This window comes from Porites lutea, chromosome 13 (genome assembly GCF_958299795.1).
Source record: "Porites lutea chromosome 13, jaPorLute2.1, whole genome shotgun sequence".
Lineage (NCBI taxonomy): Eukaryota > Metazoa > Cnidaria > Anthozoa > Scleractinia > Poritidae > Porites > Porites lutea.
Genome location: NC_133213.1, coordinates 6,439,383 through 6,511,471, shown reverse-complemented (window position 1 = coordinate 6,511,471; position 72,089 = coordinate 6,439,383). Strand labels below are relative to the sequence as shown.

General features: G+C 39.4%; 2 protein-coding genes across 2 annotated transcripts in view; both read left to right on the top strand.

The window, feature by feature from the left end:
- Window positions 1-12,062: 12,062 nt before the first annotated feature.
- On the top strand, window positions 12,063-23,349 carry LOC140923663 (uncharacterized). The gene is made up of 5 exons (XM_073373736.1): window positions 12,063-12,156; window positions 17,449-18,311; window positions 18,696-18,779; window positions 19,153-19,236; window positions 20,293-23,349. The coding sequence occupies exons 2-5, from the start codon at window positions 17,471-17,473 to the stop codon at window positions 20,589-20,591; spliced, it is 1,308 nt and encodes a 435-aa protein (XP_073229837.1). The 5' UTR covers window positions 12,063-12,156; window positions 17,449-17,470; the 3' UTR covers window positions 20,592-23,349.
- A 27,374-nt stretch (window positions 23,350-50,723) lies between these two features.
- LOC140923658 (protocadherin Fat 4-like) overlaps window positions 50,724-72,089 on the top strand; it is a 31,510-nt gene continuing 10,144 nt past the window's right edge. Inside the window, exons 1-23 of the mRNA XM_073373731.1 lie at window positions 50,724-50,860; window positions 51,332-51,636; window positions 52,757-53,018; window positions 53,640-53,768; window positions 54,235-54,356; window positions 56,037-56,197; window positions 57,081-58,009; window positions 58,533-58,856; window positions 59,445-59,559; window positions 60,651-60,825; window positions 61,623-61,719; window positions 62,056-62,367; window positions 62,449-63,071; window positions 63,640-63,947; window positions 64,236-64,473; window positions 64,762-65,353; window positions 65,788-66,699; window positions 67,031-68,113; window positions 68,816-69,442; window positions 70,146-70,262; window positions 70,478-70,689; window positions 71,225-71,313; window positions 71,878-72,007. Coding sequence (XP_073229832.1) covers window positions 51,538-51,636; window positions 52,757-53,018; window positions 53,640-53,768; window positions 54,235-54,356; window positions 56,037-56,197; window positions 57,081-58,009; window positions 58,533-58,856; window positions 59,445-59,559; window positions 60,651-60,825; window positions 61,623-61,719; window positions 62,056-62,367; window positions 62,449-63,071; window positions 63,640-63,947; window positions 64,236-64,473; window positions 64,762-65,353; window positions 65,788-66,699; window positions 67,031-68,113; window positions 68,816-69,442; window positions 70,146-70,262; window positions 70,478-70,689; window positions 71,225-71,313; window positions 71,878-72,007 — 7,656 coding nt within the window. The 5' untranslated portion in view covers window positions 50,724-50,860; window positions 51,332-51,537. The remainder of the gene's footprint in view (window positions 50,861-51,331; window positions 51,637-52,756; window positions 53,019-53,639; window positions 53,769-54,234; window positions 54,357-56,036; window positions 56,198-57,080; window positions 58,010-58,532; window positions 58,857-59,444; window positions 59,560-60,650; window positions 60,826-61,622; window positions 61,720-62,055; window positions 62,368-62,448; window positions 63,072-63,639; window positions 63,948-64,235; window positions 64,474-64,761; window positions 65,354-65,787; window positions 66,700-67,030; window positions 68,114-68,815; window positions 69,443-70,145; window positions 70,263-70,477; window positions 70,690-71,224; window positions 71,314-71,877; window positions 72,008-72,089) is intronic.

Genomic DNA, 72,089 nt, shown 5'->3' with positions numbered 1-72,089 from the left:
TTTCTTTCTTTAGTGTAGATTACGCAGTGCATGGAGTATCCTAAACTTTTTCTGTGCAAATCTTATTTTTGCGCTTTGAGTCTAACATTTAGAGGTCATTAAGTTGGTCTGTTTCATACTTATTGTTTCTGACAGGATTTGATCTCGGATGCAGTTTACTAATGGTTTTCTTTTATCTATGGTAAAGCCTTAAGCTTTTATTGCGGCTAAATAACCAAAGCCTTTTTTGGTGTTCTCCGAAATGCGTGGACCTGAATAGCTACATGTGTGTAGATTTTATTGTCCGTGAATATCATGATTTCCTGATTTGTTTTGACACTGGCAGCCATAGGCAGTGCATCTGCAGCTGTGGAAAGACAGTGGAAAACAAGTCGGCAAATTTACAAACACGTTCTGGCCTTGAAGGAATTCCCTCAAAGTATTTTTCTATTCAGAAAGAAGGCTATCAAGTTCGAACTGCTCTTTCAATGTTAACTGTAAAAGTTATTTGCCAAATTCCCTTCGTGAATTTCGACATGTCTAACCTGCGTGCAATCGTCACACACACGTAAGAATGGGACCAATGAGGTCAACAGGTTTTTCATGGAAAACCGCAAAGCTGAGAATGTCACTTGACCACGGTCTTGGGGTCGCGTTTGCAGTTTGCAGCTCACGTTTGAACGGCAGCAACGGCGTCGAGCGGTAAGTGACTTACGGCACGGTTTTTTTGTCACTAAAAATTGTACAGCCTCACGTTTAAAGGCACAAAGTAGCTTTCTTTATACGTCTACGACGTGTTTGTTGGATTTTTGAACTCAAATAAGTGAATTTTCCCTGTTTTTTGGGCGAAAAAGTGATGCACTTTGAGTTGCCGAAAAACGACATGGTGGCACGAAACAGTGATCACCTTGCTAAAATTTGAAATCCCGGCAATGTGAAACTGCAAACGTTTAACTGCAAACTGCAGTTTACGGTTTGCAGTTTCCCATGAAAAACCTAATGCTTAAGGTCTTAAATGAGGTGCGTAAGAAACCCGCCTATCAAAAATGCTCACCTATGTCCTTGCGACTCTGCTGGATATCAGAACGAGCTTTTGTGCACTAATCGCAGACGGACTGTACTAATAGCTTAGACGATGCGTGGGCTGGCTGCAATGCAGGCTAACATCTTTTAAAATAGGAGGGTTTCATACGTTCTCATGTTTGTTTGACTGTGCCCGCGCGAAGCTAAGTGATTGACGTAGGTGTTGACGTAAACTGTCAAAATTGACCAATCATAGGGTTTACCAGAAGCTGGTACACCGGAATAAGGTATTGAAAACAATGCTTCAGGTTCCACTTTCCGTCCTTGCCCAGCCCTTACGCGTTTTTGCGCATTTTTTTTTCTGTTCGTTTCCCCTACTATCTTGGATCCTGACGCAGGCTAGAATTGGGCTACAGATTGCGCAATTATCGTGGTTTGTCTTCTTGGTCAGTTTTCTAAGCTGTTCGTTGATTTTGTGGAATTTTGATGGAGTTATGTGCTCAAACTGTTAAGAGAAACCACTGCGCAAGTACTCCGTCTACTATAGTATACTCGTCCCCAGAACCTTTCATTTCTTTTTTAATTGCAACTACCGGGGGACACTGGGGACAAAAATGGCTACCGGGCGTGTATCAACAGTCATATTAGCGCTTGTGCATAACTTCTTAGACATTTCTAGCGTTCTATCTGCGAATCGATGGCACGGACACCAATAGAGAATATAGCCTCTGTAACCATCTGCGACATGATCGGACGTTTTCCACCTCGGACAAACACCTCAGACATGTTCCCAACAGTTTAGCAATCGAAAGCATATCATGAATGTTTGCCACCATTTTGTTGCGAATATGGCGCCAGGCCTAAGGCCTTGATTATCCTCCAGATGGTTTTGAGGTCCTCTATGAGTGCTTCGCTGGGTGTCCTGTGCTTGCGTACAGTCGCCACAATCTTCGAGCTCATTGGTTTTATTTTTTTCTTTTTTTTCTTTTTTTTTTTTCTTGTTTATTTTATTTTATTTCTTTAGCCCCTTACCTTGAACACTGCCTTTAATTATCGTGAAAGCATTGATTCAGATTAGGCCTCGTTATTTCCTCGATAACATTCGATCTCCTCTTTAAGATTCAAACGGGATCAACCTGTTATTATATTTCATGAATTCGTTGTCGTGACGAGCAACTAACGAGTTCTAAAAAGTTATTTGTTCCCTCTTAGCAAAGGTTGCGTAATGAATTCAGTAACAATGCCATGCATCACTTGATTTTATTTAAGTATTATTTTTTTGTGATTTTTTTTATTGTAAAGCAGTACATTTAATACTTATAAGAACGACATAATACTTGAATGACAAATTCTTAAGATCAGAATAAAGGTTGCATAGAATTTCATAATTCATGAAAATTTTATTAATGCAAACTATGTGCACAGAACGACAGTAAACCGTTCTTGTGGTAAAATTAATTTTTCTGGTTACTTTGAAATCTGGAGCTTTCCAGTTGCGAAGTTATGGCAGGACTAGCAATGAGCTACAAAATAGAAAATTCAAACTATGAAAGCTCGGCAAAAAGAATTTTTCGGTAATAAAGAAAAGAATTTCCTTCAGGAAACTTGCTATAGAACACCACATTAGGAACGCGTCCCTACGAGTTTCAGGCTCTGCTCTTGATTGGTCAAAATGCCAAAGCATGATTTCCAAATACAGTGAATTGAGATGTAGATCCGTTCAAACAGAATCTGAAGAATTTATAATAGGTTAAGTAAACCTATGCCTCAGTCCCCATCTTTACAGTTTGCTACACGCTCGTTTGAGTGAAGAACCCAAGACCCCTTTCTTGTTCTTTGTGCATCTTCACACTGCAGGTGAGCTCGGAACGTTGCATGCTTTTAGCGACAGCAATAAGGCGTTGCTGTAAGGTTTAAAAAGTGCTGTCCCTTTTTTGGCCTATTCCAAAGCTGAACATGGCGCAAGAGTCTTTGTCTTTCTTAGCAAACTCCTCCCCTCCATGCATACAACTGAATCGCTGCATTAATCCAGTCTTTCCATGGCCTGGAGGTGTTTAATTCGACCTAAAGGAAGGTTTTGTTGCAATGCTTTTGCTTGGTTGTCTTTGTGAAACATTTTTAGCCAACTAACCAACTTGTACGGTGATTCGTGTTTTCCGTGGTCCGTAACACCCACTTGCTTAACCTTTTTATCTCCTGGAGCAAATCTAGCCCTGCGAACAGGTTTCGAAACGATTTACTCGAAATAAGTTAAAACACAAACACAAACGTGTCCTATAAGGATTTTACTTATATCTTAAAGATCAGAGCAGGAAGTTTTCTTTTAAGCGCCAATTTGATGTGCCACTTATTAACTCAGTTTACTTATCATACTGAACACGTTTTATCCACAAATGACCGTCTTAGATAGTAAGATATAGCATGCTATTACTTAAGCCAGTGCTAGCAGAAAGATACTCTTTAAAGAAATTTGTTTCTGAAAGGCTTCCATCTCCGAAAATGGAGCGCTGTATCTGCAGTGCTTTTTAGGGTTTGGTCCCGAGTTGGAACAGATTGTAAGAGCCCATTTCATAATAATTTCTTATGAAATTCTTATTTCAAATTTCTTATTTCTTATTTCTTATTTCTTTTTTTATCCGATTTCGGATAAAATTAAATCACGGCAACCTCATTCCTTTAACTAAGGGTTCAGTTATTTTTTAGAACTGTTTGGTTCTAGATATACCTTTTTCTTTCCACTGATTGTTGAAAAAGGTCAACTAATTGTTTAATGATAGTAGGACAAAACATGTTATTATTGCAGTGTTGTTACAACAGTTCTAAGCAAAACAATAGAAGTTAGGCATTTGAAAGCACAATACTTTTCCATATGACAGAACTAAATTTCTTTACCTTATTTGTTTTGGTGCCTTTTTTCAATTTGCTTTGGACATTGTTTGTACAAAAAGAGTAGAAATGAATGGAGTGTCCGAGCACTCCAGTCTTTGCTGTTAGCTTGTTTGTTACACCTTACATGCCTATTACTTGCTGCCGCATCGCGTGGAACTATTTTTAATTGTAATTAAAATACCTGAGCCAAAATTAGGCTCTCGCTAGGGAAGGTTTAAGTTCGCTTTCAAAATCATCCCATGTGCTACTAGCATGCATTACGTGACTGTAATGAAGCTTTATGAGGGCTATTTATAATTCGATTCCGGGTGCGGTCCCGTTTTGGTGACATTGCGTAGCACATTTATAAGAGAGCCAGGCTCTAAAATTGCACTGTCAAGTGATTGAAACTGGAGTTGGTAAAACCTTCAATCAATTCAATTAAATACAAGTGAATTCTTTATTTTACACTATATAGAACATTTGCACAAGTTATATTACAAATAGAAGAAGAAGAAAGGATAATGAGTAATTACTAGGCTAAGAAGAGGTAATGCACATATGTCTGCAGTGTCCAAACTAGTAAGAGCTTTCTAGTTGGTCACCACCACGTTCAGATAAATGGCAGCGGAGAAGAAAATTAAAACCTCAAATTACATCAGTGATGGAGTATGCAGAGTAGAAGTAACATCACTTTTGCTTGATCAAAAGATATTATTTCCATTCTTTCTTAAAGTTAAAGAGAAAAGTCTTAAAATCTTCAACTTAAGTCATTTTTCAAATTGAAAAGAGCTAACCACCACACAAGAAACATAATGGCCGCTCTTGGACTAAATAAAATGCATATATTTTATCCACCAGTGGACAACATATTTATTTGTAAAATTCCAAGTTGGGCAGTCAAATTGTAGTTATAGCAAACTGAATTCGAGTTCTAGTGAGGTGTATTTACTAACTGGGTTAGTTTTAACCTCTCAATATTCTGCATAAGCCGTTAATTTAATTTGAGTAGTTTGTTAATGATACATAGTTGGCCTTGGAGAGTTCAAGATATATAATAAAATTGGGATGTTTACTAGTCCAAGCACACAATTGACTTAGTTACTTAAGCCCGTTTGTCAACGTCTGCTATGAAGCTAAATCTGTAATTAATATTAAAAGAATAAAACGAAACAAATGACTCATAACTTAGTTTACAAATTGTTCTGCAAGGAAGTGTAACACCGTTAGGACTTAGTGTCAATTTTAATTATGTTGCTGCCGCTGAAATGAGGTCACGTATTGAATTGATAATTGAGAGCTCTAGATTTTCGAGGTTTACTAACTTTAACATAATATTCAACTTAGCTGCTTCGCACAAAGGTCGAGGAGAGTAGCTCTTTTCTAACTTTGAAATTGAAGTGCAATGGTTTGGTTATTCAAATAAAGGCCATTAGCGAAGATATTCTTTCCATAGATTAACCAGTCTCTTTTTAAAAGTGACATCACCTACTATGAATAAGTTTGGCAAATTGAATTATCATTTAGCCTCAAAGAGCTCCTACTGGTTATACAGTTCGTTTATGTGGTGGAAGGAATTGGAATTGCGGTGAAACAGTTGTAGAATGTTCAAAATTTCGTATGCTACAATTCACCTCAAAACAACACAACAAAATTACATACCGACTTGAGTGGCTTTTCAGTTTGTATTCATGCGAAAAGCTTCGACACTGCTGAAACAATTGTATGTATCTCGCTATGACTTGTTTCCTTGACAACGGTAATTCTTTGTTTTTAACATAGTAACTGCTCAAATTGCCGGAAGAAACTGTCCAAGGATTTCAAGGCGGGACTTCGATCTTAGACTTCTGTAAAAGCTAAAAAGGTCAGGACCTGATAATGTTTTGGGCACATGCGACGGTACAGCAAACATTCATGCAGTTGTTTCTTTCTAAAGTTACAAACATTAACCCACAGTTGATTTTTTTAGACATCTTTTTTTCCCTTTGCAATGATAGACCATTCCACATGCGATTAGCCTAACAAGAACATTGTTCAATCTATGGCTTTCTTACACTGTATCCTGAGCCTTTAGTTATCTCCTCTGTCCTGTTTAAAAACGACATTCATTCCAAAATACCTCGATTATTGTCTTCTCTAGAAAAAATTCCCTCAGGAATAAAAAAAATCTTAGGCGGAATAAGGAGTCTAGTTAACTAAATATAAAAGGTTGCGAAAATGCAGCTTCAAGAGCTGAACATTATTGCTTTCCTTACAAAAAATGTTGCGAGTGTTACAGCAGGGAAATATCTGTTCGGAAGACGATTTGAGATCTAGAATTTTCGGAACATTTGTAAATTTCTTGCTTGCCTGCCTCTCCTAGGATTTTCGAACATCTAAAAAATGGCATAATTGCCCATTTTAATGGATTTTTACCCTAAAAAGGTCACCTAAAATTTTCGGGCGCCTTTTTTCTGGCTGAAATTTTCGAAAAGGTAAGTTTTGATCCCTATAATTTTCGGATCACTAGACTTTCAGCTAGGAAATCCGAACAGATGAAAAATTTTTAGGGGATAAAAATATGCCTATGTCTACCGTTTAAATACCCAAATACATTTAACACCGCTATGTTTAAGTGGTTTTGAACTATTTTCTCGTTGGGTGCCCCTCTTACAGGACCAAGGAACTAGCTAGCCTTACGATCATTTCTTCAGCGATTCGTTAAAATCAGAAAGATCCTTTAGGGAGCTGTGTCGACAATTTTTTGGTATTGCATTAAAACTCTAAGAGATCGAGACTGAAATAAGAACAAATTTGCAGAAGTCATGGTTCAGTCTTGCTGTCGATAACAAGGGTGTTAAAAAGGGCCAAATTTTAAATTTTAACTCTTGTGCTGTGGGAAAATTGCCTCCAAACCGATTCTGCTTTGTTTTCTCATTGAAAAAATCGCAAGGTTAGCTCATCCTTGACCAAACTGAACTTTTGTAGTACACCATGGCAGAGTTTTAGAGTTGGCTCCTTTTCGTTTTCATTCGTTATGGACACAATAAAATTTGAATTTACATCAGCAAACAGCTAAAGTTTAAGTCCCATTTAATTCTTTGTGTACTCAGCCAAGAAAAACAATAAGCAGTTATTAGATGAGGCTAAGTATGATCTGAAAACTGATGCTTGTAGAGGAATTTGTTTTCCCTAGGTGGATATTACCCTGTAAGATCTCTATAACTCTTCTGATCATACGAAAGCCGAATCCAATAATTGTATTGGCATTCATTCAAAGTAACTGACCACTCCAGAAATACCATAACATACCATAATGCTCTTTATTCGTCACCCCAAAATTTTGCATAAGCATTGTCGTCAGTTTCTCTTGGGAGTTAAAATGGCCCCAAGAGAAACTGAAAACAATGCTTATGCAAAATTTTGGGGTGACAAACAAAAAGCATTATGGTATGTTATGGTATTTTCTGGACTGGTCAATTAAGATTTAAAAAAAAAGCTAAAACATGCTTTCCTCGATTAATGTTAAGTCCCGTCTTCATTTGTCTCGGTTCCACGGCCAACTGGGGATATGAAGGGATGTTAAGTCTAGCAGATATGTTTCACGGATTAAGATGAACTCATCAAATTGGCCAAGTCCCATGTATTTTCATAGTTCAGTCGGTAAAGCACTGCAGCGCCAACGAAGAGTCCATGGGTTCGAATCCCGTCGCGGTCCCGATATTGTTTGTTTGTTTGTTTTTGTTGTTTTGTTTTGTTTGTTTGTTTGTTTGTTTGTTTTTCGGGTTAATTTGCAATTGCTTAAGTTGCACTTACCACTGCGACGATCATATCTTCCTTTAAATTTGTTTTCCGCTGTTCACATGGTCTTCATTCTTGATATTCTTTAAGCTGAATTGTATTCTTGCTGTCCTTGCAATGTTTTTAGGCAGTAATTTGGCTATTCCTTCTTCGCAAAACGTTTGGTATTTTCGGCCATACCGCGTCCCCAGGGCTTCTCGGTCGCCGTCCTTTTTTCTGGCGTTTATCCTATAGGATTGACGTCAGTTTATCGGATATCGCAGACTTCTTCCAAATTTGGTCAACGCTTGCTGGTTATGAAAGACTGGGATTGAGCCAATCAGAGACGGAGAAAAATTTTCAATGAATGTTAATGACACTTGACCGGAACCGCTGTTGCTTTGTTCCATTATGAAATAATACTTAGAAAACAAAATCGTTCAATGGCACTCAATTTAAGGCATTTTTAAGTACTCTTTCGCACTGGCACATACTAGCGATTGAATCAGGCCGTACAAGGAGAAATACTACTCAACGAGATATTAACCACCTTATAAGGTCAAATTGATTAAATTAATTTTCAAGGGTTCTTATGTTAATAATGCCTTAATCTCAGAAATTGGACATGGAATTTAGAAACGGATAAACCAGTGTGATCAGAAATTTATTTTCATTTACAATGGCTTAGAAAGACAACCATCTCTGATTTTACTTTCGGAAAGGCGTGGCTGTGTATACATTCGGGATACATGTATCATGTAATATTTTTAATCTAATCTTATAGATCACTTCTATAAATATACGTTAATGAACACAATTCGTGACTAGCCATGACCTTATCTATGACCTTCTCCGAATCCTGCGTCACATATTAATTCACCAAGCTTAGCGTGACCGCCTGATAAATCGGCTGGGCGAATTTTCGCAATACTCTCCATGTCGCTATAGCTAGTTAGGATTTCAAACATTCGCGTTTAAATGAACTTATTTCGTGGTGCAATTTATCTCTGGAGCCTGGCGGTTTGAATTACCCTTTTGAATTGCGGTTGAACCAAGAAAACAATTTTGGAACCAAACCTTGCTTAAATTGGAAAGAGCTCACTAATTAGCTTCAACACTTGGGTTTCTCACTTCCGCAAGTGTCTGCTCTTGCGGTGACAGAAAGTACTTCATTCAGCAAGGTGAGTCGCAAATTGTCTTTTCCACCGATGGAGTCTGTACTTAAAACAATTACACATTTCTTCCCTCGCGTTTGAAGCACCTCATTTCTACAGAACTGCGTGATTTTTAATTTCTACGCTTTGAGATCTTAAACCTCTAATCACCAAACATTTTGAAAATGAATTCGATTTATATTTAGGTCGAAAAGAAACCAACAGACACAACGGGAAACTTCTGCTTAAAAGGTTTTAGCGGGGTAGTTAAATTTAGCTTTGCATCCTCTAGCTTTAGGTTTTAAATAACACATACCTATTTTTCATTCATTTCTAAATTAATACGTATTAAATTGATTTAGATTGATAAGTATTTAATTGAAAAACGTTTTATCTTTTTATTTCTAGACTTCGAAAAGAAAAAAGTTTCACTGAAAACTTTCGCTACTAGCTAGAATATGAATGGTAACAATGTAAAGTTCACATGCGAAACTTTGAATTTTATTCCAAGATAACTTCAGAGGGTTTAAAGAACCACTTCGTGTAAGCACGGTATTCAAAACATCTTGAGCCATGGACAGTTTCACAAACATCTTTCATTATCAATAGCTCTCACTGAAAAGCCGGCTTGATTTTCGCATGCTGTTATCAGCAATCTTTATTGTGTGTCGGAATTGCCTTGAAGCTGTTCATGTTGAATGTCGGTGTGCATTATATCTTACTTATTGACTGCTACCTGCGTCAGAGGTCGTGATATGTCTTCACGTGTCCCGGCTAACTGTTTTCATAACTTGTTATTTCTCCACTTGACCACCTGTGACTTTGCCCTCAATTATTTCCACGAAAAACAAAACAATATCCAGAGGTTATTCATTTTAAATAACGGAGACTTCGAAAGGAGCGATTTAATTAAGGAGAAATATTTTCGCGATGGGAAGTATTAAGAGAAACAGGCTGACTTCTCGACGATAAGTATTACTAACAACAACAATAATAATGATATAAAAGTAATAACATTTATCGATTTTTGGGTGGTAATCAAAATGGTTTAGTTTCGGCTGATACACCTGATATAGTTCTTGAGTCCGCGACACTTACGTCTTTAGTTACTGCTTGGAAGTTATTGGATAACACTGAGTATCATCTGGAGAATTATACAGATCGAGGAGGGTGTTAGGCCGAGGCGGATAACACGTTCCGAGAACTGCACAATGCCTCATCCAACTATGATACATTGTTATCATTCATTAAAAATAATTCACACTCCAGAACACCCTTATCTTTATCGATGTTGACGTACGGTAAAACGACGACAACAGAAAACGTGCAACTTGTTTGACAACAGTGCTGCAAAACAAGTTGAATAGCGTGGTTGCCCGTTTTACCATGCCCCCTCGAAAACAAACCTTGAAAACTTTTTCGTTAGAAGACAGGTTCGATCGTGGGTGGTAAAACGCACAACATCGCCATTCAACTCGTTTTGCAACAATGTTGCAAAACAAGTTGTGCGGCTTTTATTTTATTTTATTTTTTCTTTTTGCCCGTTTTACTGTAACTTTAGGTTCCCGTCTTCACGTTTTGTTCCTCGGTAAATTCAGGTGATATAAAGGGATGTTAAGCTCCCAGCAGATATGCAAATTGCCGTTGTCATCGTTTCAGTTGTGTCTTTACTGTTCCCATTATGTTTTAAAGCAGAAGTTCGGTTTTTTCTTCTTCTTAAAAGTGTGAAATTTTTCGCCGTTTTCTTTAGCTCTGAGGTCACACAACTTTGTCCCCAGGGCTTCGCGGTTGCCGTGCCTTTTTGGCGATAGAGTGCACTTTTGACGTCATTTTATGGCATATCGCAAAGATCTTCCAAATTTGGTCAACGCTACCTGGTTATGAAACGGAGCATGTTCTAAATGAATATTAATCGATAGATTTACAGCAACTAACATGACCGGAGGTGTGACAATTAATCCACTTCCCAACCATTAGGCAATTATTTTTTCAAAGCTGGACATTCTGGTACATGCCTCTAGCTGCCCTTATTATCTTGCTCTCGCTCAGAGAAGTTTAAGCCTTGACAATCATACCTTATGTTCTTAAATCTTTAGGTCATTCTTAAATAAATTTAGAAACCATTTATTAGCCTTCATCATGAAAGAATGGCTCTTGTTTTATCAAGAATACTTTGAAAAGAGGTCTGACTCTAAGTATGGGAATCACAGAAAGTCGCCATCACTACAAAAACCCTATATTACTGATTGTATTTGGAAGAAAAAAAGCTTCGGTCGTATAAAGAATGGCGCGATTTGTACGTGCCTAGTTGCAATAAATTAAACTTGCTGCGGTGATAGTTTATGCCGTAAACGCCTAATAATGCATACCTCAAACTTCACGTTAATTAAAGCCAGGTCTCCCATTGTATTGAAGGGGGCGTTGTGCCTATTAAATTTAGGTTTATTTACGTGGCAAAAGTTTGCAAAAAAGGGGAGAATTATGTAAAGAGGTTTTTAATTTGTGAATTTACAAAAACTTATTTCTACACAGAATTGGAAGTGGGTATCTTCAAATATTTTAACATTTTAAAAGCTTATGAAAACTGATTTCCTTTGATCATAAAATTTTGTAAGTGCAACGAAAGAGATTTGTGACGATAAGCTGCTATCTGACATTAATCCTTATATTTAACAAAGACCTTTGGCGAATATATGACGCAGTATTGTGTCGATATCACGCTTATCATGAAATAATAAAATGTAAAAGTAGATGTTATTTGTGTAGCTTATCAGTTAAGTAAATCGATTCAAACGCTGTGATGTCAAGAAATCTCTTTTGCTTTCCCTCACTTGAACTTGAAAGCAATTTACAGGGCCGGTTCTATGCGAACTACCCAAATACGATTGATGAAAATCGTCGTATACTTGGTAACATGCCAAAAAAAATGTATCCTTTGTAGTGTCCCACTTTCAGGGTCACAAATCCATTTGTCTAAACTTGTTCTTTCACGCCGTGTTTGAATTGTGTTCGCCTGTTTTAAGTTCTGTCTTGTCTTACGAGTCGATACGAGCAAAAATGGTCGGGCGTGATTAAGGCGGGAATCAACATCGTAGTTGCTGGCAGTTTTAAGTTTCAGCGTGCTAAAAGTTTGTTCTAATGACCAAGGGAAAGGCTAAAATGAAACGAAAACCTAGCTAATTATTCGAAACGCACCAAGCCCAGTATCCGTTTTGTCTTTTATCAGGCAGCGTAAAGTGGGGCATACTTTATCTGATTTATGATTGCTCATGCTCAGTCAGCAATGGTTTGGACGTTTTCATCGAGCCGGTCCACTAGCGTCTAGGTTCGAACGTAAACAAGGTGTATCATACTTTCAACAAGAGAATCGAAGGTAACGAATTCCGTTTTTCTTTAGCTTTGCTTTTCTTTATTTCGCTGACCAAATCGCTAGAAGTTCAATTTTGTTTCTGAAATCCTGCTCAAAGTTGTTCAAGCGGTACCGCTTTGAGGGGCCAATCCATGGTCAACGCGCCTTACATGAAAAGTCAGGGGCTATTTTTAAAGGGAACCACTCAAACCAGGACCGTTGTTAACGTCAAAACTTGAAAGTAAAAACGCAAATGATTTAAACGAATTTCGGCCGAAGACCGCCATTAGCAAGAAACGCTGTGAACTATGGAATGTTTTTAGGCCAGGTTACCTGGCTCCTGCTCGAATAAACAGCGAAAGTTTTGGTATGTGCCGTGTTTCTAAAATCTCGTTTTTTAACAGTCGTTCTTCCTGTACTACTTCGGCATAGAAATGATTAAAATAGTTCTGAATAGAATCTTGAGCAAACAGGGAAGTAGAATTATTGAACCGCCATTTTTTTCGTAATTTGTTTTGTGGTTTGAAGAATCTTGTCAAGGCAAGTTTAACCTTGTCAAGTGACCCAGAATCCTTATTGACAAAGATTCTTAAACTTTCAAAACTTAATTATTTTCGATTTCGCGGCAAAGGCAACTACTCCAAAAAAGTAGAGACTAACAACATTGTTTTACTGTTCGCGACATCTACTTCATCCACTGACTCAAAATACACCGTGCCGTGAAAATCGAGTAAACGAAGCAAAAACTGCAATTTTACCGCACATTGCTTAACACCGCAAGAATTTCTACCCGACAGCAATGTTTGTGTTTGACAAAGCATCTTGCAGAGCATAACATATAATGCATACCAGCTAACATTCAAGCTTAAACGACCAAAAACTATGAACGGGTTAAAAGATTTTTTTCAATCTGATAGGATTTTCCTAAAACACCAACTTATAGCGGCGTCACAGACATGTATTTTCGTCTGTCTAAACTACGTTGTCATACTCGCGGAACAAAACTGTGGAATCTACTCAATAGTTCAGTATTGATTTGAAGAAATGTTTTGGTTTCAATTTTACTGAATTAATGTAGACATTATGTGTCGTGTTCACAAGTTGAAAGGTTTTGCACAATCTAACGAAAAAGCTTCTATGTGCAGTGGCTTTGAAATGGGGCGGCTTTTGTAGTTCTTTATAACAAGAGTTTTAGGATTACTGGTTCTTGGTGAGTATATAAATTGACTGATAGCTTTCAGTGTCTAAATTTAAAGCCTCAAAAATTTACATACTCAGCCTTGAGTGGAATCTCATTTAATAGAGTTTTTTTGACCGGAATTAGTTTCAGTTTGCAGGACATACACTGGTTGCTAATTGTTGTGGCTATCGGTTGTGTCCTTTCAGCGTTGTCTCAGTGACCTCAGCGACATTTTAGTTTCGAAACCTCATTTGTTTAAATACCCCGTTCAATTCTCAGAAAACTAAAATAAAAGCACGAAAAGCTGAGCTTTAATTTGGGAGCAATACAATCCAACAATTTAAGTGATGTCTAGTGATTTCAAGTAGACGGTTAAACTATGTGGATTCATGTAGACGAAGAGTGGAATCCTTGTCTTAAACTTGTTAAATGCGGCCGATATGAATCATGTTCTTAAATCGCTCTTGTGGATGTTCATTTAAATGATCTGTCTCTTTAAAGGTTCATTCATCCGTAGATAAAGTTACGATCCTTGGACGAAAGTTTAAAGATTGGCCTTGTTCTCAAGTTTACTTTCGCGCTGTTAGCATCGCAATAGCAGATAACAAGATATGTATCACGATATCACAATATTATTGATTTGATACAGCATCATATATTGACCAAACTACTTCAGTATTAGAACCCTTTAAGCCCCAAGAGTGACTAAAATCAATTTTCTCCTGGTGATATCCATATTAGGTTATGAGAATAAATAAAATGATATACTCAGGGGAAATATTTTGATCTTCAAACAAATTCTCTCAACGAATTCTCTTAGGTAATGTATGGAGATCAGTCTTGAGTATTTGTATGTGGGTATTGCGGCTTATAGGGGAAATCGAATTTAAATTTTGCGGACATGGCAATTAGCATCTCTTATTTAAAGCTAAAGGACGGATCTCAGCCCTGGAGGGTTTTCCCCTAAATGTAAACAGGAAGTATCTTCAGAAGTTCAATGGCTGAGTTGTGACAATGACTTTATAAATAGGCTGATAACTAATTCGTGCGCATGCATTCCTATGTTAGATTATATCAACTCCTTAACGTGAACTCGGGCTTATCTTCTAGTTTCCAAGGTACGGAGTGGTTGTAGTTTCGAACTAGATGTTCTAATTGGATCCTTTACGTTGTGAATGTGTTACATAAACGTGGAAACATTCTCGTTTAAAAGAGCGTTACCTTCAAAATTCTTGAACTAAAGAAAGACGACTTGATCTGCTAGTAAGTAATTGGTAAATGTGTTTGTTATTGATTAGTTTTTTTTTTCTTTAATTTGTTTATACCAGCTTCAATTTTCTCGCAGAACTTTCTGAGGAAAAGTCAATAATAACTATACGTCCCTAAGGGGGTTACTTTTTTCTTTCTAAACTAAAACGCGAATTTCACTCTGAAAGGTTTACTCATACCTCGTTGGATTAAGGGCATTCCTGAAACGCAGTTGTATAATTCACTGCTCAATCCTTGATTCTCGACGTTTCCTCAGTTCATCCTTTTGTTGACACAAAAAATGCTAAATGCGGTAAAAACATTACAATTATTAAAAGAAAATAATAGTTTGTTATAAACATTACTCAGCAGAAACGAAACTTTTCCGTATTTTATGTATATTCGTGACACATTAATTTTATTCCACCGTCGGAACACTCTGTTTGTTTCATCGCTTTGCTGATTTTGTTTTCAAAGCAGAAAGTTTTTAGTAAGAACGTTTCGATACTTCAATCAATTTGTGACGCTAAAGTTACTAATTAATTCAGTTTCCAGCCTCTTTATATGTAGTTTTTAAACAACTTCTTATTAATAATTGCAGTGCTACAGACCGGAGGGTATGTGTTGATGAATTTTTAATCACCGGCCAGCACTCAAACGTACATCACTGAGACAGCTATCTAGTGCTCCAAAAATCGATCATTACCTGCGTCTAATACGAAAGATTCTGTAGTGATGAAAACTTTAATTGTGATGAATAATTCACCCGGTTGAGTTTTGGATGTTTAGTGAACAGGAGAACGTTCCACGATTATCAGGAGGCTAACAATTACTATCTGAAACTATCGAATTGGAAGTCAAAACGTGGTTACTGAAACACCGGTTTCTTTCAGCTGCCGTACGTAACCTTAATGCAAAAGTATCCTACAGCAGCCACTAAACGTTGACAAAAAGTGTAGCGCTTTTGTCTTTAGAGTAACCGATGGCAAAAGCTGCCTAGAACCTTACCCCAATACTTCAACTACGTATACAGTTCAAAGGGTGTTCTTGTGGAAAGCTATTACGACGAGAAACAGACCATAGGTAACTTTATATGGCTTTGATTAGCGAGACGAGTATTGCGTAGTAGGAGTTGAAAAAAGCTTTCTTCTTCGTATTGTTATTTGCTTGAGGAGCTATGTTAAGTTTCTTACCATAGAACGCTGGTAAAATAACAGTTGTTTTGCCGAATAAACGAGATGATTCACAAGGATCGGTTAGTCGGAAATTTCGGCCAGTTGGTACTAACTTAAATTAAAACAACTTATCGATAAATTCTTGTTTTAAAGTGATAACTGAATTTCGTCGAGATAAAATTCAGAAGGAAACCGAAATTATCCAAGCAGCATTCTGCGTTTGGTACCAGAGTACTGGAGCTTTAGTCAGTTTTGTGACGGGAGGAGAGAAGATAAAGTGTTTTGTAAAGCCCATAAGCCTTACACTGAACAATGCAAGGAGAATCATAGATGGCGCTGTTGTTACACGTAGAGCAAACGCCTTCCAGCATTGTGGTCTGAATTGAATTCCATTTTGCTTGAATTTGATGTAAGTTCTCTTCTCTACTGTTTTCTCCAAGGTACTCTGGTTTTGCCCCCCCTCCTCGAAAACTGAAATTCCATTTCGATATGGGTTGTGGTATATAAAGAGCTTTTTTGTGGATATATGCTATCAGTAAAACAACTCTTTATTTATTTATGTATTTATTCGTTTCATTCATTCATTCGTTCGTTCAGTCTTTCGTTCGTTCGTTCATTTATTCATTCATTACGTTAACATTTTCTGGGATGAGCTTATCACCATTCTTAAGTTTCTACCAACTTTGATTTTAAAGATATTTTATTTGGCCATTTTTGCCCGGATAACGATGACAATATTCTTGTTAATTATATTATTCTTGAGAGTAAATATCTGATTTTTCGTTCAAAGTTAAGTAAATCATCTTTCTCGACTAGCCTTTTATTAGTAAAATGCAAAAAAAAACAACGAACGTTTCATTGCGAATAAAAATAACAAACTCCACTTCCACAATAAAAAGTGGGAACATGTCCTGCCGTTGCACTGATGGAAATTTATCTACAGGTGGAGGTATTCCCCCCCCCCCCCCGACCCACCATGAGTCCCAAATTCTTACACATGCTGAGAGTTCGCATACAGTTAAACGTAGTACCACCAACACTGGCACTACCAGTACCACTACCACCACAACCACCACCACTGCCACTGCCGCTGCCTTTACCATTGCCCTGCCTCCACCACACCTATCACCACTACCACTAGCCCTTACTACTCTTACTATCACCACCACCACTACCACTACCACTAAACTGTCACTGTCACTGCCACCACCACTACCAATTACCACTGCTACTCTAACTAATACCACCACCACTACTATCAATGCCATTATCATAACCATTGTCAATGCCACGACCACTGCCACTGCCACTGCCACTGCCACTACCACTACCACTACCACTACCACTGTCCCTGTCACGACTGCTGCCACTATCACTATCACCACCACTACCTCTGTCCCTGCCGCCAAGACCACAGCCAATCTCGTATTGTAAACTATCAGTCTCAGACGGATAACGGTAATTCAATTAGATTCAAGTTCGGCGTTGAATTGCAGGTTTGTCATCTGTTATCGCGTCTTTAGTTGCCTGTAAGAAGGATGGGATACCCTGAAATGTCTTGCCGGGTCTAGGCGTGCAGCACATTCTATCTCCTCTTCAAATTTAGTCCTTCATGGTTTATCCGTCTGTTGGATAATTAAGCTAGACAGTAGGCCATATCCACTGTGAATCAGCAAATATTGTCACTTAACTCACTTTTTTCTTTTATTGTAGAAAAGTTCATTTGGTGGTTACAATGACAACTTTGTCCTCATTTCCTCATAATTATGAATTGCCAGTTTGGCCTGCTCCTTCAAGCGACAACTGTGAGGACTTATATCCACTTGAACCTTTCGACTTTGGCTTAAACGACTTTGATATCCGCCGTATATTGGATCCCTCGGGCTTAATTTCTGTAGATAGCTTTCCATTGTTCAGACCAGAAACTCCTGAGCCTAGTCTACTGCAAAAGATTTCCACGCCCGAGGATGTTTCTTTGAACAGTATGCAAACCCTTGGGCAATTAGAGAAAACATTTACCGCGGAGACCATGATCCTCAACAGATTGCCAACTCCCGAGCCAGATCCAGTGAGCGTAAACTTCTCATACCAGCCGGGCGCACTGCAAACAACAATCACCACCGAGTCCACTCCTTTGTACGATGCACCCAATTCAAACTCCAGTTATTTGTACAACCAGCCAACTTTAATGCCTAGTCCACTGCACGGGGTATCCACCCCCGAGACCAGCCCACTGGACAGCATACCCACTCCAGAGCCAAGTCCGTTGCCAAACAAGCCCATACCTGAGGTCTTGTGCAACACGCCTGCTCCTTTGTGTAACGCAGTGTATAGTTCCCCAACCCCAGAGTCCAGCCCAGTCGAAAGGATTCCCCCACCTCCTCCTCCAGGAACCAGTCCTTTGCAGATGTTTGAAATAAAACCAGAGGCGTGTAAAGATACAGCCAATTCTCCCTCCAAATTCCGACAAGTAGTTTTGAATCCGGAGAAAAAGGAAGTGTCGATGGATTGTGAGGGCAATGAAACTTCTTTTCTTAGATCTGTTAAAAAGGAAGAAAAACAACAGGATTTCCCAGGTAAGTGACAACCACTTCGAATTTTCTTTCGCTCGTATTTTTGTTCACAAAAACTGTTTTCGTCTACCATGGTATGTTCTTAAACTGTATTCGAATGGTCTAGTTTCCTGAAGAAGCCACAGACTAACAGACGTAACTTAAGAATTGCTTTGCTCCTTTTCCACGCGGAAGTGATTTATACTGGACAGCCTTCATCTTGAGTCACTATCGGTCTTACCCTTTTCAAAGACGAACGAGTTTATGTGTTCGTGAGCCTTCTCTCAAGACAGAAGAAGAAAAATGGTGTCGCTTAAGTAGTTGTGGACTAGGTCACCTAAACCCTTTAATTTCCAAGCACGATCGATAAAAAAGAATCTGATTTCTTATCTTCATCATTGTTTTCAGATCGCGAGACTTTGGCAAACAATGAAATAAAGGCTGAGAAAACGGAACAGTTTTCAAACGATGCGGAAGAATCATCTAACAGTGGTAATTACTATCGAACCTCTTATGACGGATTCCTTTACTGATTTAATTCTGCCATGGTATCAAGATAGAATATTCGCGGTCCTCATCCAAATCAGAGGTACAAGGGGAATCTTACCTCTGTAGCAAGGTTTATAAGGCAAAAATCCACATGAAAACGCCAAAAATTGAGAAAATTTTGGAAGTTGAACTGTAAAATAGGCAATATAGCAACTTAACATCCTACTCTCACCTTACTGATCCTGTTATAAGGGTTAAGTATGTATGTATTTAAAATGTTTACGTCTAGCTTGTCTGGCATCTAGACAATTATGTTAACGCCGTCCGGAAAAAGAGGAGGTGGAAGCTAATATTCTTTCTTTTGTTTTTAACTCAGATCGCCCAGTCCGTCAATGTCAATCTCGCTACTCTTTTCGCGCTAAAAGAGGAGGGTCGATGCTTTCGCAGAGTCGACCAACAGGTATTTCAAACAGTTTAAAATAGCGTTTTACCTAAACGCCTTATACGTGTATCGCGTGTTGATGTTAACCATACTTAATTTTTTACAGCAATAACAATGTCACAGTTGTAAAAGAAATAAGACTGCATACAGCCGCATTGCAGAACATTACTACCCAGTACATTGTTAGATAGCTTACATCTTTACATTACATCAAAGTTTTTTATCCGCGGATTAAAGCTACTCGACCATGCATATAAAGCAAAGTGTACCTGCACAAGAAGTGCTGGAAAGACTTCTCTAACAGATTTTAAAATCAGGGTAGATGGTTTTTTCAGTTACACTGTAGAAAATAAACAGACGGTAGTTGAATTGAACAACGTATTTAAAGGAGGGGTAATTTTCCGTAGCTTTCATTTGAATTTCACACTCCATAAATATAGTTGATGCCCACAGGCTCAAAAGTTAGGACAATCTTGCACAGCGTACTAAACACTAGCAGCGGGAAGGTCCTGCTTATAAGCTTTGATACGAATAGTTATTCACAAACTCTGGTGTAAGAAACGCTTTGCAGAGCATGCTTAACAGTAAACCACAGGAAAGAACTGCTTATTAGCTTTTATTTCACCGGTCATACTTTATAGAATTTTTTCCACAGATATAAGAATCACTTTGTGCAGCAATAAAGAGCACAATAGAATAGTACTGCACAAAAACTAGAATCAACTTTTCAATGTGTGACTTAAACGCTTAACAGTCTTTTGCTCTGCTGTTATAAAGAACTGGCCGCGTGAACACACAAGAAATGAGATAAACCTTTAATCTCGTACTCAGATCTCTTATTGATGTAGCCGACAAGAGATCTGGGTACGAGATGAGTAAACCTTTCCTCCGGACCTTTTTAATGCTTGCATGAGTATATGTATGCAAATGATAACGTCGAAGAAACAACTTTTCAGTCATAAAAGTGTATTTTGTTTTTCTTGTTTGCTTGGTGACTATTATTGGAAAAGCACTGTAATGTGGAACTCATTTTTCGTCGTAAACTAAAGCTAAACATTTCATTTTGATTCTCAGTGAGAAAAACAGTTGTACTGTGGAAATTTATTAAGGAGCTACTCGAGAAAAACGATCCATGTGTCAGTTGGATCTCACGAGAGGAAGGATCCTTCAAATTCGTCGACTCTAAGCAAGCCGCGAGACTTTGGGGCCAGCGGAAGAACAAACGAAATATGACGTATGAGAAGATGAGCCGCGCGCTACGTTACTACTACGATCGGCAAATCATGTTCCATGACGAAGGACAGAAACTTATGTACAGGTTTGGAGATGGGGCTAGAGAAGATAGAGGGCAAAGTGAACCTGATGAGTCGTAGAAGCTATATTTGAAAAGACCAAGGGAAAAAAATCATTTTCTAGTTGGTTAACAAGGGCCTGAAAACCAGGAGGAACCAGATTTCTGAAGAGGCTTTCCTAAGGTGCTCACATAAGAAGATTGTGCCTGAATTGACCAGTGGGTCTAAAAGGACTAAACTGGTGTTTAACGGATCTCTTTTAGATTAGAATAATACTTATTTTTTAATGCTTCATCATCTTCTTGATTCCTATCTTTTTTTTTAAATTTTATTATTTGTTTTTATAGAATATAAACAACTCCGAGCTGCAAAGCTTGTAAGTTTAACTTCAGAGGACTTGTTTTTCAAAAGAACATATTTTTTAAATAGAATCAAAAAGGATACAGACATCCGCATTTTGCGTTGTCTTCAACAAAAAAAAATGCATTATGACTTATAGCAATGGCGTCTTTTTATACTTGTAAAGTCCTTTTTCTCGTTATAGGACCGACTTTTTTTTACCAACGCTAGTGTTAATATTGCGAAAGATTATAAGCTTATTGACCTTTATAGAAGGAGGGAACATATATTTTTATCGTATGAAATATAGGATAAAGACATCGATTTTCTTTACACTTGGATTTTAACGCAGAAACTTTGAAACTAATGAATCCTAAAATTTAGATTTTTCATTTTCCTTTGATTTTCGCTGCCAGCAAGTATAGTTCTGTAATTCTAGTAGACATACCTGATTAGAACAAATGGACATGTAATGTTAGTCACTGTTTGGCTTCCGATGGAAGAGATGACATCAATTGCAATTGGCCACACTTTTGTGCTATCGGTCCAAAGCTTTTGTGGGAGAGAACATCAAGAAAACGAAGTGAAGTTCGCTATGGTGTTTTCACCCTCAATTGTCACTCATATTCCCGGATGTAGCAATAGCTTTTACCCATTGGTCCACACTTACTCTTATCTTTTTACTGAGATCATTCAAAAGGAAACTTCGTTCAAAAGGAAACTCTAGTCTCTGTTTGTACAAACGGACTTCAGTGTACTTAAGTGTAAGTACGGATTCTCAATCAAGTAGGTTATTATAATGATAGTGTTAAAAAGCAACAACAGCAACAACAAACAACATATTAAACAACAACAAAAAGCAGTACGTACATAATTTAGTGAAGACAATTTCTTCCTTCATTTGTCATTTACAAGACAATACGCGTTATGGATTAGAGCAATGGCGTCTTTCGGTTTATACTTGTCAAGTCTTTTACTCAAAAGACCAGTTCGTTTTTACCAAAGCATGCATATAGTATTAATAAGGCGAAAGATTACAAGTTATTTTTTTATAGAAGGAGTAGATAACTTGTTTGTAGTTTTATTTTTATTTGTTTTTTGGATTTTTATAAAATAATAATATGACTAAGGGCCGCATCCTAAAATAACCAAATGGTTTGTAACCCATCGCGTCCCGTTTCGTGGAAGTTGAAAGCTTCAAAACCCCGTTGGCCTCCACGAAGGTCGCGCGCTTTTATATGAAAATGTCCAAAGACATCTGCTGCTTAACGTCAAACAAGATAGGTCGTAAAATTGTTTTGGTGATACTGTAATTAAATTAGCTGCATCAGATGAGGTTGGCTGGTACTTTTCCAAATGAAATTTATACTAGATCTCTGCTGGGATTAATTTTAGAGCAATGGGAGACAAAGCATTTGGTTTGAGATGGCCTTACAAATAAACTATTGAATAAAATACAGTCAAACCACGCTAATACGTACACTAAGGGGGCCATAGAAAGTGTCCGTAATAACGGGGTGTCAGCATAAAGCGGGTTGTCATTTAGAGAAAACGTAAGGGCTTTCTTTCCCTAGGGACAAAGCAAACTGTCCGTATTAATGAGGTGTCCGAATCAAGTGGGTGTCCATGTTAAGTGGGTGTCCGTATCAAGTGGGTGTCCGTATTAAGTGGGTCTCCATATTAAGTGGGTGTCCGTGTTAAGTGGGTGTCCGTATTAATGAGATGTCCCTATTAAGTAGGTGTCCGTATTAAGTGGGTGTCCGTAAGGCAGGGTTTGACTTGTATATAGGCTGGGAAATGAATGGGGATAAAACGTGTACACGCACTGTAGATAGAAAATTAACAGATGATTGCTTAAGCTTGTATTTTAAGACAAGGAGAATGGAAAAATTATATATATTTAGTCATTTTGGGTGACTATAAAATTTTAAACATATGGGGCCAAATATTTAAACGAAGTCTAAGTTAAGCCGCGGTTTAACGAATCTTTGGACCTCCAGATCTCTTTCTTAGTGGTTTGTTTTAAGAAGATAAATGCTTTTCTAGTCTTCCCTATATGCTTTTATAAAACTGTTCACAATAAATGATGTTTAGATAAAATCATACGGGTTAGGAAAATTGAAAATGACTTAGAACGCTGTTTTGTTAAACACTGGCTAAACTACGTTTAAATATTTGGCCCATAGAGTCGACAATTGAAGAATCTCTAAGATTCAATATAGTATGTGCTAATCGTAAGAGTATTGAGATATGATTATATGATATAATTCAAGATTTTTTTGTAACAAAGAAATTCTGTGTACCCTATAACTGCCATGCAGTTGTTTCTCTTCCTTTACAACTGTTTTGCCTTTCAATTTATACACGCAGGTCGTGAGAGATTGATTTTCGTTTAATCTTCCTCGTTAGTTGTGACTTCTTAGTTCTTTTTTTTTCTGTGTTGTAATTTTGATTGATACACTGTATTTTAGAGGTTTGAAATAAAAAGTTGTCCGCCCTATTTTCACTATCATTAATTTAGCGACAATGGTACAACTGAGTGGCGTGGATCCCGAGACCTTCAGATAGGGGGGGGGGGGGGGGGGGACGGTCATCCAGACCCTGAGATAATGGGAAGGCGGTCTCAAAAACAATTTTTTTCGGCCCTTCGGGTCTCATTTTGGTCTAAAATAAGGGGGTCGGCCCCCAGGCCCCTCCCCTGGATTCGCCACTGCAACTGATACATGTATTTTAGTTTAAAACATTTAAATACTCAACCTCGTTCCCAGGTTCTCTCCCCTACCCGTACGGCTAGGAGAGAACCCTGGGAACGAGGTTGTTAAATACACTGAAACTTAAAAAGATCTGTTTCGGCTAAAAATGTCAATTCATCTGCCGACAAGGCCAAAGTCTGATTCATCTCCTCGTGAAGCTATTTGAGCACAATTAATTCAAAACAATCTCACCCAAAGGCTATTCCAACCCATGCTGAGACTCATTTCAGCCCCTCGGTACAAATCAGCCCCAGGTAACTGGGCTGTATTGGTCCTGATTAAGGGAGCCAAATTAGACCCAAAAAATAGGACTGTGTTTTAACCACCAAAACGACCCAATTTTAAGGGCTGAAACAGTGTTTATTCACGAGTGAAAGAAAAATGAATTTTAAAAACAATAATAATGTTTTAAAAACAAAAAACAGTAACCCTTCTGAGTGGGACAAGTTTTCTCCCTATACCTTCCCACCTTTATCATGTTAACCGATGGAGTGGATAAATATTAAAAACCGAGCTGTTTACAATGGAAACGAATACAGTATGTGTAACTGCCTCTTTAGTGTTATACTTGTTTTAATACTTGTTTTTACAGATTTCACCTTGTCAGATGAGCTTGAAAAAGGGCTTTCTGTCCTTCAAGTGAATTTATTACGAATTCTCAATTTGTCTTAAAGTACAGGTGTAATTTGACTTCCCCCGAAAACTTATCTCGCGCGATGGCAAAATCCACTTACCCTGGGCTATCGGACTCTCAAATTTCCTTGCACGCTGCGACAACGTGTGGATCTATCATTATCAATAATGTTTAAAAAAAACTTTTCAGTAGTTCAAAAATATGCCAAAAAAATTATTGAGTATTTTGAAAATTGTTTAAAAGTGAGTTTTTATACCTGAAGTTTTCTTTGCCCTTGCAATCGCGCCCCCGAATTGGAGAAAAAAGCGAAAAAAAAAAAACGATTGTTATGCAGGCTATTACTCCTGGACCAAGATTATAGGTGGAATTTATGAAAAAAAAGAAAAAAAGACTAGACTAGCTCGCAAGCAAGATGAGGAGGCCCTCTCTCTTTAAAAACAAAACCGCGTTTTGAACGGAACGAAGAGAATATATGTGTGGTTAGCTAATAGTTGTCTCTGTTGAATCAATGCGTTGACTTTTGAGCCTTCTCAAAATGATGATAAAAATTAAAAAACTCTGGTTACAATTTTATCGTTAAGCTGCATTTATTTAAAACCGCATACTCTTGTAAAAGAGAAATCAGGCTTCACAGTTTTTTTTTCGTGTGTGTGTGTGTAAAACAAACCCTTGCTGGGTTTCGTTTACAGGAGCGAGATTTCACGACTTAACAATTTTTTCTTTTTTCCACAAAATATAAAATCTAGCCGGTTTTTCCGCTTAGGCCTAATGTTTCACGCGCCCAAGACATTCAAAGAATATATTTGAATTTATTAACTTCCCAATTCCCAATAGACCTATTCGGCTAACTCAATGTTGTACCCAATTCAAATCTCCCGGGGATAAGATTCTTTGTGTGCTGAATTTGCATTATAATGTGGCATTCACATTTAAATGATATGGAAATTCCTGAAACAAAACGTTTTATTCCCAAAGGGTTTGAATTGGGTACAACATTGAGTTAGCCGAATAGGTCTATTGCCCTGAAGTGTATGTGGTAAACAACCCTTGTTCTCGCTACATAGACACGTGCAGTAAACCAAATCCAATCAGAAATTATTATTCAAATCAGAACGTTGCTCCGCGCTACATTCAAAAATTGCTAACTTCGGTTGGGGACGCTGCTAGTGAAGGTTTCTCAAGAAAGAAAAGGAAGACGCTCTCAAGGCATAATAAACTCGCTATCCGTCTTTCCCAGCTTCACGACAAGGAAGCTAACTATCATGGAAGCAGTCTTGGATGTTAAACCAGCGCCTGAGGTAAATTACATGTTTAAGTTACCGCCAGTTGGGTTGAAATTTGTATTCTGGCTAGTCCAAATTATATATTATTTACTTCGTTGTCGAATGTTCTTGTTATGAAGTTAAGTTATTTGTTCTCAGAGGAGAAATAGCGAGTAGAAATGTAGGCAAATGCTCGCCAGGCAAAATTAGTGCATGACTTTTGAAATCCCTTTCGTAGCTCGTATGAAGACGTACGCGTGACTGTTACTAAAATGTAGGCGAAGCTCAGTGGAGATATCAATGTCCTGATAAAGTATTAAGATAACGCAGCAATTCGTGTCATGGTCTTCTTCCAAATTCATATTGGTGACCAGGAAAGGAATTGACAAAAACGACAATTTTTATTCATTTTTCCTCGGTCTACAACAGCGAGATTTTGATGGAGGTTAACATCACAAAATGAGGCCACCGCCCCTTTAAATAAAGATGGACCTAAAGGAAGCTATCACGGAAAGCCTCCAAGTTTGCTAAAGGTGTTTTCGTCAATTTCTATTTATTTAACAAGTTTTATATTTAATGGAATACAGAAATTTACGTACCATTATACTTAAACTGAAGTGTTGAAGATAGGAAACGTAAGGGGCCGTGGTTGTCAAGTGTTAATAGTGCAATTTTGTGCACTTCTTCTCGGTTTTTGCTTACACTAAACAGGTTGGAATATTTGAAATTTATTAAGATCATGCGACTTTCTTACGTTAGATGAGATTGCTCTTACATTCCAACGAAACCTTAGCCAAGTGAATAAAATGAATTGACAGAATAAGTGATACATACATGCAGTCAATATAGTTTAATTTGGCTATAAACAGTTGAGATGATAATTAGACTAGTGACGATTTAATTTTTGGATTAATATTGAATCCTGTGACTTAACTGCAATATAGTTGTAAATCATTGATTAGTTTTTGTCTTTTTTATATGTTTCCGTTATTTTTGACCAGCTTTTGGCTAAATTGCTCTGAAGCAAACAGGCAACCATTTGCCATCCAACCTTGATTCAGACCTCATATGATATAACCAGACCACGCGTAAACTCTCGCGCGCGTAAATGGATTGCGACAGAGCCTGAATGATTACTACTGTGTTAAACATTGAAATTAACGATTCTTATTAGGAATGGAAAAGATTCGCAAAGATCGTCATCAGAGCCACACCTCATGTGACATAACTACATTACGCACGACGTCTCGCGTGAACTCTCACGAGAATAGATTGCGACAGGGCCAGACTAATTACCATTATGTTAGGCATTAAAATTTACTATACTTATTACAAATGGAAAAGAGTCGCAATGATCGTAGCCTGTACACAGACGTTGTTTTATTTTTCTTTTCGAAAACATTGGCGAGCGCGAGTTCTTCTTCCCCCACCCCCTTATGCTGGGGGTCAATAAATCCCCCCGCAGTTGTATTTTTTGTCACGCGCGCTCAACGGACTTTGAAGAGAAAATAGAGGGCCTGCGAACAGGTTACAATGATCTTCACCAGAGTCCTTAATCTTAGTAATGTTGCTTTTCTTGCAAACCTTTTTCGGTTTAAAGACGGCTTTTCAAAATTGCAAATGATTTCAAAAACTAAAGCATTTTCGTATATTTTTCTCCGTTTCTCTTCACGCAGCTCTCTGACGCTTAATTGAGCCATTTCACTTTTTTTTTACTCAGCTCGTCATCTTTTCAATTTTCAGCTCAGCCCACAGACTCGACGATCTTCCTCAGGCAGACCTGTCTATCAGACCAGTCTATCAGATCCGCCCCAGATCAGACCGCCACACCAGACCACCAGATCAGATTACCCCACCAGACCACAGACCACCATCCTTGACTACTCAAGCTTCCAGTCATCACAGCATACCCAACCTATTGAAATGGTACAGGTCAGGTGCATTCCTTATGGGTTGGGTGAAGGGGGGTATATAGAGCTCTGGATGAACCTTGCAAAGCATACTTTCCACACACTTTCGGCCTGAATTTTCCGGACTTTTTTGTCGGCTTAACTTAATTGTAGTTAGATTAGCTAGCGGGGTTTCCCGGGCTGGTAAGGGCCTCCCCTGCCCTTTTTCTTAAGTTGGGTTCCTTTGCAGGTGTTCGGTCAGCGACGAGAGTTCGGCTTTTAGAAATAGGCTAGGCTTTTTGGATTCCGTTCGGCTTCATCTTCGGCTACATATTTTGCGCATTGCCAGATGGATTTCGCCACCGCCGTTGTCGTCGTCGTCGTCTTCACTACAACCTCCCGCTTAGTTGCGCGAAATTGAATTGATCTATAACACTTCACTTGATAGTCTTGGCGCTGGTCAAGTGAAGCTTTCATCCGCAAGGTTCAACCAGACAGTGGTTATTCTAAGAAATAACTTAGTAAACTAGAGACTTCAGATCATTCAGCTACAGTGAGAGGACCTCATTTGGCCACTGCTTACAAGCTTAGTGGTCTCTCTGGTTACAGGTAAATAGTTAGTATAGCCTCGCAAATTCGGATCTGCTCCTACCAAATTGACTTTTGATGTTAAACAGTATAGGTGTGAAGTGAAATTTTTCGTTGGTGCGCATTTGCAGACTTCGAACTTGTGCGGGTAGATAAGTTGACAGGTTTCAGTCGCACAACAAAAGCAATCTGCAACCAGGCGTTTCTTCCCGCGAAGAGCCAACACCTTGTTGCAGTTTGCCAGGGAAACTTGGGACAATCCACACACCATAGGCTAGATCGTTTACAAATCGTAAGCGTAGGAAGACTTCGAGACCAATCTACGACGCAGTTTCATCGTTGGAGGAGCACGAATTAAACCGCATTAGCCTGCGAAGTAAACACGAGAATGCTATAATGCCGAATATTTCGGGGACACACAAGTGGAGGCCCACCATACCTCGATATGCGTGCCCCTGAATGGCATTCATGTGAAAATTTCGCTGGTTATAGATAGTCTTTAAGTAAGTAGCAGGAGAGGATACTCTGGTCGTGGCATGGTTGACACTTAGACGATTTGATTTGTCTTCCTGTTAATTTTGCCTCGCTGGGGAGTTTTCTTCTTAGGAAGCCCTGCATTGCACTACGCAGGCACAGATCGTCTACAAATGGTAGGCGTACGTAGTCTTCAAGTCGACGGTTCGCGGTTATTGGTTTCTTCGTTTTTTTTTTCTCCTGGAGTGGTCAGCGGTGTTCTACCCCCGACAGTTCTTGAAGTACGTCATGACTGGGATTGAATCTTATGCAGCACACTGTTCAAGTCATATTTGCTTTGTATATTATGAAAATGTGAATAAAATTGATTTTATTGCGTTGTATTGTATTGTGGGTCCAGTACTAGAGCAAGGGAAGATGCCGGCCGAAGAAAGAAGAGCAAAGAACTTCAAGAGCCATAGAAAGATAGTCTTGTAGTCCAATTACTTAAGTAGGCCAGTTAGCTGCCTTTGCAGCCATGAACAGATGGTCCATGTTGGACCAAACCGGACATGATATGATGATGACGACGACGTTGGTGATGTTGATGACGACGACCATGATGATAGTTTACCCTAAGACTTCATTTTGCTTCTATACAAACAGAAGCCGATGACATCGTAGTGTAAACGACTTCATGATTAGGAAGGCAAGGTAAAACTAGAGGAGACAGCACATAGCAATAACTTTAAAGAGTTGTCTTAACTAACGTTGATATTTTCATAATAAAGCCTCCATATTTCCCCCGTCTCCTTCGAGTGGGAACAAACTGAAAAATTTTTCAAGCGAATGAAACCAATTTTTCTTGAAATTAAGCTATTGGAGATTGCAGTTCCAAAAACTGTTCCAGACAGAAAATGCATTTCAGCTAATCTCGGATGCCATGTACGGCAGTTGTTATTGTTGTCATATAGTTGCACGAAAGCGTTCAAAATTTGCGAGGTTGCAACGTTAGTTGAGATACCTCCTAAAATTTATTTATATAAAATTTAATTGGCCGGCCGGACTTCATCTTTGGAGCAACTCCAAGTCATCAACAACAACATCAACGACAACAACAACAACGACTACAACGACGTCATGGACTATTCATAACTACGCCTTGATCTATTGGATTATGGATCCCAGTATCATTGGTCCTTTGGGGAAGGAACGTGACGACAGAGTACAGCAGCCCATATAAGGTAGGGCTGATTGATGTTGGTACAACGTTTGCGTTGCGTAAACCTAACTCGCTAGGTGTGGAATAGGGTGCGGCAATTATTATTTCCATGGCATCGTTGTTTTTGTAAGCAGCGAAGTTTCGTAGCTGAAATGCAAACATTGCACCACATCAATCAGCCCAAGCAATAATTCAGTGTGGTACAAGGTATGTAGAATTTTTTTCTTTCCTAGGCGATTAGATTTTCGGTTCGATCCATTCGGCTTTTTTCCGGTCTTCTATTCGATTCGGCGATCTGATTTTGGATTCGGCTTCGAAAAAATGTGAAGGCTTGGAATCGATGTCGTTTCGATAGCAAGCCGCAAAGACATCCCTGCGTACCGTCTGGGAGCCCCTGGTGTGTTTCATTCGAGGTGTCAAGGTTTATGGGCACATGTCACACTCCTCGGTCTCACCTAGACGCAAAATTCTCTTAGGAGCGCACCCCATATATTACTTAATTTCTGTAAACGGCGAACTCAATTCAATAAAAAACACTTATACCTAATGCGTTGTCAGTGTGATTTTTTCTTTTATTATAAAGCTTAATTTATAGAGTAACTGTCTATAAGTACTAATGATGATTTGAGTTGCAGGGATATTATAAAATACTTTTTGTAATAACGACAATGAAAATAAAACAAAAATAAACATTGAGTTGTGAGTGTGATGTCTTTAAACGCAACCACGCGCATTGACCGACATTTAGTGTCGCATCAGTGTGTTTTACCGTAAAAACACTAACTAATATTTCATTTTAGGTACTCGGAGTACGTCGAGAATCACATAATTTTTTTCGTTTTTTGGACTTTACTGCCACATTTTTCTACACATCTTTTTGGGCGCTCCCTCTCAAGATCGCACATGGCCTTTTTCACGAACCTTTTCCCTCTTTTTGGATGCGTTCCTGAAGAAACGCATGGCGGCACTAGAAACTTGGAAGTCGGAAGTGAACTCACGCTCGTGCGTCGAAAATCACATATTTTTTTCGTTTTTTTGGACTCTACGGCCACTTTTTTTCTAGAACGAATGGAAACACATCTTTTTGGGCGCGCCCTCTCAAGATCACACATGGATTTTTTCTCTTGTTGGATGCGTTCCTGAAGAAACGCATGGCGGCACTAGCAACTTGGAAGTCTCGGAAGTGAAGTGCTGAATGGATTAAAGGCTATTGTAATAATTGAGTTGTGAGTAATTAAAAAATGGTGAAAAATAAAGTTTAACTAACGAAAAGTATACCATCAGTTTGTTTTTTCTTTAAACCAGCTCTAAATAGTCTACATAAGTTAGATTTTATCGTAACGGAGTTGCTTTTTCAGGAATTTACAATAAAGATTGATCAACGCAATGCCGCTTCAATAGTGTATTTCTTCTATTGGACCAATACTAAGTAATTTAAAAAGCTTTATTTCAGTAACTGCGGACGTCATCTTTTTAAACCTTTTTTTCGCTCGAACATCGCCGCCTCGAAGACGTCTTTTTTGGGCGCGCTCTCTCAAGACCGTTTTGGCTGCACTTCTGGCTGCGTTCCTGAAGAAACGCATGGCGACACTGATTACGACTGAAAAACCACTCCAAGTTCTAAAGGTAATGCATATATTTTTTTTCAGTTGTTTTAACTGTTAGGTTATCTTTTTGTGTTGCAGAACTGGTTCGTGAAATGAGCGTTTGCCAGCGCCTAAGAGGTAAGGACGAATGGAAAAGACCTTGAGTACACAAAATCTGATTGTACGTGAAACGTGCTCTAGATCGTATCCTCAGATGATACTAAAACTTTATTGACAGGATTTAGTGGGATTCAAACCCACGATCTTTGTCTAGTTACTGGTGCTCTTAGTCTACAGAAGAGTGCAATGTTCAAGATGCAGGATCCTGAAAGATGTACTGAATCTGTTTTATGATAGCTGCCAGAAATTGAATGGGCGCAATTCCAATTAAGGTTTTTTTAAAAGGAAATGGAGCTTCAAGTGATTTTCAACAACACACCAAAGCCAGTGTTTTGATGTTATTAATTATGTTTCCAGAAGTGTTTCATTTAGGTTAGAGAAGTCCAGCAGTGTTATGGCAGTCCTGAACTCCCATCAGCAGCGATGTGTAACCTGTAAGTACTGGAATATAGGAAAGACTTGGTCTTCAAAAGGATAAACATGTAAACCCAAACACTGCGAAGTTTTCTTTAAGGAAAGTGTTTAGGTAAATCTTCTGTTCCAGTGGGATTCCAACCCCGGCCGTGAAAATTGCTTCATTAGTAAGCAAATCCTTGTGAAATTTTCCAATGAGATTCAAACTTCAGGACGTCTGAAAGAAGCTGTGTAGATAGAAGTTGATTTTCAACTGTCATTTTGCAACGTTTGCTGTGATGATCTGTTTTTAGTAACTTTTCATTTAGATCTGTGCAATTCCAGAAGTTGTCTCCATGCCAACACGCAGACGGTCTTTACGTAACATTAATCGGCGTAGTGACGTAACGGTATGAACAAGTGACCCTACCGACGAGATCTAAGGTATGTACCAGGAAGGAACAAAATGTTCACCCAAAATAATCTAAAACGACCAACAGGCCTTTGATCATTATTTCAAGCCATGACTTTAATTCCAATGATCATAATAATCCTATTGAGCTCGACAAAGATGAGTGTCGTGTTTTAATTTAACACAAATCCAAGAAGTCATATTCCAAACAGCGTTTAGGCCACTGTCTAGACCAAAACTACATGGAGGAACAAACAACCAAGGATTAAAAGAAATTAGTATCGCATTCAACAGTAATAACCAAGAATAAAAAGTTGCTTGTTTTCTAAATTCATGTTCTCGAGAAACCTTATATTCAGGTCAGAGGATTCCTGATGACAGCGAACATATGGTGCAACCCGAAAGTCTCTTAAGTTGCTATAAAGTGATCTGGACGAAAACCCGCTTGGCAGACCCATAGGTAAGTACAGAGAAAAAAAAACTATACGAAAGGAAAAGGAAAGGAAACTGGTAACAAGAAGCTCATGGCCTTTGTTGAAGTTTTGGACTTGCAGGGCCCTTACTAAAAGCTGCAAAAAAGAGGCTCTTTTTTGAATTTAAACCCGTATGTTTAGCTGTTCATGACGATAAGCAAACTTCATCAAAAAACGGAAATTGAATTAAGTGGAGACATGTCGTAACTTTTAGTGTTGTCTAAATGCAGTTTCCTTATAGTTGAAGGTGCCCAATTTTGCTCATTAGAACACATCCTCTCCGTCATTGGTCTTCTAATCCATAAAGGTCGCTTGATTTGCGAGGTATTAGTGGGATTCAAACCTAGGGCTACTAAGAGGAGCGAAATATGTAATAGATTCTCAGTTGCTGAAAGCTAAATTTCTTGTTCTTGAGATGTATATTATTTAGGTCCTTAAGACTTCAGATGTGACGCCTCGTCGCGGCTAGCTGCTGTCATGAAATCCTCGCCAGTGACTTGAAAATGATATGTTGGATCTTGCTTAACTTGACAGAGGTAGTACAAGACGTGTCTGAAAATAAATTGGGCTCAGATGGAAGCTGTGGGCAGAAAAAATTCTAATAAAAGTTTTTTTTATTAAATGGACTAAGCATGTGTTAAAGCTGCAAAAATCGGGGTGAAAAAAGGGGGTAGCTCCATGTTAATTCTGTCAAAAGCTTCAGCCTTTCCTTCCAGCCTTACATTCAGGTTTGTTTCTTTTCACTAAATTTTCTTGCAGCCTCGTCTCTTTTTTCTAGAGAGAGGTAGGAAGGCACCGTCATGATTATGAGTGAAGGGCTGGCCCAATTGATGACATCTACTGCATTGATTATGGTGATTTAATATCTTGCTGATGACAATGGTGATGATGACGACAAAGATTAAGAAGTGCTGTCAGTGGCAAACAGCGACGGTGGTGGTGATGATGATGTATCTACACATATGACGTTCTTCAGCAGGTGAAACGTGTATTGAGATTTAAACTAGGAAGGTGTGTATCGCAGAGCTTCTCGAGGCTAGGGGAAATCTCGTCCCCAGGGCGCCTTTTTGGGGTTGAGCGGGAGAGAACCCTGGAAGCGAGGTCGGGCTCGGGGTAGGATGACCCGTTAAATGACAAGTATGGGAGGGTGAAGAGAAATGCGCCAAACGCAGAGATCCCTTAATGCACCTTATTTGGCCCCCCAAATTTTGCGTTTATGTATTGTTTTCAATTTCTCTTGGGACGGCTATAATACCCAGGATAAATGAAAAACAAAGGTTATGGAAGATTTTAGAGGGCAAAAAAGGTGCATTATGGGAGATGTGCAAGTGGTGTATAAACTAAATTGTCCAGCTCAAGACCTATAATAACACAACAACAAAGGCAAAAGGGACGTGAGTTTTCCCGATAGTTCGGATGATCTTGGCGTTCTACTCGTAATATTTACAAAAGGCCAGTGGGGATAAAATTAAAAATAATACCATGCGAATGAAGCACATGATGGACTCATTTGAAGCACAAAGGGAAAGAAAAATGGCAAAAAAGAAAGTAAATGAAGAAAGTGGAACAAAAATGAACTTAAAAAAGAAATAAATAAACGAAAAAAAAATAAACAGAAAAACAGTAAAATAAGAATAATACTTGATAAAGAATATATAATGATAAATTGAAAATAAGATAAATAATATGAGGATTACAAAGACAATAATAATGATAAAGATGATGGTAATAATAAGAGAAAAGGAAATAATTGCAACAAAAAAGACTTCACTGATTATTGAAAACGAAACTGCGGAACTTTAAAGCAGCCTCGTTTCAAAAATCCAGCAAGAAATTTCTTTTTAATTTCTGAAGTCTTTTTAGTTGCCACTACTAGTGTTTTTCCTTTTCTGTTACTATCATTATTGTCATTATTATTATTACTATTATCATTATTATTATTATTATTATTATTATTAAGTTCCATTTTGTTCCATTCTTTAGATTATTTACTTTTTTCGTCGTTATTCTTTTGTGCACTAGTCATTATTTTTAACTTTTATCCCTATTGATCTATATAACTTTAAATTTCAAACTATTGCATAAACATTTTCAACAAAGCCGATTTCATAGTATACAAGGACGGCCTGACTATCCGAATTTCTGGAACCGCCAAGTCGCTTTTGTCTTTGCTTTTTTGTTTTTGCTTTTTTTTTCTCATAATTTCTAATTACACGCATTGATCCAATAACGAAAGGAGGGAGGGAAAACTAAGCTCTAATAATAAGTTCAGATAAACGTGTGCTCTTGACTTCTTGAGAGATATAGGAACAGTGAACATCGACAAACTGGACAGCTTGATCAGGCACCATGATGTGAAGAGGTCTAGACGTAAACTATTAACGGTTGTTGCCTGCATGATGATGATGATGATGATGATGATGATGCCGACCATGATATTGAGGATTTTGCTGACGATGATGATGATGACGATGATGTTGACACCATATGATGATGATGCTGACAATGATGATGACGATGATGTTAACGACGACAAAAATGCTGACGATGATGAGAATGATAATGATAATGATGATGACGAGGACGATGATGATGATGATGATGATGATAATGATGAGGACGATGTTAACGACGATGATGAAAATGACAACGATGCTGTAAATGATGATGATGATGATGATGATGATGAAGACAACGACCACGACGATGACGATGAAGAAACCCCAGTGCTCGGTTTATCACCATGGCGACCTTAAATGGTGAGTGTCAGAACAGTAATGTCCGTTCTTCTTAAAAATCCCTAACTGTTCCCCGGCTTCTCTCACTCAATATCAATGAGGGAGTCACCTGGACTATTTCCTCGTTGACAGTCTCCCGCGACCGTTCTGTGACCGAGAGAGATAAGAGAGGCGGCTGGGAACGAGCCAGCTTCGACAGGGTAAACGCAAAGACCCAAAACTGCAACGAGAGGGGTGAGGGAAATGTACCCTTTGATAATGTGTCCAGTTAAACTAGAGGTTTTGAATCGCCTCAGTCGTCAGCGTTTCCGTCAACGTTGTGAACTGCAAAGGAGAGACAGTAAACCCGGTTCTGGACTAGACACAACTCCATCAATGGATTTTGCTTATACTGTAATCCAATTGCAAAAACAGAAGAATATAAATTAGCAGTAGGCAATGGTCGAAATTACTTCTGTGATGAAATTAAGGCTATTTGTTCTCAAATACACGATGAAAATGTAATTTTCTGCAGTAATAAAAAAATCCTTTAAAATTCGAATAATAAAGGTATGTTCTCCTTTCATCCCAACAGCTTCCAGGAAAAGAGTGACATTGGGCGTGTTCATATATCATATCGGAGGATGAGTGTGGCTGCATACTACCCTACTACCTTACGTTCAGCAAGAGAAACCAAGATCAACTTTAAACTACTATAGATCGAGATAGACTTTATTGCCAACGAGCAGGATCTCGAAGACGCCAGGCTGCCAGGCGGCAGCATAATAAAGCCGTGCGCAAAATTTCCAAGAAGGAATGAATGTAACATAAGGTAGTGTAAGGTAACTTTTTATGACGTAATGCAGAACAGAGAATGCATTGTTTTCTAGCGAACGCGCGCGCGAAGTTCCAAGCGAGAATGAATCTCGAAGCGATGTACAGGTAGTGTAAGGTAACTTTTATGAGAGCAGTGAGTTCCATGACGGTAAATGACGGACACATGACTAACCCGCAGCCTGCATTCTGGTAAATTACGGTAATTCGTGACATTTCCAAAAAATTTGAACAGGGCGCGCGTATAGGTAAAATCTTTGCTCGTTGGCACTATAGTTAACTATGTTAGCACTTGGCGATAGCTGTAACTAGTGCTATTCAATCAAGGCTCAAGTTTAAACAGAATGCTTTTCGCCTCGCTCGCGCTTGCTTTAGCCAGTAAGGTTCATTTTTTGAAGAAAACAGATTCCACTTCTATAGGGATAAAATTTGACGATATGTTCCTCTCTTAAGCTTTTATTCTATATTTGACCTTGTAATTTACCAGACATTTCTAAAAAGCAGTGAGTCTGAACATGGGCCTATGTACTGAACATTGAAGGGTTGATCTTTTCTCGGCCGATGAACTGAATCTATATACTAAATGAACTCTTAGTTCAAGGCATGAAAGAAAACAATTATAGTTCTTACCTTACAGTTTGTGTTGGAAATCGTATGAGGTCACCAACAAAGTTTTTGTGACTCTACTTCTAGTTTCTCATAGTGCTGGTAATTTTTTTAGGATTTTACGAAATAAAGACAGTAAATATAGATAATGTATTTACGAACTATATGGTTTGTTATTCTAAGGACGCTGTTAAGAGTGAAAACCATAAAAAGCCGCATTTAATTTGTTTTCATTATCTGCTTCGTGCTAGATATATACATGTAGCAAATGTGGGAGCCATGATGTAAAGGAAGAAAGCTATTTTACAAATGGAAGACTTTTTTTGTGTGCAGTTGAAACGTTTTTTTGTTTGTTTTTTTTTTCAATTCGACTGCGAAAATTAGAGCGTAACTTGGAGCTTCTGAATTCTTCTTAATTAATGCCTAAAACGCTGATTTTATAGCTTAACATGTAACATAAACTGCAATAACCTTCTAATGCATGAAGATCTTCAGAAGTTCCGAGGAAAATTCTTGGCCTGATCTGAAATTTGTCTGCAAAACTTTAAAGTTACTACCTGCCGAGTGATAGGTAGGGAATCATGGCTTCCAACCCTTTTCATTGATCCAATAAACATAATTTGATATCTATGGAGCAAAAAGCGCCTCGATAATCATTACTCGAGTGACAGATATTCAAGTCACGCTACTCTAGAGTCAGCCTGGTTGCCTAAACTCCGCGGACATTTTTTTATTTATTTGTAATTGACCTTACTTTTTTCTCGTATTATATGTATTTACAGTAGTAAGCCTTAAAACCCCAAAGGCTGCATGCACCATAGCACTGGTCGGGGGTACACGGTCCCCGTTTTTGCCACAATTGGTTTTTCGGGGTTTACGTGTCCGGCTGTGGTGTTATAATTTAGTTGTATTTCTCATCAATAAAGTCCACTGAAGCTTGATGAAACTCTTGAAGTGCGTGTTTGTATCTTTGATTGTTCATATACCGTACACTCATAAGTCTCCATACTTTCAACCCTTTTACTCCCAAGATCTGATAAGTAATTCTCCCTTCCGGCTGCGATACATTTAACTGACCATTAGTTCAGAGAATTTGGGTTTATGTCAAAAGTGCATCCTCTGGCTACTACATTTCCCTATTCTCATCACCTTTCTGCTGGACAATGAATTGATATTATAAGGAGAAGTTAGATGCCGATCACTTCTGGGAGTTAAAGGGTTTAGTCCCTCAGTTGTAGGCCCATAACACTAATAAACAAAATAAACGTGCAGTTATAAGCCCATCTCTAAAATCCCGGACAAAACTACTTGAGAACGTTTTTTCGTAAATGCACACTACCTTACGCAACAAAATTATTTCTAAATCAACGGCTCTGCGTAAAGAAAACCCTCACCCCCCCCCCCCCCCCCCTCCCTCCAGTTTAACGTTGCTGCCGACAAATGCCCAGGGATAACGCTTTCTTTTGAGGACACAACAACGCTGCTTCCCGGGGAGGGGGAAGGGAAGAATCGCTACGGCTGCGGTGTTTAGGAAAATACAGTCCTTATCTTTACTAAGTGTTTCGGTTTTGTAAATACGGCGCCTACACTGATAATTCATTTATGTAAACATCACCCTCATACAAGTACACGTAGCGATTAAGTGGTAATCTTTCTCCACTTAATTTATGTCTATTCGGACCTCGATATATGAGATACGATATGATTCAAGATTTTTTGTAACAAAGAAACTTTATGATATCCTAAATGCCGTTCAGATGTTTCTTTTTCTTGTATTCTTTAACTGTTTCGTTTAGAAACAAGTAGGACGTGAGATGTATAGAGGATATTACGCGGTGGCGAGAAGATATGAATTTTATGTTTGAGTGGCAAGAACAATATCTCACTCGTTCGCTTCGCTCACTCGTGAGATATTGTTCTTGCCACGACATTAAAGTAGTTTTAAATGATACACTGTATTGCCGAGGTTTTACAAAAAGTTGGCTCTAGCACACATATTTTTTTCTATTTTTAATTCAGAGACGGAGGAGAGTTTTGAAATGTAAGGGGTGGAGGGAGGAAGGGCTCATCTTTCACTTAGTCATGCGCATACCCCTACTCAAATTTTCCAAAATGGCCTTTGCGTTGACGCAGTGACGATGGAGAACAGTTATAAGGAAACTGTTTTAAAGCCTATATATATATATTTTTTTACAAGTGAAAGCAAAATAAATCTCTAATCAGACAAAAACAATTAGCAGTGATTTCGTTATTAATATTAGTTGAAAAGAAGCAAAAACATAAAATATTAACACTGACAAAAAAACTCGGAGGGTACACATAATCTCGAATTCGCTCATAGACATGGTGGAAATTTTATTTTCGCAGGAAAAAGTGCCCTAAAATGTGTCTAAAAATAAACTGGTTCGTAAAAACACCGTGACATAGGCCTAATACTGAAGTTGCTCGATCGCTCCGGGTTATGGGCTCCTGCACTAGAGCAATATGTAAAAGGGTATAAAAGATTTCATACCAGTAAAGATGTTAGGCCGGCCACCTTTTAGCTTTTATGGGAGGTACACAACAAAGAAAAAAAATCTCATTGGAAAATGAGCCAACCTGGCGACGATTTCTCCGAGAACCCGGTGAATATATAAATTCCACTTGTCTGTTAGAAAGGAGTGTTTATATCCTGGTGTTTCGTCCTTCTGTCACGCTTCTTCATGTTGACTTGTGATAAATTCATGACAAACGTTTTATATGGTGAAGCGGTGAAAGTCAGTCTATATGCTATACCAGAAAGCACATCATGTAATTCCATGCTTGCTATAAAAAAAAGCTCAAAAACTTATACCCTTACTGAAAACTGCGGCTATCATCTTTACTTTTCTCTCCGCTCTCCTCCGCCGATTCCCGCGGGGTATCCCAACAAAGATAGCAATAATCGAAAAATAGAAAGCGCGCGAGGGACGAAGGGAAGAAGAAAAAGGCAAGAGTCTCTCTTACTCTCGTCCCCCTTCCCGTCGTGCCCCGCGCGCTTTCTTTTTCTTTCTCCCTGACCTCCCTACGGCACAAAAGAGAGCTTAAGCAAAGGCGTTTTTGAGCGACGGAAGTCAACCGGAAGTGAGGCATTTTCCCTCTTTACATGCCTTGATGATATAAAATTTGTATTCCTTAGCTTCTTTACTATTATAGAGGTGATTTGACTGAAATTTTGGGCGAAACCACCGTTTAAAAATGAAAAAAGGTCACTTCCGGTTAGCGTGCGTCGCTCAAATTTAAGCTCCCTAAAAAACCTCTGCGGAGGAGAGAACTCTCGGCTCTACACTCTCGGTCTCTAAGGTGTACCTGATAAATATCCCCTATTTCCTCCTGGCTCTGCCAGCCACTGCCACCGATAGTTAGTTACTTACTTTCTTCAAGCCGTTCAAGCTATGCATAAGTAGAGGTCTCTTTTGTTATTCCTCTTTCGGTTGCTTGTCACGGATGATAGGGCAAAACATGATTGTTTCGAAGGAAGCGTTTTGACGTAGAATAACAATTTAGTATATGTTTATTTAAGGCTTAAACGGTTATTTCGAAACTACTTGTCTATGCTTGTAAATACTGCGCTAAGCTCCAGTCGCACGTATTACAAAATGAAAGAGAAGGAGTCGGAAAGTTGCCAGCTCCGGTGGCCAAAATCTGTTTCGTTCGTTTTAACGTTTAATAAGGCTTTAAGTGTGTTTGTTTTAATGCTTAAAGGTAAATTTCGGAACAATGTCTTTGCTGGAAGTAGATGCTGTAGCAATGCACGTACAGTCACTGATGGGCAAGAAGGGGTCGCAAAGGGTTTCTAACAGCTTGCAGCGAGAGGAGTTTGAAGAAAGTGCCAGTGGTAGACGGACAGGAAGCCTTCTATCACTTTCTTGTTTGTTTCTCCCCGAGAGTAATTAACTTCATAGACGAAGAAGGCAGAACTTCATCCTAGACCTCTCATTATTGAATTCCAAATCATTATTTATTTCGACAGGGTGTTAAGGCAAAACAAACAGAAATAAAAAAGCAATGGTAATGTTGTGTCAGTATATGCTTAACCCTTCACTTCTTAGAATTGACAAAACAAAAATTTCAAAACAGGAAACTTTTTATTATGGAGGTTATATAGAGGTTCATTTGAGTTCCCCACTAATTGAAACACATCGTCTCGACAGACTCAAAGTTAGAATTAAATGTATTCATACATATCGTGTCTCCATAATAAGCAATCTAAGGAGAATAAAGGGTGAAAACGAAACTTTTGATGTTACTTCAGCCTCTGCCAAACGGTTTCATCGGATGGAAAATCACTCAATTAGCCTCTGCCAAAACGGACAACATTAAGAGGTGCTTCTCAAAAAATGAACATCGCTAAATATGGTTCTCTTTGGTCTCCGCAAGATGGAAATTTTAAAATCACGGGAATAATGAATTACGGAGGCGTTAATAAAAAAGCGTTTACTGACCAAACCAGGATGTCAAGATCACTGGATATTAGCCAAGGCCTTTTTGTTGAAATTTTATCCACCAAGACAAAGTCCAGGTCTTAAGAAAAGCAGATCAGTAAAGAACTGCCATCTTTAAAATAGCCGGACGGGATTGTTAAGCAAAGAATTTATCATATGGCGTAAACAAAATCTTTTCTTGAGGGATGAGGAGGGAAAACCCGAGCGGGTAAGATTGGCGTTTGTTGCCTGCTCGGGTAGCCAATCAGAACGCTGGATGCTTCACCCGACCCAATCACTAGCGGAATCAGCCAAATGATAAAAATTATACAACTGATGAATTTTAGTTAATTCGCAAGTCAGTAACAACAGCAATAAGGTCATAGTTTCGTCTACGGTTTCGTTCCAGCAAAAAGCAGTTGAAATTCCCATTTGTTCGTAGTCTTCAAAGTGACCAGGCTTTGCCAAAGTTACGGGCAAAAAATACAGTTGTCAGCTATCCATTTGGACTATCAGGGTAGGTATAGCTTGTGGGCAGTTTCATTATTATCTATTTGACAATTTTGTTTGACTTAATCCAGACTTAAAAGGCAAGTTACCATCCCGTTGTTCCTCAAATCGGTGGATTCTGTTCTCATGGAGAAACTTCGAAAGGAGGGCAATTGACAGCTTGTACTTGAATGCAATATTCAATTAAGATTTCATTTTGCTCTCGGAACCTAACTTCCTTGATTCGTTTCATGCAGTGGCAAATTTTCGTTCCAGTCTGTAGATGCAAATAAAAGCGCCTAATTAAGTTCAGTAAAACTCTCCTGGGATGCTTTCGTACGGATTAAATCTTCTGCACGGCCTGACATGCTATTAAACTGAGGAAACTTTACATACAGTGCTTTAATTTGGAAACTAAAAGTATCGTTCTTTTTTCAGTATTCTTGAAAATGAGCTTTGCGCCAGTATTTAGATTTTTGGCAATGTTGATAACTTAAAAGGTCTGCTGACTCAGTTCAAACCTTTGTTTAATTTGTATTTTGCAGACGAGTGCGCATTTAAAACTATTTGTAGTTGTTTACTTAGTGTGTGGGAAAAGCTACCTAAATTGAACTTTTATTTGTAGTTCAGTTTTGTCTACTTCCGCATTACACTCAGTAAATCATCTTCCTGCCCCCATATGCGTGCTTGATGATGAAGAAAATACGGTCGGTTAACATCCGGTGACCCTTTATACAAGGCTAAACACATGAGCCGTTAATGGTTAAAACCGACTTCCTCATTAACTTTTTCGTTAGTTGTAGCAATTACACCAGTATCATGAGGGAAATTGAGACAGCAAAATTCATGCCCAACTAAACTACTTAACTCCTAAATATAAACACACTGTACGTGATATAGTTCTGCACTCGGTTCTCTTTGGATATGCTTGTGGCGCGACTTTATAACGTATCAGGATACCTTGTTTTCTTCAATGACCGTTTTATAAGCAAAAAATATGTACATCGGCCACAAACCTGGACTGCGAACTGCGGACCTACGGAATAAAATGCGGACATGTATAAAATACCAGGGCTACAGTGTACATACTAGGGAATTTTTATAGTACGGATGATAATTGCTGTTACAACTTATATTAGTTGAATAGTGAAAAAAAAAATGTCCGTGTCAGCTTCACGAAAAATCGATCGCACCAACCTTTCATCCTCTCGAAAGTTCGATCGTCAAATCTTACGTTTTATGACGTAACCAAATCTATATTTTGATTAACTTTCTGATGAACGCTATTTTTATCGATAATACGAAAGCATAAAACACTTCCTTAATAAAGGGAAAAAATTTAAACAAACTCATAAAAAAATATACCAAAATAACAAATATTCAACGCAATGACGTTCTTTTAGTGTTGTCAGTAATTTGACAACAAAATATAGGATTCAATTGCTTCATTTCTTTCTTTCCTTGTAAAAAGAAAAGTAAAGGAAATCAATGGGAAAGTAGGTAATCAAGTCTTGATGGATATGAAAGAGATCTCATGTTTTCTTCTCTTTCCCTTCCCACCGTTACAAGCTAGCTTCTGCTGGACTGCTCGCGACTTCCCTAACTGGAGAGCTTGCTCGCAGGCATCGTTTTAGGAGATTAACCTCATTTTGCCGTTAATTGGAGCAGCTAGAGTTTGTGTCATGTAGGTGATGTAAGGAATCAGGGGCACCCAACGACGTTTTCCTCCTAGATACATTGAAACCAATTTTTAAGGCTCTCCAGAGTACTTTCCGATCTTTAGAAATGCAATTTAAGCGGCGCTAAATTAAATTTGTATCTGTTCGGTCATCCTAGGGTAACTTGAGTCTTTTCAAAAGTTAAAGGCCCTTTAGATGCACTTTGACGCATTACGAAAGTGAGAATTTTTCTTATTCCTCTCTCCATCACATTTTTGAATCCGAAAATCAAGGATTCGCTTTTTTTTTTTACGAAAAATAGCCTAATCTGGGGAGTGAACTGTGAAAAATTAAACGTCGGGAAATCGTACGGAATTTATTAGATGAGCTTCGAAAATTGTAAATGAATAGAACGGTCATCTAGAAATTTTTAGCCGTACTCGAGTACTAGAAAAAATTCTAGGCAATATTTGCTTCTCCAAACAGATAGTTTACAGAAAATAGTCCCCGTTGGGTGGCCCTGAGGAATGATTTTATAGCTCGCATCCCACTGAAACATATCTTTTTCTCAGTTAGGTTCGTTCAAGTGAAAGCCGCGCCTTTTATTTCTTGTCTCAGTGTTAATGAGATCCCATACGTACTTTCCTCCTTAATTGGCTTTGCTTCAATCCAAAATAAACTTTACCGTAAACAAATCGAAGTAGTTAGAAACCACTAGCCGGAACTACGCACGAGACCGATTTAATTTAATCATTTTGTCACGCAAATTCACATTCGTCAAAATATGAGTACTTTATATATAGTTCGGATTCAGTGGGTAGAATTAGACCGGCTAGAGGCAAAAACGAATCTTAACAAGGAAGGCAACATTTACACCCCTGGCAGTTCAGAAACTCACAAGTAAGAAATGCTCCAGTTTTGCATTAGAAATCAACTTTAAATTTTAACCCATTTAGCCCCAATAATCCACATACAAATTCTCCAAGCTGATCTCCATACATTTCCTTAAAGAATTAGTTGACAGAATTTGTTAAAAGATCAAAAATTCTTCTCTTTGAGATCATTTTAATAATTCTCGTAGTCTTTGCTCTTGACAATCTATGGATATCGCTAGGAGAAAATTGATTTTGGACACTACTGGGGCGTAAAGGGTTAATGAGTCCCATCTCTGGTGCAAACGTTACAACTGGTCTATGTGGAAAGTTCATTCGACTGGATACTCTTCGCGTTCGCGAAACTTGATTTATTATCCTTATAAACCTTTGCCTGCATGGGTTTCTGCGCAGGGTAGCAGGATCAAGCAATTATAATAACTTTAGACGTTGTCATACCCTTTCGACTGCCCTGTACTCTCCGAGGTCGTGTAATGCCGGCCTTGGCCTCGAGAAAGTAGAAAAATTGCATTGCGTGGTACTACCGTCGGTTGTTCTGAAATCCGTGCAGTAAATATAGTTGAAAATAGCCTCAGAGGCTAAAATACAATCTCGGATAACTGTAGCTTCCAATTACGATCATTTTTTGGTAAATTCAGACCACCAATTCAGTTCCTGACTAGCCCGTTTCCTCTACATTTTTTCTCACGAGGCAACGCCTGCAAGAACGGCCCTGAAAACATATCGTTTCCGACCAAACCCTATGTACGTCGACCAGGAAAGGCAATTCTTTGGTTTGATATACCTTATGTTCATTCTTAATTTGCTGCGGATCTTACTTTGGGTCGGTCATAAGTACTAAATGAAACGATTCTTAGTTTATTAAATGACGTAAACCTTTTGAATGATCTTGTAGTTGATAAATTTCATCAGCCTTTCTCTGGCCATAGAAGAAATTGAGAAAAAAAAAAAACAAACGGAAAAATTAAAATTCAAGAGGGGAAAAAGAATAAAAATATATGAACAAAACAGGAAAGTTCCAGTTTCTTACGTGTTAACACTCTAAGTGCCACTTAATTGTTTATACGTAAGAGATTAGTTCCATCTCAAAACAAACAAAGTGTACACTAAATTTCCTTTACTTCTGCGCTCTGTTTCGATCACTCATGATCTGCAGAAAAAGTTTCAGGGAAAATTCCGTCTGGAAAAAAAAATAAAATAAAAATAAGTCTCATGCTCCCGAAACTAGCAAGATCGTTGGTGGAGTAAGTAACTATTATATCAATTCGAGGACAAGCAGGGCAGTACAACGTTAATTTCGTGGCTCAGACAATGTTGTGAGGAGCTTTAATAGGAAAACGCGCGTATATTAAGAAAAAAAATGCCACGTGGTAAAAATTAACTGCAAAATCAAATCACGAATTGAACGATATCGGGCTAAAAAGCCCTTCTAAACTCAAATATTCAATCCTGAACGAGGAAGTGAAATTAGACTCGTGGGCAAATAAATAAATCCAATGAGAGTTCTCCCACTGTTGTCCCCTATATTAAGCGGCCATCAACCACTTGATACACGAAGTCTGGCTTCATTTTAAGAATATGATGAAGGAAAACACAGTCTGAGATAGAAGATGACGGCGCAATTGTGGACCAGTAATGTTTCTCTCGTCGCGCGTTTGTTTCAATATAAAGTAATGGTTCTGCTAACGATTTTTCTGTTTTAACAAACCTCTGTTGGGCGGCCAACCTCCAAAGCGGCCACTTGTCGGTACCCCGATGGTGGCCGCCTAACGAATATCTGAATGAATAATAATGATAATAATAATAATAATAATAATAATAATAATAATAATAATAATAACAATAATAATAATAATAATAATAATAATAATAATACTAATAACAAAAATAACTTTATTCATAGATTAAAAAAAAAATAGACTATTTACAGATTCAAGAATATGAATATTAAAATATATACCCTATGTACATTCTTCTTGTTTACGAAAGAGAATTGTCGTAAAATGACTATCTAAAAACTACTAATAACAATTATAAAAAGCATCAAAAAGTTAATAAAAAAATAAAACTATCTAAAAATAATTCAAACTGATAAAAAAGTTACTACTTAAATTCTGGTTGCGCACTTTCCGATGCAATGTCAATGTCAGACATATTGACTGCTCTTCTCTTTCTCCTGGTTCCTCTGAGACACAGCAAGGCTGTGCTATAATATAATAATACTATAATAATAATACCAATAATAATATAATACTAATACTTATAATACTAATAATATAATTACAGCTATAATAATACTAATACTAATACTAATACTAATAATACTACTACTACTACTACTACTAATAATAATAATAATACTAATAATAATAATAATAATAATAATAATAATAATGATAATAATATAACGAACCTCTCACGAAGTTCTCGATACAACGAACGATTTTCTTTACCCCAGTAATAGTAAAATATATGAAAAATAGCCTCAAAATAACGAAATCTCCGTATAGCAAACAAATTTTCTCAGTCCCTTGGCCCTTCGTTACATGGAGGTTCCACTGTATTTCATTGCAGATTGTGCGTCCATTTTAAAATTACTTATTGTAATCTGGCTGCGTGATCATCAGACACAAGACATCTAGAGTTTCACCCGTCGGGACTGACAAGTGAATGTCTAGTCTGCTATGCGGAGCCGGCTGCGAAGCTACCCTTTTGACGATCTTCCGTTGCGTTTGAGCTATTTTTACTAAAACTGAAAAACCTCTTAGCGTCTGGGGAAGGCTCCATCGCACCCTTCCTTTTATTTTTATCGATTACGTTCATCCTGATTTTAATACCAATAAACGGTCTGTCAAACCTGGCAGAATGAAATACAAAACTGCTTTGCTCTTGGGATGGGGCACAGTACTGCAAGAGAGGCTGGCCGGGGTCCTGAATTAAGCCCTTCCTCAACTAATCATCTTTTTTTTTTTGTATCGGTATGTCGACTTATTCCCGAGGGTATAGTTTTCATTTAAAATCATCTCATCTTGTTCTTAGACGCTTTGAACGCTTACGGCGCTTGAAAAGTACTTTAATTTCCCTCTACTAAAAATTCAAGAGAATCTGAGCCACTTGCACAGCCATCTTGCGGAATGTACAGAGTTCCCTTCTTTCAACAGCTTTCACTCAGTCTTTGAGCAGATGATTTGTGGCAATGGTGAATCAACCATTAGATCAGGTCGATAATTTCAGGGACTTTGGTGCAGTGCTGTAAAAATTGCCCTCGCAGTAATAAAGGGCTGTCCCCTGCTTTTCATGTGTGTGGTCAAACTTTAAAACAACATAACCCGGGCATAACAGAACCACAGTAACTCATAACCAGGAACACATTATAAAAACTGTACCACCGATATCGATATCCCCATATTGGTGTCTCGCGTGTTGGAAATCGTTTTTTTGTTTTAGATTTAAGACTGTGTTGTGGCAGCAGGACTCAAAAATAAAATTTTTAAGGAAAGATAACTTCATGGCAGGATAAGGGGGCGTCGAGTTCTGTCGCAACCTGCTTCTCACGAGACTGACGAAAAATATTGTGAACCATATTTGGAAATTGCCGTAACGCATCTGCGGTATATATCGGAAGACTTAAATTTATACTTTTTTCCTGCTTACGCTAATTCCCAACTTTACACCTATAATCGCTGGATATACCGCAAATAGAGAGACTTCTTCTTCTGTTCCTTATGCCTCTTTGTTAATTTCATAATCAAGCGGAAGACGATTGTCCTAAAAAGGCCCGGAAACGTGTCTCGTGGGGAAATGATTGAAACCCAATACCTTTATGAGTCACCTTACCACTGTTGCGATGTTATATAAAGTTACATTTTGGGGGCAGATCCTCAGTTACTATCGTGCAGCATTGCTCAGCAGAAAACTTAACTTATTTATCTAAAATTTCGATCTTCCCGTTCAGAGTAACGACATTTGACATTTTTTTATTGTTCCCCGGCAGAGAGGCTTTGAGACAGCAGGACAAGGAACTAATTGATTGAACTGTTTGCTGCACGATCATGGCAAGGTTAATTTTCAAACTTCTGTTGTTCGCTTTTGTCGGGTATGAACTTGTTAATGGCTACCTTCGCACGATCAGCTTAGGCCAAAGATGGCCGGACAAAGATGAAATAGAGACATGTGGGAATATCAGAGACATAATACGAAGGAACTCGGGACGTTTCAGAAAGATCCTTGTGAGAAACACGAACGGTGACATCGTCTTTCAGAACGATGACTGCCGCCGCATGACTGCACGAGCTAAAAGCAAACTAGATGTATTGGCCTCCAGAGTTATAGGACAGTGGAGCAACGTGCGACTTAAAGTGAAGCTCGCATGGACGGATCAGATCTTACCCAATTCCCCGACATCGCTTCATTATGAAGGTTGGTCACGTAGAGATAATAATTAACAAGTTATGTTCTAAGTCTAAGTTGTCGATAAAAGACACTTATTTTGCAATTTCAACGTTGAAACGCAAACAATACCCCGGGGAGTTGACAATTTACACTTCTTTTTTCTTCTTCTTTTACAATTTATACTTCTTTTTCCACTGAAGAAAAAATGGAACACAACATCTCTTTAGTTTTGGCCTGGTCGTGCGAATGAATGAGTTTTTTTTTTCTTTAATTTATAAAAGTAAACATTAATAACTGACTCTTAAGTACTTGATCTCCATCAGCCATTTTAAGTTTTTAGAAGATATTTTAATTCTATTTGACCTATTTCATTTTTATCTCTTCAAAAAGAGGTTAAAATTCGATCACTCTACGAAAGAACAGATTGATGCCCATGCTTTGAAACATTTCACAACTGCTCCTTTTAGGTCGTTGGGTTAATGTAAAATTAGATGATCTTTTGATTCATTCGTATTGACAGTTGTAAGCATTAGGGGTTAAAGAAAATTCTATTTGCATAGATTTTTATCTTAAGTAAATTTACTTCACTTTTGAAGTAAATCATCTCTAAATTTACTGAATCAGGCGAAAACGTTTCCTCTGGCCTGTGTTTTCTTAAACCGCTTAGCGGCTCTTAGGTGTCCAGTTTCTGTTTACTCTGACAACCATGTTCCTGTCTGCCTGAAAAGCAACAATTGGGAATATTCCGCTCTATTTAATTTCGGACAATCTAATTTTGTGAAAATGTTTCGCTTTCAAGACCAATATTTTGTAATTTACGAAACAAGAATTGGTTTATTTGACTGAGTCACCCTCAGTGGCTCCTTATTAATCACTGGTCTCAAAATTATCTTCATTCTTTGTTTTGATGTGTTACCTCATGACCCATACCTGTCAAGAGACGGAATGACGTTATTTTTACAGACACTTCTCGGTCCACTTCTCGGTCCATTCTCCGCCATCTTCTTTAGCACGTTTGCAAACCAAAACGTATATTACATCCCAGCTCACATAAGACAAAAACTAGAAAAAACAAAAACATAACAACCAAACAAACAAACATCGGATTGAATCCGTTTCCGGATACCCTAAGAGCAGAGGTTTAATTCTTTCTTGCATGGCTTGTAGCATTTACGAAGTCGTTCGCGTCGCTTGTCTGTCGCGTAGTTGGTTTGCATCGTAGTTTCTGGATTCTTGAATCCAAAATCTGACTTTACGTTTTGTATTTAAAATCTAAGGAATCCACACTTAAGGTGAATTATTTTTTAATCATGATCCGCGCGTAAATTTGTGCACCGCTGGCAAGCGGTTTTCCGGTGCAAAATAATGAAGTCGGCCATGTTTTTGGATTTCGTGTTACTTTTGAAGCAATGAGTCCAAAGTATCCTATATTAAGAATCCATTCTTCGTAGAAACGCATCCTTAGTGTCCTCGCTTTACTGTGCACGTGTTGTTAAACTTTACCTAAAGTCGTGTCTTTCTGCTTAAACTGTTTTGCGGTAAGTTATTTCAAGGGATTTTGGGCACGATAAGCGGTTTATTGTTAGGATTAGCCCGGTTGCAGCAGCTTTGAGCATGCGTTGAAAGACCACAGTGCTTGACTAGGTCAAACCAGTCAACCTGAGGGCAATTCTGGGGGTGGAGGCGGGGAATGGGAAATTGATTGGGGGCTTGTACTCACGTCTCACATGAGGTCAACCCCTTCACTACCAAAAATGGACAAAGTCAACATTCAACAAAATTTCCAAATTTGTTCTGAACGGAAAAAAGCTGATAGTTGGAGATTTGAGCTGCAATGTCAAGTCGAAAATCTTCATAGCTGCGCAAATTCTAATCTGCGATCAGAAAAACTCAGGCATTAAATAAAAAACACATACACAAAATACGACAGGCGGGCAGTTTATCCATGTTGCAGATTTTTCCCTGTTAAAAAAAAAGAAAGAAAGAAAAAGAAAAAGAAGGGAAGAGAAAAAAACATGTCCTAGGAGCCACTAATTCTCATTATTTCTAACTTGCAGGACGTGCTCTTCGTCTCCAGACCTCTGACGGTGACTCTAGGAAGCTTGCCACTCTAGCAAGCCTGGCTGTGCATGCAGGATTTGACTGGGTTTATTATGCAACGAACACCTATATTCATGCTAGCGTCATTCGTGATGGTAATGTAACCTTTTCTCCCAACTGGTAATAGGCATAAGTACAAGCGCAATCTGCACACACAGTAGTCTGTCAAGTTTTGTGCCATCATCCTGGTCATCATTATAGTCTTGATACAAAAGACGCAAATTATAAGCTAGTTAGCTAAGTGCGTATGCTGTTTAATTTGTGCTGTTGCTAGCCTAATGAGTGAAACAGGATCATGTCTTTCCAGGGGTTACCCAACCAAGTTGCCAATATCACGGACATTCCAGGGGGTGGGGTGGGGGGGGGGATAGGGTTATGAGAAGTTCCAGAAAATATCCTTCCCCCACCCCCATATTGGAGGGCACTTATGTTTTAGACCCTTATCCCGCGAGATTTTTTTGTACATTTGCAAAACGATTTTTTCTTAGGCACGAAGCTAGGAGCTGAAGGACCATAAACTGAATGTTTTAAACTAAACGTGACTCTCTTACTGCCTTTTTTCACAGTTTGCCAAACGTCTGTGGATTTGGCGTTCATTTTGGACAGTTCCGGTAGTGTAGGCAGTTATAACTTCCAACAAGTTAAGAACTTTGTCAAAGATGTGGTAGACTTCTTCAACATTGGTACATCCGGGACCCATGTCGCTGTGGTGACGTACTCCACGTACACGAGGCTGGAATTCAACTTGAAAGCGCATTATACCAAGTCAGCAATGAAAAATGCTGTCGGAAATATTTATTATCGAGGAGGATGGACGTACACCGCTGACGCTTTAGATTTCGTGCGCAGGAATATATTCGTTACATCACAAGTGAGTAGTTAGTAAACTCAAAGGAAATTGCTTTAAATAGTTTTTTAGTTGTGCGGCTAAAAAAACTCCAACGAAATCATGTCTCGATCTTTAGGAGATCTGACAGCCTAATATTGCTAAAAGAAATGCAAAATTCATACTGAATCAAACCACTTAAGTCCAGCATTGGGAGTTAGGTATGAAACAGTAGCCAACTTTTTTGAAAACGTAACTTCCAAGTTAGAGTTTTCGGATATGCGTTGTCTTTTAAACAAGCCTTGGTCTTGTAGTACTCAAGTCAGCCTTCGAGTTTGAGAGGCCGCTGTCTTGAACGCTAACCGTGAGCGAAAAATTACGATAAGTACATTTCCAGCAGGGAACGGACTTGCGGTCAGCCCTAACGTCAATTATACGAACTCGTATCCCTGTCCCAACTATTCAGGAGACACCCTCGGGACCAAGGCAAATGTTCTGTGAATAGAGGTACCAAAAACGAAGATTTTGTGAACATTTGTCCAGGACGGCAAATTTTGTGTCTCCTGAATGGAGTTGTCTATTGAATGAAGATGCCTCAATGGCCGAAGAGGTTCCACTGGAACAGTTTTTTTCGGAGGAGCACGAAAGTCGGCAGACGGACATAATCACAGGTTATGTCCCAACGGGGAATACGACATACCTTCTTCCTTCCGCTCTTCCTTGCTGGTTCTTGGTGATGACGAAATCTCTCTTCGTTTCTTCCTATCAAGGAGCAAGGAAGGAAGGTTTCGAGGTAGATTCCCACGTTTGACCTCAAATCTTTCCTTTCCGCGTAGCTTTCCGATAGCCTGCGTAGCTGGCGGAATTAGCGGGCGAGAGTTGTATTTTTTTTGGCGGCTGAGCCGCGTAAATGTTGGGAACCAGTCAGATCCCTCGGGGTCTCCGCCGCAAAGAAAGTAGGCTACTTTCCGAATATGTGTGACATTTAGTAGCTTTAAATACCTGCAAAACGGTGCTCTCATGGAGAGGGGGCGGGGGGAGGGGGTAAAATAAGAACACCAACGGCCTCAGGTTTTTCAGTGTAGTGTGTGCTGTTATCAAAGAGTTACCGATGTGAAAATAATAACCTTAACCTTCTTTATTTACCTTTTCCTCGCTTCCGCAGGGAATGCGCCCCGATCAAAGCATCCCCAAAGTTGCCGTTTTACTCACGGATGGATATTCTAACGGAGGAGCGGTTGCAGGGCCCGCATCTCAGCTCAGGAATATTGGTGTGAATATCTTCTCCATTGGCGTTGGTCACTATGTCAACCCATCAGAACTGAACACCATCGCCACTGATCCAGACAGCACCCACGTGTTTCGTATGAACAGTTTTAACGACTTGGCTGGTTGGGTTGATAAACTCAGTGCTGTGTCATGTGACGGTAAGTGCATCATCAATAGACAAAGACGTTTTTGAGCGACGTACGTCAACCGGAAGTGAGGGCCAAGAATGCAAAAAGCCCTCTTTCGGTCAAACTCGTACCCAGCATCTTCTGTTTTTTTTTTTTGGTTAGCGGGAATCGCGTTCAAACTTGGACACATTCAGACTGGCATTTGTTCTATTACATTTCTAACAAGACAAGGGATTAAAAATAAAGATATGGCGGTATGCGTGGAAAGTTTCATATTCCCTGCACTTTAAAAATAAACTAACTGTAAGCACTTACAAGTAAACTAGACGGTTACATGCCAAAACCTTCACGATCGCTTTTTGTTTATTGACTACAGGGAGAGGTGTTCACTATAGGAATCTCCTGACTAAATTTTTCGCTCGATTAATCTCGAAGTCCGTGGTTTTATCTGTTAATCCCGTTCGCAGGGTTTCCATACGTGATTCACACAAGTTGATTATTCGCTCGTCTTTGGAGAACCTATGTGTCAGAAAGTCACGGGTAAAAACAAAAGAGGTGCATATTTGCTTGAGGCATATTCAAAGGGAAAATGCCCCACTTCTGGTGGATAAACCAATCGAAGTTACTAACGGTTATCTTCTTGGTTTTCAGAGGGTGCCTCCGTGTCTTCTTGCGATGATACAATCACAACGGTGGAAAGTGATACCTTTAAATATTTCAGAACGCAGTTTGACAGTGTGTCGAACAACAGAATATCCGTAGAAGTGAGAGACATTGAAGGTAAACTATTCGTCATTGCCACAAGTTTACCCATTTCCGGGGAAAAACTGGGGAGGGGGGAGGAGGGGGTAAGTCTTGTTCTGGCCATTGCGAGGGGCGGTCACGGCCTGGTCGAGTTCAACTTCTTGATTTGAATTTGTTTAGTTCTTTAATTGAAGTAACTACATAACAACGCTACCTAGCGATCTTAGATGCTTGTGATATTAACAATGAGCTTGAACAAACAACGAGCTTGCACCGTTCAGTGGCTGCCCAGCAGACCTATTGCAGCTTAAACGCATGTGTCGCCTCTAAGTTTCTGTAACTTTTCTACGTCTACTTAAACGCGCGAAAGCAGCATTTACCATTTGCAGTTAACCTAGATCCTCGTGCTGTTTGTTTTTGAAGCTTTGTAACTATTAGTGACTCGCTTTTCTGATTTGATGATTTGACTTCGGTTCGATGGTTTCTTCATTTTCTCTTTCAGGAATCTCGCATCTTTATGCATCACTGACAAGCACTAACCCCGGCCCCATGGATCCACAATCGCAAAAGAATGAAAGCAACGTCTCCCCTCGAGCCATTTCTCTAAGCCTGTCAGGGACCAGGGTAAGCCAGTACAACAGCGCTAAAATGTCCTCAGAAGCTGTGTTGATAAGTTAAGGCTTCGAAATACAAAACCAAGTAAAATTTGACGTCGATAACAACGAACAAAGTTGCGGTGTCATCGTGACTCCATTTTCAATTTCAAACAGTGTCCTGTCGATAAACTGTTTGCTGTTAAGATTAGCATATATCGAAGATGTAATTAAAGTCACACAAATAGGTATAATGGTCTAGCATTTACGTCCAGCTGTACTTTGATGACCGAGGCAACCACTAAAGAAGATATACCGGCTTAAACCGAAGGGTGAGACAATATGGCGGCTTGCTGTCAAGTATATGCCAACTTACCTGGGGCCATTCTGTCCCTGCCAAAATCTTTTAAGACCCAAATAATTTAATTTAAAATAATTTAATTTAAAAATAATTTAATTTAAAAATAATTTAATTTAAAAATTATTTGGGTCTCACACCGTAATGTTTAGGGAGTTATTATAACTCCAAAAATGGAGTAAAAATTTTAGGTACAGGATAACCCCTTTTTTGGGGTTATTTTAACTCCTTATTTAACTCCGAATTTGGGGTCATTTTTACTCCTGAAAAAGAGTTCTTTTTACTCCCAGTCTGGAGTTAAAATTACTCCGAAATGGGGTTACTTGTACTCCTTACATGGGTTGTTTTTACTCTTTTTGGAGTTAATTTAACTCTGAAAGTGGAGTAAAAATTTTAGGTACAGGATAACTCCTTTTTGGGGGTTATTTTAACTCCTCAATATCTGGGGTCACTTTTACTCCTGAAAAAGTAACTTCCGAAAACTCCCTGTAGGAGTTAAGTACCCACTAGAGGAGTATATAACTCTGTAAGGAGTTAAAGTAGCCCCACTAGAGTTAGTAGCCTATCATTTTATGTTTCTATGTTTTCAAATCTCGCGTATGATTTATGTTGCTATGTTTCAATCTCGCGTATGTAACGTTCATTGCTTTTGTAGCCCCGTGAAGGGTTGTGTGCAAATCGAAATGTCGGCCGGGCAAATATTATCCCCCACCCCCCCCCCCCCCCCCCCCCCCCCCCCCCCCCCCCCCCCCCCCCCCCCCCCCCCCCCCCCCCCCCCCCCCCCCCCCCCCCCGTTTACTTTTCTAATTTTAAAATTTGGTATTGAAGATTTTACTAGTCCAGGTCTACTAAAGATCCGACTGACCCTCGCTGGTTCGTCGTTGTGGTTTTGCCTTCACAAGTGTTTCCTTACAATTGATTACTTTAGAAACGAGAGGGGAGTTGGGCCGAGTTAAATTTTGCATAGACTTCTGGGATTCTTACTAAAGACAGGGAAACAATTGGCCAATAGCTGACCAGGGCTTCCCCCCTATAACAATCCCAGAAACAACTGTGGCAAGCATTTCGAGTCTTGTTCCCCTCTGACCAACATCAATTTTCTCCCAACAACATCAGCAGATCACCAAGAGTACAGGTTATGAGAATTACTAAATTGATTACCAAAGGGAGAATGCTTTGATCTAAGACCAAAGTTCTCTCAACTATTCTTAAAAGAAATGTACGGAGATCAATCTGTAGAATTTATATTTTGATCTTGGGGCTTAAAGGGTTAACTTTCGTTTGCCTTATTAGGACACTTGCGTCCCTACGTCTAGAATTCCAATAACCAATGTTTATTTTCTCAATCAAAAGCTTGTGTATGTAGCCGTGCAGGGACAAAAACAAAGCAACAAATTCAAGCTGTCCATGTGGGATGATCTTTTCACACGAGATACGTACGTGACAAGCGTGAGGGAAGAGCAAAACCCACCTCTTACGGTGCTCGATCAGAAATTATCAACATCCTCCTACAGGTGAGAAACGTTCCATTAATTACGGCGAGTGTAGGTCACGATATTTTTTGGCCAAAACCAAGGACTGGGTGGGCAGATTCTTGCCATCAAATGGGTGTGGGTTGCTGAGAGGGGGCGTGGGGTGTTGAAGCGTTTTTTCCTTTTCACTCAGTAGTTTTCCAATTAACAACAACATCTAACAACATCAGCAGATCATCAAGAGTAAAGGTTATGAGAGTTACTTAATTGATTACCAAAGGGAGAACACTTTGATCTTAGACCAAATTCTCTCAACTATTCTTAAAATAAATGTATGGAGCTCAGTCTGGAGAATTTGTATGTAGATCTTGGGGTTTAAAGGGTGAAAAAAGAGCATTGATGGAAGTAGGGGGGAAGTGGAGGGGGGGGGGGGGGGGTGAGACCACCGTTTCCCTTAGGTCTTCAGTCTAATGAGTATTAGTAAAATCCAACTAGTGGTCTAAAATCAATGCTGCGTTCTGATTGGTTGGTTATTTTACGCGCATTTGAAAACAGTATAGTTGAATTTGTGTGCTATGAGCAACTTCTAGGCTATATGTTGTAGCCCACTAGTAGCGAAAAGCGCGAGCTTTTTGGCGGCAAAAAAGGATTTGAGTATAGATTTAACTAGCTTAAAGTGTTTTATTCTCGATATTTTTGACCAACTAGTTGGATTTTACTAAAACTATTATTCCTCGAACTGTGAGCTCGAATGGCCTCTGAGTCAATAGCCCATTCGGCCTTCGGCCTCATGCGCTATTGACTCAGAGCCCATTCGAGCTCACAGTTCGAGGAATAATTGTTAACTATTTCGAGTTACGACGTAAAAATAAGCTTATTAACAGCTTTATCTTTTTTTATTAATTACGGCCATATTGTTCTTTAGTCTCAGATACAGTATTACTGAAGGGAACCAAAATAACATCTTCGTCATAGACTCCATAACAGGAAAGATCCAAACAAGACAGAAACTAGATCGGGAGACTAAAGACTCCTATCGTTTAACTATTCTTGGCCAGGACATTAATAATAGATGTCACAAAGGCCGTGCTGTTGTGATAGTCAACGTTGATGATATCAACGATCATGCTCCTAAATTCGGTAAATCTCAATACTCCGCGACCATTCTCGAACGAAAGCCCGCCAATACTCTTGTTACCACAGTAACAGCAACAGACAAAGATTCTGGAATAAATGCTCAACTGATTTACAGTATTACATCGGGAAATCAAGGGAGCAGGTTCAAGATTAATAACAGAGGGGAAGTACGAATTACACAAGAGTTAAATTTTGAACAACAGCAAAGCTACACTTTAGGAATCACCGTTCAAGATGGTGGAAGCCCTAGCAAGAAAGACTCTGCGACACTCTCAGTTGTGGTTCAAGATGTCAACGAGCATCCGAAATTTGTGAAGCCATGTGCACGCAATGACACTTGTAAATTCTTCGTGAAAGAAAACAACAATCGCAATGCAGAACTTGGTTTACTTCAAGCCACCGATCCAGATACTGCCTGCAATTCCCTCAGTTATGAAATTACAACGGAGCAGTCGCAAGGCTCCAAAGTATTTGCCATTGACGACACTGGGAAGATCACAGTTCTTTCACGTTTAGACCGAGAGTTTAGATCCCTCTACACTGCAGTGGTGACAGTGGAAGATTGTGGGTCACCCGCTCTACAGGTCTCTACACGTATTACAGTGGAGGTACTTGATGAAAACGACAACAACCCAAAGTTCGCATTGAACAATTTCAAGGCTTCTGTGTACGAGAATATCGCCAAAAATAGTATAATACTGCAAGTGACTGCCTCTGGTAAGTGATATTTTCTTTGTATTAGAGAGACTGCACTCTTAATTCCTAGACTCAATTATGGAGTCAGATTTTGTTAATGAAGCTTTTGAGTCTGTGGACTAAATTCTATGGAGCAACTATTCAAATGGAATCTATTCGGCAGTATCAAAAGGTCCTTTTATTATTTTTGGGAGTATTTTTAATAAAAAAGATTGGGTGGATTCTTTCTTTAAGGCTAACTTTGGAGAATTTAAAGCCTAAAAACGAAGTTAGAATGGAGTTCTTCATTTTCCATTCGCGATAACTGCATAAATTCAAGTGAATCAATCAGACGATGGCCGTGCAAATATCTTGTGAACCCTTACAAACACAATTGCTCCGATCGGCTTTAAAGTACACTGGGCGAGTAAAATCTTATTGCGAAATAATTAAATGCTTTCTCTATTAAAAGAGTTGTCTTGTTTTCTTGTTTTTTTTTTTGGAATGAGTTGTGTAAAATGTTACAAAGGAAATTAACGAATTTATCACTCCCTTTCTCTATCAGATGACGATGTGGGTAGCAATTCCGAGCTGTCGTACAGTTTACAATCGGGAGACACAAATTCGTTTTCAATTCATTCTAAGACTGGCACCATCACAAGCAAAGTATTGCTTGATCGAGAATCTAAGGATTCCTACACACTGACTGTCAAGGCATCTGATAATGGATCAACACCACTGACCGGAGTAACCACGGTTGATATAACAATCTTAGACATAAATGACAACAATCCGACAATTAAAAACTTACCGCGTAAAGTGACAGTGTCTGAAGGCCGTTCCGTTGGACATCATGTATTTGGTGTGAATGCGGAGGATAAAGATCTTGGTAAGTGAAAGAACCATCTGGCGTTGAGTTGGCCATTACCGTTTTAAAAAAAATCCTCACTTTCACAACGAGGCTAACTGTAGAACCTTTTTTTATGGTAATGGTTTTACTTGCAGGCAGTTAAAAAAGTTATAATAATAATCATATCAATGGCTTGGCACTTAACCTCGCTCTTTGAAACAGAGGCTTGGGGCCTTACGACCTGAAAACTTTTTTGTTGAAAAGTTGAAGTGTCGTTTATTTTAATTGCATAACGGAAGGTAAAGACGATCATGAATTACTCCCTGACTACTTAAACCTCATCGATGGACACAATTCAAAACTTCTGATAGCATCGTTACTCAAAGACATATTTTTTCCTTTAAATCACATTCAATCTCCAGCTAGTTGCTTGTTATCTGAAGCAACCGAAACACAAAAGCGAAAAGCAAAACATTCATCCTCCAGAGCTTTCCATTTCCTTTCCTTAGTTCTTAAAAATGTAAAGTTTCCTCGAGTATGCCCCATCCTTTCTCAATAATGTTATTACTTTATGTAACTGACGTTAACTGCTTCTATTATAACAAGTTGTCTGTTTACTTCTTGCAGGCGTAAACGCCGATTTACGGTACTACATAAACACTGGCAATGACCAAAATTCATTTCAGTTAGATGCAAAGACAGGCGACTTAACAGTGGCTCGCAAACTAGATTATGAAACAAGGTATTGGAGGTGTTATAAAATCTGAAGGCAATAGTTATAAACTTATTCGCTTCCTGTATCCGTCTTGGAACTCGGAAGTGGCCTAATTGCCATGTGGCCCTTAGGCCTCGCTTTCATGTTTACGTCGTGTGTATGTATCCAGTAGGTAGCGCAATTGGTTTTCCTAACACTTATAATAGTGCGGCGTGGAATTCCTAGTCCACTGCGGTCGACAAAAAATTTCTCGTCCGGGTCGGGGTTAGTGTTTTTCCGTTTTTAGCCGAGACACTTTTAAAAGAAGCATACATGACGAAAAAACGTTAAAACGGTCAAAGAGCACTGGAAACAAGTCTGAAAATCAAGAAAGATGGCGGCCGAATCTCGGAGAATTTTGTTTATGGCTTTCCAAGACGTCTTTGGACATTTTCTACGCTCTTTCTGACCCTCACAGGCTCAAGTTAAATTCAGAGAAAAACAAAATGCCGGCTTTTAGTGTTTGCTTGGTTTAAAAGACTGGGATGGTTTTCATAAAGGCAGATGGTAGATGTCACTATTTCAGATGGTACCGTTCACAATTTCTTTTTAAAAATCTTTCCTCGAAAGTCTACACACGTGAAAATTCATACAAAAATGGCGCGTTTTTGGTCGGTTTTTAAACCGGAAAGATCTAATAAGCTGACCTAAGTCGAAGGTAAGATCTTGAAAATGATGTTTCTCGTTATTGATATTCCGGTCGGTGGTACCCATTGAGAATTGATTACGAGTATTAAAACTCACGATCAGAGCCTAAAACCTCTCAAGTCGCTGCAATCCTATTATTCCGCCATATTTTAAAGACGACATCGAGCCTCAAATGCGGTTCAAGTCTGTTAAATTCCCGGATGTGACCGAGTATTCTACGCATTTATCCAGTAAATAGCGCTATCCAACGTTTGCACAACCGGGACCTGGTCAATAGTGGAGTTAATCTATACTGCTCCACTAAATTTTTAACGAAGGTGGCAGATTCTAAGGTGCAGGGAAGGGGTACACAAAGAAATCACCTAAACGGCGTATCGTGCCTGCAAACTCACCTCAATGCTTTTGACCATGTCTCTACTTTGCTTCTACAGACAAACCTTCATACTAAATATCCGCGTAACAGACAGAGGAAACCCTCCTTTGTCGTCTTCCGGCCAGCTTGAAATTGAGGTTACAGACGAAAATGACAATTCTCCAGTTTTCAGTTTGGCATCTTACAGAGCCACAGTGAGAGAGAATACCCCACAAGGAACATCATTCTTCAAGGCAAGTTATCAAATGGATGTACCCTTCTCCTCCCTAACACAACATTTTGCCTTAAATGAGAAGTTATTGTTCACTTTGGAACAGGGAATGGGTAGGAGAGGGGTTAAATTTTCCTGATCCCCTATAACTGTATGAATTGACATGGAAAGGACCTGTTCTTCAAATCAACGTTCCCATTGGAGCAGGGAATAGGTGCACAGGGGTGGAATTTTCCTGATCGGGCAAGGGCCTGTCCTTCAAATTAGTGTGCACAGAGCAAGAGATGCGTAGATGGAATTTTCCTAGAACTTTATACTGATACATTATGACTGCATAATTTGACATGTCAAGGACCTGTCGTTAGTGTTCACATTGAAGCAGGGGACGTGTAGGTAAAAATTTTCCTAGAAACTTCAGTGCACTGATTCGTTTTAATAGACAGTATAAATTAACGTGGCAAGCTCCTATCCTTAAATAACCGATTTTTAGAATTCTTTAGTATACGCGATGACATTTTCGGTGTAATTTGGGAATCGTAAGATAATTCAGAAGGACGTGGCATCACGCTGTCGAATTGTCAGGATCTAATATAAAGGCAATGCGGTATCGTGTTTCTCTTGGAAGCACTGCTTTCAGTGTATTGAGTCCCCACGCCCTCCTAGATTATTGCTCAATCCATCACTCCTACTAGACGAGCAAATTTCGTTGGGAATCGGCTTGCTCGCGGTCTTACTTTTGGCTAATTAAGAAGTTAAGTTAAGTTGTGTTTTGTAAAGGTAAAAAATTTAAAGAAATTTTGTTTCCATGTTTTTCTTTAGGTGTCAGCGACAGATCTTGATTCTGGAACGAATGGTCAAATTACATACTCCATTGACAAGGGAAACGATGGCGATGCCTTTTCAATCGATTCAGCAGGTACTGAACTAACTCGAAACCCACTGCACGGCACGGAATAGCGACACATTTTTCCAAAAGCTCTTGCTGATTTTTAACAGAACTGCCTTATCATTTTGCACATATATATATTTGTTTTTTCAAGATATAAAGTCGACATCCCTCTTAACGGACACCTGGAGTTGATCCCTGCCTTCCTTTACTCCCTTTATTTAACTCTCTATACGATGCTCATCTCTCTACGACGGACGCTTAGTGAAGGTCGTAAAGGTTTCCGTATTCGGTTCAATGATATGGATACAATAAGAACTTCTTCCAGTGAAGTGATAATCATTTATTGTCTTTGTTTCCTAATAGGCTGGATGAAAATAAAAAATTCTCCAGACTTTGAAAGCAAGAATCAGTACAGCTTGTTGATAGAAGCCGCCGACAATGGCAGTCCCCCCAAAGCAGCTTATGCACACGTCACGGTTATCATTGAAGACGTCAACGACCACAGGCCCCTATTCAACAAATCAGAATATCATTTTAATGTTAGCGAGGGAGCCCCTGTGCGTGGAAGTATTGGATCAGTGTACGCTGTAGATAGGGACTCGGGACCAAGAGGACGAGTGGTATACACTATTAAAGGAGGGGACAGGAGCGCTTTCACCATTGACGGCAATACTGGTGAGAAGTTGTGCACTCTTGCTCTGTGTCACGTAGGCGTGCTCCAGGTGTTTACGCTCTAATTGTTTTTTTTTTCCTCAGGGGCCATCATTGTTTTATCAAAACTTGACAGAGAACTCAAGTCTAGCTACACTCTGAATGTGGAGGCTCGTGACGGAGGAAGCGCATCCAAAGCATCGCTCGTGGACGTTAAAATAACGATCTCAGACATTAACGACAACAAACCCCTCTTTGATAAGCCGAGTTATCTGGCGCACGTCAGTGAGGATGCAAGCCTTGGCACCTCCGTTGTAACAGTGTCCGCCGTCGACAACGACATTGGTCAAAATAAGGAGATTACCTATGCTATCAAGACGGGTAATGAGCAAGGAACGTTCAATCTCGACAAGAACAGTGGTTTAATGACACTTAACCAGAGTTTGGATCATGAGACAAAGACTTCATATCAGTTAGTTGTCACCGCAACTGATCACGGGAAACCTCCCTTAGCGTCATCAGTTGGCGTCACGGTGATGGTTACTGACGTCAATGACAATCCGCCTTCTTTTGCCAAGTCGCTGTATAACTGTACTGTGGCCGAGAATTTAGCCAAAGGAGTGGCGGTGTGTTATGTTACTGCTAGTGACCCAGACTCCGGTTTGAATGGTCAGCTGTTTTACACCATAGTATCCGGCGATGCAACGAACGCTTTCGAAATAAACACCGTAAGTTTATACTATAAAATGATAAGCGGGCATAGTCAAGCCGTAAGTTTTGATCGGGATTGTAATGATGTCGTTAGAACTACGCTGCTGGGTAATCGCACTTGCGTTCTCCTATCGTTTTCATCATCGGTGAAGCGGCTTAACGCAACTTGAAGTTAGGTGAGAAGTACTCAGAAAAAGTTGCAACTGTTGTATTAAGTTTATACCTAGAAGAAAAGAAAGGGTGCCGTACAAAAAGAAGAGGTCCTAAATGAAAGTCGTGTAAACCTCCCCCTCCTGCCCCCCTCCTCTTTTTGTTTTTGTTGTTGTTATTCTTTTCCGTGTTCTTTTTCGTGAAACTTGAAGGGCTATCAGTCCTCAGGCTCTTGTAATCATTTTGTTTTTCTCCTGTCGCGAAATTTGGTCCGTCGGAGCACCTTGGGTTACTATAAACAACCCAGCGGGAAGAGACTACTTTCGTGTATGCACTGCGACTGGGTTTTTCTATGAGCAAACTGAATGCTTCAACATTTGTAGCTGAAGGCTACATAGATTATTTTCTCTTATTTTCCGAACGCTCTTTCTCTAGGCAACTGGCGAAATCACCACAGCCCGTACACTGGACAGAGAAACTACTTCTGTGTACAATCTAACAGTAATGGCTGAAGACGGGAAATGGCAAAGAAGTGGGTCATCTCTGAAGGCCACGACGACTGTCATGGTTCACATCATGGATGAGAATGATAACGCACCCGTGTTTATGTCCAGCTACCGTTTCAACGTAAGTGAAGACAAAGTGAGCCCATATGAGATCGGACGGGTTACAGCTATCGATGAAGACGTCGGGCAAAACGGCAAAGTGGCTTATCGCATCTTAGCTGGAAATTCTGGTGACAGGTAAGCTCGCATCTACTGATTTTCTGAAATTTGCATAGTTAAATTCTTCAAGCAGTAAAAAGCGAGCTTTGACGATGTCACAAATGTGAATGAGGTCACAAATAAAGGGGAGGTTACAAATCTAACATTGGAACACAGCTTTAAGATCAATGCAACGGAATAAACGAAAGATTTTGTAAGGCTGTGGCCCCTTAGATTGAAGGGTAACATGACTTGAAGTATAGCCTACATTAACACCAAACCAACCCTGTACTTTTTTTACTGACATATTTGTTTCATTTCTCGCAGTTTCCGCATCGATTCCTTATCTGGTTCGATAACAGTAAAATCGAAACTTGACCGTGAGACCTACGCACAATACTCGCTTATAGTAAAGGCAGCGGATTTGGGAGTACCTTCGCTTTCGTCCAGCGTTGTTGTCACTGTGATGATTGGTGACGTCAATGACAACCCACCCATGTTCAGTCAACAGATGTTTTATGGCAGTATAAGAGAAGACGCTTCCCCAGGTTCCACAGTTGTTAAGGTACGTACAGTCACCCACGTAGCAGGGGTAGTTATTCAGCCAATCATGTGTTAAAGTGAAAAACCATGCCTCCATGCCCCCTTCGTTTACTCACATTCTGCGAATTGACCTGCGTGGCAAGCCGGGCAAAAAGCCGCCTGTGCCCTTCTTACACGCTTCTTCCAACCATCAGCGCTGGCTGCATGCATTTGACTTAAAAATGAGGCCGTTATTTCATGCAATATGACGGCAAATCTCATCTCTTAACTTGCCAAAACTGTCAATCTGTAATGTACCATTGTGTTTTAGGTGGAAGCAAGCGATAAGGACGAAGGAACAAATGGCCAACTTCACTTCGGTTTACAAGGCAAAGGGAGTGAGAATTTCACAATCGATTCACGCGGCTTCATACACACAAATACACCGCTGGACTACGAAACCACTGCCCATTACATGCTCAATGTGACCGCAACGGACGGCGGATTCCCTTCATCCTCTGCGTCTGCGCAAGTGAACATCACCATTGTCAATGTTAATGACAATGTCCCTGTTTTCGTTACGTCATCGCAAGTGTCCAAAGTCCGCGAAGACGTTGCCATAGGAACACGTGTTATACGGTTGAACGCCACAGACGCCGACGGGAAAGGTCTAACATTTAAACTGAGCAGTGGAAACACCGGCGGTGCCTTCAAGATCCATTCTTCCACTGGACTTATAACTGTCGCGGCCAAACTTGACCGTGAGAAGATTGAGCAGTACATACTTGCCGTGACAGCTACAGACCCCGATGGACAGTCCGTTACCTACAATGCAACCATCAATATCACTGATGTGAATGATAACGCGCCTGTATTCAAGAATAATAGCTACTCCAAAGAAATTATGGAGAATCTCCAGCCAGGTAGGTGTTGCAGTTGTACTTCCTTGACATTCTTAAACGTAAAGAAATTCAAGAATAAAAAAAAATCCCTGTAAAATAATAAAGCGAAAAAAAGTGCTTAGCTAGTACCAAATGAACCATTGGGATCCTAAAGAAGTCTTGTACAGTTGAACCTCTCTAGAAAGGCCACCTTGGGGACAGAAGAAAGTGGCCGCTGTAAAGAGGTGGCCGTGGTAGGGAGGTCTTAAACAAGAGTCAATGACTGGGCTTTTTTGTCCGCCGGGACGAAAAAAGTGGACGTTGTACTAAGAGGGGTGGTGTAATTTTTTTTCATTTTCTTATCGTTTGAACTGTAAGTTTTGATATTGTGGTATGCATGAGTTTACGAGAAACGTAATGCAAGATACAGAGGCTAGAACAGTTAATGATTAAAGCTTATTTTCTATCTTAAACAGGACAGCCCGTTGCCACTGTCTCTGCAACCGATGAAGACGAAGGTGTAAACTCGCAAATTAGCTACCAGATAACTTCAGGTGATTCAAGTAAATTTGTACTCAATTCTAAGACTGGGACAATAACAACTTCTGCAACGCTGGACCGCGAAGAAGCCTCGTCTTATCGCTTGGTGGTCACGGCCAAAGATCATGGAACCCCTTCATTATCATCAACCGTTGATGTCATGGTAAAAGTGCTGGATGAGAACGACAACTCTCCGCGGTTTTCTTCGCCATTCTACAAGACTTCAGTTTTGGAAAATACCGCTGTTGACACAAAAGTCTTGCAGTTAACTGCAACAGATCCAGATGAAGGTCCAAACGGCTTGGTGACTTTCTCAATTATTTCAGGGAACACCAACGATGCCTTCGTGATCAATAATAGCACTGGATTTATAGCTGTCAAGAAGAATTTAGACAGGGAAGTTGTCGACTCCTACAGCCTATACGTCAGCGTTTCCGATAACGCTGCGAACCCAAAGACCGCTTACGTGTGGGTGAATTTCACCGTTTTAGATGAAAACGACAACAGCCCTATATTTAAAAACGTGACGAACTTTACCGTTACAGAAAATGCCAAGGCAGGTACAAAGGTTGGGAACGTTTATGCGACAGATTCTGATGCTGGCAAAAATGGAGAGGTGCGCTTTTCTATTGTCGAAGGCAACGACGGTGACGCTTTGCAAATAGACTCTGTTTCTGGTGAAATTTCTGTAAAGGGTGGGATTGATCGAGAGAAACAAGCGAGGTATACGTTGACTGTCAAGGCGTCTGACCGAGGAAATCCAGCGATGAAAGCAAACCAGAAGTTTCAAATTACTGTTTTGGACGAAAATGATAACCCGCCGAAGTTTGCCAGTTCAGTCGTTCGAGGTTTGTATCAATTAAATATTCCGGTCATGTTCTTGTCTAACAATAAGTCACTGTGGCCACATTGATGTACATTGCATCAAAACAATGAAACGGCGACCTCATCGGGATGGATCTGTTTTCCCAAGTTAAAGCCTCTGTTGTTCCAAGGTTATCATTCATTAAAAGGAATGAAGTTTTTTACTGCCAGTATTGATGGTACCCCTTGTGCAATCCTCATTCTCTACTTCGTTGATAATGATTGATAATAAGCATTCTTTCACTGCAAGAGGTGTAATTACCAAACCGCATGGTCGCGTTCTTATTTTTGATCGTATTTTCTGTTATCATTTAGGAGCTATTGAAGAGAATAAAGCAGCAATGAAAGTCATTCAAGTCACTGCTACCGATAAAGACACTGGTACCAATGCAATTATCACTTACAGCATCACTGGAGGAAATTCTAAGTCGCACTTTGCCATTGACCCAAAGAATGGCGACATCAACACAACGACTTCACTGAACTTTGAGAAAACACCTGTATATAATATGACCGTTACCGCTTCAGATTCCAAATTCTCAGCTCATGTCAATGTGATAATCCAAGTTGTCGATGTCAACGACAACAGGCCAAGTTTCGATAAGTTGTCTTATGTCGCTAGCGTGGCAGAAAATTCCCGCGTCTTGACTTCTGTCGTCACAATCTCCGCATCAGATCCTGATCCTTTTGGTCAGCTGACTTACTCCATTGAATCGGCGCAGCCTGGTAACCAAAGCGACGCATTCAGTGTTGATTTCTCATCTGGGGTCATCACCACTGCGGATGTCCTGGATCGAGAATCAATTGACACTTACGTCCTTCAGGTTAAAGTGACGGATGGCGGGGAACCGACCTTATCAGGCTTTGCCACGGTGACAATCAACGTGACTGACAAGAATGACAACCCTCCAGTTTTCAACGTGTCCTCGTTTCAGGCCACCATCCCCGAAAGTTCAGATATCGCCTCTTTCGTCGTTAAGATTCAAGCCGAAGATGCGGATCTTGGAAGTAACGCCAGGATATCCTATTTTATTAACTCTAGCAATGACATGTCTGCTTTCGCTATTGACACAGACACCGGTGTTATATCCATAAATAAGAAACTCGACCGGGAAAATATCTCAAATTATTTACTTAAATGCGTGGCGATAGATCATGGACAACCCAAGCTTAGTTCTATGCCTGTCGCAGTTCACGTATCTTTATCTGACGTCAACGATAATGCGCCCGCGTTCTTGCAGTCTGCGTACGCGGTAAATGTTTCCGAAGATGTCACATCCGGGACAGTTGTGGAAGAAGTCGTGGCTGTTGATCCTGACGCTGGGCTCAATGGTACGGTTGTTTACAGCATTTCCGGCGGAAATGACGATAACACGTTTACAATCGGTAACAAAACAGGTGGGTAGATGTCAAACTTTCTGTTTCTCTTTTCTAGTAGTTCTTCAGCACGGCGCGACAGACGAAACTTAAGTCTAGTTAAGTCCGTCTGCGTAACAGCGGCGAAATCCTTGTACTGGGCCCCCACCTTAATACCAGGATTTGAATACGCGCCCTGATTGGCTTGTTAAAAAGGCCATTGTCCATTTGCCAATCAAGTTGAAGGGAAATTCGAAACGTATATCCGGTAATTTGTTAGTCCGTTTTGGGCCTAAAAGAAGAATATCTGGCCTGCTTCGCAGACGTTACTAACCAGGGTTAAATTACGTCTGAGACGCAGGCTAATGGTCCTGCCTTTGGATGAGTAGGATTCTTCGTGGACACTTGTTATGATACACGTCCACTGCTCTGTCTTGCCTGGACAAAGCGATTGATTCAATTTGTGAATGAAATTAAAATGATGCAACAGCTAAGTAAAGACGACCGATTTATAGCGGTCATCTTTTAAGATTACTGTTATAATTACTCTTAAAGACTCTTGAAACAGTATCTAAGAATGCCGATTCCTCTGGCAGATTTGCAAGAGACTTTTTTCTGAAGTGTTGTCATTAAATACTGGAGTATTCATTTTGTAACACTTTCGCTGTAATTGCGTAGTGTTGTTTGCTAGTTGTTTATTAACTTAAAAAGTTATTGTTTCTTGCATGTTTCTTCCTGTAATAGGCGTGGTGACTGTCTCCAGAGCTCTAGATCGCGAGACACGTGACGCGTATTTACTGACCATAACAGCAAGCGATGAAGGAAACCCACAGAAATCGTCATCTGTAAAACTGTCAATCACCGTCCTCGACGTTAACGACAATGCACCCCAGTTTAACTCGTCTTCACTGCAGGGCGGCATCAAAGAGAACTTACCAGGCGGAAGTTTTGTCATGCGCGTCATTGCAACAGACGCTGATATAGGGACGAATGCGCAACTTGTGTACAACCTTACTACAAAAGAATATACTGATGTGTTCGCTCTTAACTCGCTGACAGGAGAGATAACTACTAAAAAGTCACTTGATCGTGAAATACAGGATCGATATACTCTGAAAGTCAGTGTCAGGGACAAGGGCGACCCACAGCTGACATCATTAGCTGACGTCACTATAAATGTCTTTGATGTGGATGACAACTGTCCAAAGTTTGAGCCCGCGGAGTATAACCTGACTATTAGCGAGAACTTGCCGTTTAATCAGAGCATCGTACAAGTGACCGCCACTGATCTTGATATAATGGATTCTAAAACGATGCAGTACGCCATAAGATCTGGAAACACTCGCGGGGCATTTACTATTGATCAATATGGTATGGCACTAGAGTTTTAAATATTAGCTTCGGTAGCTTCGGTCTTGTTTCCAAAACAAGTGGAACCCTTTTACTGACGAGCCATTAGTAAACGTCTTAAGCTTTGAAACAGATTGCGTTCAAATAATAATAGCAATTACAGTTGCTTTCCCAAACAAAACCGAATTTTCCTCAAGGCAATAAGAAATTTGAGTGGCCAAAGCAAAAAGTGAAGCGATAGTGTTTTTTTTTCTTTTTGTCTTCTTTTTTTTTAATTTGAGAATGTACACGTCCAAAACTCCGTAAGGATCGAAACGTTTATTAGGGTATCCAGTTGGGAAAATGGTCGCATGTGAAACAACTATGAAAGATGGTCCGTGTGAATTGTTACCCCATAATTATGATTTCGTCCACAGATAAATTACTCTCTCCTTCGCAAAGGCCTCTTTGTTTAGTAAAGAAGCTGTGGAGAAGGAAAAAAAAAAGCGCGCGGGGCACGATGGGAAGGGGAAAGGCCTTTATCGTCCACCGCGCGCTGAATACTTTTTTTCAATTTTTGCCCAGCGGGAGCCTCTGTGGAAGAGTGAGAATGAATTGTTTATTTCTATAAGTAAACCCTTGAGAGAACATAAAGATCCTTGGAGTCATAACTGATGCCTTTATTAACTGTTCCGTTACTTTTTATGATAATGGTTTCAATCAAAGGTGCTCATTTTCATTGTAGGTTATTTGAGAGTAGGCTTGGGCGGAGTGGACCGAGAAGTGGCCGAAACGTACCGACTGGTTATCCGAGCGGGTCGCGAAGAATGTGGCGTTAACAATACGGACAACAGCAATCAAAGTACGAAAATATAGGGTATTTTACATTCTAGATTAGACTATGCTATCGGCTCTTTCTCTGTGTGTTTTGTTTTTTTATAATCACCAGAGGAGATGCTAAGCTCAAAATGTTCTAAAAGAGGCCTTTTGTAAAACGAACAATAAAAATCTTCCAATTTGGTACCAATTTGGTGACACTGCATCATTAAATCTGATTTTCTTTTCGTTTCCACTCAGATGAAGGAATCTCAAACGATAAATTGGCATCAACTGCTGTAGTTAACATCATAGTAACAGATATCAATGACAGTCCGCCTCGCTTCGAGTTTCCCTCTTACAAGTTCGAGCTCTCTAACCTCGACGCCACGGAGATTGGTCAAGTGAAAGCGTTTGATGATGATTTGGGTTCCGGAGGAATAGTGAAGTTTCGACTTCTGGATCAGACTGAGGTAAAACGATAACCTTAATGAAGATACTAATTGTTTCGTTACATTCACTTGCTCAAAAGCCTGGGGGCGGGGTTTGGGTGGCGGGGGAAGGTTGGCGTACTCCCTCGTATAACCCATATAACTAATTCAATAAGGTTGCTTTGGCAATTGGGCACATAGAACAATGCAATAATTTGCTTGGCTGACCACAAAACCATAGATTCCCAGTGCTCAATTTTCAATGCCCAAAGCAACCTTTTTTGAATCAGCTATATATGAATGTGCCGCGCCAAAAGGTAGGGTAAACTATTTCTTGTCAAAGCAAACAAGACCTGTAGTACTTCAGGAAATTCTATGCTCAATTCTATATGTCAGATTTTGACATGTTTGATAATAAATAGGTGATGTGTAATTATGATATTTATGATGGTCGGAATAATTATGATAATTTTCATGAATTACCGTAAGTGTATTTGTGAGAATTATAATATTTATGTAGATTATGATAGTTATTAAAATCACGATTAGAATTATGTTCATGATATTTATGTTATAGGTACAAGGAAATAGGCGGGTGACTGTTGAAGCATACGACATGGGGACGCCGAGTCTTAACAGCTCTGTTGACGTCATCATAGAAACAAGGTAACATAGCAAGCTCAACCCCCCTCCCCACCCCGCCTTTATTTTAGTTTAAGTCCCAAAAGTCTTAAGTTCTACTTTTTGATTTAACTTCGTTAGTTTTAACCATGGAGAAGTGTGAAAGGAGGTTTATCTTACGTCAATGTAACTAAATTCAAGTATCTCAGCTATTGTCGAGAAACTGACCTTGATATTGTCTGTCTGTGTCGATTAATTTGGACGAGTTCACATTTGTTGCCAGACTGAAGAGGTGTGTTAAAATCTAGAACGATATTTTGCAAAAGATTTTCATCGCCATTGCGGATGGGAAAAGCCCTATCATAGCAGGGTTGTAGACCAATATCTCCACCCGGCGCACCCATTAGATGCGTGTAATGCGAGTGAATCGTTCTTTTTAGCAATCAGACTTTTCAAAATAACTTAAAGGGACCTCCAGGCTCCTTAAACACGCAGCCCGTATAGCGTTGCATTATATACACAAAAGAGACCCAACACATAACAAGACTTGCTTCTCTCAAGTGAGTTGATCCTCCTAACATCACATTTTGCACCTTTTTTGTTCTACAGTAGCGACAGCATTGCTTGTGAAGCCATGGTGTTTAGAGTCACTGAGGATGGTATAATAAAGGCGGACACATTATGCGAATTCACCAAAAAGCCTCAAGGAGCGACCCGATTGGTAGGACAAAAGCATCAGGTGAGAGGGGATATTGATGTGTGTACATAACAGGCGTAAGAAATAGCAGGGACTTATGTAGTGGAGGAAGATCAGTCATGTG

Bases quoted from the DNA above. Each gene is read 5' to 3' on its own strand.
- LOC140923663 (XM_073373736.1), top strand. From the start codon at position 17,471: ATGACAACTTTGTCCTCATTTCCTCATAATTATGAATTGCCAGTTTGG. The intron at 18,312-18,695 runs GTAAGTGACAAC...CATTGTTTTCAG, and splicing joins AAAACAACAGGATTTCCCAG to ATCGCGAGACTTTGGCAAAC. The intron at 18,780-19,152 runs GTAATTACTATC...TTTTTAACTCAG, and splicing joins GGAAGAATCATCTAACAGTG to ATCGCCCAGTCCGTCAATGT.